Source organism: Pseudophryne corroboree, chromosome 2 (genome assembly GCF_028390025.1).
Source record: "Pseudophryne corroboree isolate aPseCor3 chromosome 2, aPseCor3.hap2, whole genome shotgun sequence".
NCBI lineage: Eukaryota > Metazoa > Chordata > Amphibia > Anura > Myobatrachidae > Pseudophryne > Pseudophryne corroboree.
Window position 1 is genome coordinate 707,547,709 of NC_086445.1, and position 72,089 is coordinate 707,619,797.

Here is a 72,089-nt window from a genome sequence, read left to right on the forward strand (position 1 = left end):
AGCCCTCTGGGGTGTCTACCATACAACAAATCAAATGGAGAAAACCCCGTAGAGGACTGAGGAACTTCTCTGATGGCCATTAACAAGTAGGGCAACAAACAATCCCAGTTTTTCCCATCTCTCTCAACAACCTTTTTTAACATACTTTTTAATGTTTTATTAAACCTTTCCACCAACCCGTCAGTTTGGGGATGGTAGATGGACGTCCTGAGGTGAGTGACCTTAAATAACTTGCACAACTCTTTCATGATCCTTGACATAAATGGAGTACCTTGGTCAGTCAAAATTTCTTTTGGTATTCCCACTCTACTAAATACCTGCACCAGCTCCCTAGCTATCGCCTTGGTTGTGATAGTGCGTAAAGGGACAGCCTCAGGATATCGAGTGGCATAGTCCATAATTACCAGGATATACTGATGGCCCCGAGCAGACTTTAACAAGGGCCCCACGAGATCCATGGCTATTCTGTCAAACGGGACCTCTATAATAGGCATGGGAACTAGTGGGCTCCTGAAATGGGGTCTAGGGGCATGATACTGGCATTCAGGACAGGAAGAACAATATTCAGACACTTCTTTATAAACCCCTGGCCAAAAGAACCTTTGTAAAACTCTTTCAGTGGTTTTTTCTGCCCCTAAATGTCCTGCGGTAACGTGACTATGAGCTAAATCTAGTACCGTTCTCCGATAAGGCTGGGGAACTACCAGCTGTTCCACCACATCCTCACCCCTTTTGACAATGTGGTACAAGAGCTCATTACAGATGGCCATGTGGGGATACGTAACCCTGTCACCTGGTACCACAGGTTCCCCATTAACAATCTTAACATTCTCTCTAGCCTTTATTAAGGTAGGATCCTTTAACTGTTCAGACGCAAACAGATCCTTCTTTACCTCCAGGTCAGGCACGCTTTCAGTTCTAACTACTATGTCTCTGTTCCCGGCAAGAGGGTCCTCACTGGACTCCCCATCTGTCACTTCCCCAGCCAAACTAGCAAAAGGCAAAGGGCCAGAAAGTTCCGAAGACCCACGTACATCCATAAAATCCCCGGTATTATCAACTGGCTTTTTACTTCTCACATCTGTTGATAACCGTGATTCCCACAGTTTCCAAAAATGAGGAAAATCCCTCCCTATTATGGCCTCATGCACCAAGGTAGGGACCAGTCCCACTTTAACCATTGCTGACCCACAACAAGTTTCTATATTCACCTCAGCAGTGGCATAATGTTGGGTATCCCCATGTATGCAAGTTACCCCAATAGGTATTTGCTGGACCTTTAAGGGGTTCACTAACCCAGCTTTCACGAGGATAACTAAACTTCCTGAATCTAGCAAGGCCTCTACCCGGTTACCCTCTAAGAACACATCACACATTTGTTTTTCCAGCTCAGGTGAAGGTACCACAGTACAGGCTAACCTAGCAAAGAAAGACATTCTGCGACATTCAAAGGCAGCATCACATTGCATGGGTTCTTGCGTGACTGGGCAATTGGCAATAACATGACCTGGCATACCACACCTAAAACATTTAACCACACGATTATCAACCCGTTTGGGCAGCATAGACCGTTCTAGCCCCATTGGCCTGTCTCCAGGGCCAGTGTTTACAGTCTCTCCAGCCTTGCGTTCTCTTAACCGCCCAGCAACGTTTTCCCACGGAACAGTCTTACCAGTCTTTACTGAAGGGCGCTGTCGAGGATCTATGGGTTGCTGGGTGGTCATCAGTAGTTCCTCTGCTGCCAAATACCTCTCTACCATGTCCACTAATTGGTCAGCAGTACCCGGGTTTCCATGGCTCACCCACTTGCGCAGGACCATGGGCAAAGATCTCAAGTAGCGGTCCATGACGACTCTTTCCACCATCTGGGGACCAGTTAATGTCTCTGGCTGTAGCCATTTTTTTGTTAGCTGAATAAGGTCGTGCATCTGGGAGCGCGGAGGCTTCTCCATGGCGTACAGCCAACGGTGCACCCGTTGTGCTCGTACTGACAGCGTGACTCCCAGGCGGGTCAGGATCTCAGTCTTTAGTTTATCATAGTCCCGAGCCTCAGCAGGGCTTAAATCAAAGTAAGCTTTTTGGGGCTCACCTGACAGGAAAGGTGCCAGCAGACTGGCCCACTGTGCTTTCGGCCAGTTCTCACGCTCGGCAGTCCTTTCAAACGTGGTCAGATAGGCCTCCACATCATCAGCCTCTGTCATTTTCTGCAGGAAGTGACTGGCCCGTATAGAACTAGAGCTGGTTGGAGCACTGACGGCCACATCTCCAACCCGAGCTGCAAGTCTCTGCACCACTTCTGCTAAGGCCTCTCTATCCTGACGCTGTTGCCTGTAAAGTTCATCAACAACTGCCTGCTGTTGTCTCTTATTTTCCTCCATTGCCACCTGCTGCTGTCTTATATTTTCCTCCATTGCCACCTGCTGCTGTCTGTTGGCCTCCTGCTGTAGTCTCCAATTTTCCTCCATTGCCACCTGCTGTTGTCTCCTATTTTCCTCCATTGCCACCAAGTTGTAACACTGTAGGGGTGCAAGGCGCCTTTTCCTGGGGAATATGGCCGCATGCAGCAGCTGAGGAACAACACAAGTCCAGTTTCTGGTACAACTGACCCCGGCCAGTTTTATTGAAACAGAAAATAAAACAAACCCCAAAATAAAAATACCTTGCCTGTCCGGCACTAACTAAACATAAGATATTCCTAACTGTCACTAAACAAAACACAGAGTTCTTCAGTACATACTGTATAGCTTACTTGCATCAGAAAGCGTGTCTCTCACACACAGATCCTGCAGCCTTCCCAGGCAGTCTGCCCATACTAATCAGGTTAGAAGCACTATAACACTCTTACACAGCTGAAACCCTGATTAGCCCTCTGTGAGGCCAAAGACCCGAACTGGGCCCAATGTCTAGAACTCGCCTTATCTCTCTCTCAGAGCCTTTACCCAGCTTTTACAGCAAACTGAAAAGGTTCAGACAAAACAAAAAGCATTTTTCCTAGAAGTTAACATTTTCTAAAACATGTAAGACAAGAACCTGGGACAAATATACCTGCCCTCAAACACTATCCCAGTGTTCTTGTCACAATACTTACCTATACAATAATATTCTTCTCTTGAACCACGGTAATACTTTGCAAGTAGAAGAGCTTACTGTATGTCACCAACTTTCTTCAGTCAATAAGTGATTCTGAGAGTGGGATATACATGTAAGTGAAGAGCCAAATGTATACCCTTGCTTGATAGTAGGAAAAGCCACGAAACCATGTAGATGGAACAATTAATCTAACTTATTAATACTGTAGCTTTTTAAAACCTATTAATTGTTTTCGTGCAGGATACAGAACATTGGCCTAGTACTTGGCACTGTATATACATACACATACTTCTGTACTTCTGTACAATGGAAAAGAGTAATATGATTGACATAGTAACACAGTAACATATTAATTAAGGTTGAAAAGAGGCAATTTGCCCATCGTGTTCAACCTGTATTAAGTTGTGATGAATCTTCATACCCGTTGAGTAATGTTTTATGACTAGTTAACTACTATAACTCATATAACCCCCGGATTAACCATTTTGATATTTTAAATATTATAACCTTGGATATCATTTTCATTCAGAAATGTATCCATTCCTTTTTTAAATCCATTTACAGAGTCCGCCATTACCACCTTCCCTGGCAGGGAATTCCATATCCTAATTGCCCTAACAGTGAAGAACCCTTTCCTCCTTCGCGTTCGGAACTGTCTCTCCTCCAGCCGCAGCGAGTGCCCACGTGTCCTAAACTGTGTTCTTTTAATAAATAATTCCTCTGATAACTCTTTGTAATGCCCCTTTACATATTTGAAGATATTAATAATATCCCCTCTTAGATGCCTCTTTTCTAGTGTATACATATGCAAACTATTAAGCCTTTCCTCATAATCCAGTCCCTCTAGACCTTTGACAAGTACTGTAATAAGTTACTCTTTATTTCTACAATTGTAAAAGTTATGTTTTGAGAAATATAACAAGCAATGCTGTCTTTAAAAATGATGATGAATGTACTACTTGATTTACAATGGCTGTCATATGATTGGATGGGGGCATACAGTAATGGCATACAGAGGTGGTAACATACAGTAATTACCTTATGTAAACATTATTTTGTCAGTATGATTCCAATACCACTGTTGTATCTACAATATTGAGGACACTATTGCAACAGTAGCAAAATGGTCTAGGAAATGTCAATATGTATTATCAAACCAAGAACGGGAAATAGTGATGTAGGACATTTTAGAACGAATACGTAGGGCCTGAGTCAGACACAGCAGCGATGTCAGATGCAGTGGCGCAATGTTTTACTTTTGCACACGTGTCAGAGATGCATTGAGCATGTGCCCCCTATTGTGTTCACACAGGGTCGCATTACAAATTTAGCCACACACTACTAGCAGTAATGTAGAGGGATTTTCTGGGCGCTGAGTAGGAGGTAACAAGGGGTAGCTAAATAGATGCATGGAGTTGCATCATAGCGGAGTGTTGCAGGCGTATCATGGACATATTGCTGAAAGTGGCTCTATTACAGAGATACTCAACTGCTCACATAGGAGGCCATACTCAGATGCACAGCCGTAACTAGACACCTGTGCCAGAGAGAGCATTGGTCTCCCCCCCCCCCCATCCCCCCCATTTTTTCCAATAGGGACATAAGGCGCATGCATGGTGGGGAAGGGGCATGACAAGATTGATCCCAGAGAAAGCCCATTTTATATACATACATATATATATATATATATATATATATATAAACATATAACACATTTATTGACCACTGCAAGAAAATGGATCTTGACACAAATCCTTTTTATACCACATTTATGCAGATAACTTGAGAGCTCCCTATTCAGTTACAATGCCCTTTATTAAATAATACATTTCAATATACTACCATACCCAGGATTAAAACCTATAACCTATTGAATTCTAATCAAACACTCTACTCATTGAGCTATTTCATCCTGCATAAAAACTATGAACACTATATGAAGCTACAGTACTGGTACTTTGTAAAAAAAATAATCAGCATTGAAATTGAGCAGATCTATGTAGTGCCACACACTACATAGATCTGCTCAGCCGCAATGCTGATAATTTTTCCACAAAGTACAAGCTAAGCCTTAAATAGTTAGAATTCTCTAGCTTAGAATTAACTACTTTTATATGCAAGGGCAGATAGCTCAATTAATAGATTGACTGCAATGCCACAGGCAATGGGTTTGAATCCCTGGTATGTCAGCATCTTGAAATGTAATAAAGGACAGTTGGACAGGTTTATTAAGCCTGGTGAAGTGATAAAGTGGAAGGTGATAAAGCACCAGCCAGTCAACTCCTAACTGTCATTTTTAAAACCCATCCTGTAACATGGAAGTTAGGAGCTGATTGGCTGCTGCGTTATCACCTCTCACTTCATCACTTCACCAGGTTTAATAAACCTGCCCCAGTGTGACTGAATAACAAAGAAATCTCAAGTTGAGTTCATGAATGTTGTATAGGTATTAGCAACAGAAGGGGTGGGGGGAGGAGACAGGGGCGGTCAGGAGATGCCGGGCTTCAAATAGTGGGAAAGCTGCAAGTGAAAGAAACTAAAACAGATGACTGACAAGTGCCTCCAAGAGCGCCCCTAACCTGCAGTGCTATGTGCGGTTCCCCCTCCACACACACCTAGTTACAGCCCTGCCCAGATGGAAAAAACAAACTACCATAGGCAGGCCCGGATTATAGGAGGGGTGGACAGTGCAGTCTCCCAGGAGCCCCCACACATTGGGAGCCCCCACACTTTGCCTCTACCAGACTCAATCTATACACCTCACTGGCCTAGTTTGCTCCCTTCTGGCAACATTGCAGACTACGAAGGGAAAGCTCTCCACTTCACTCCTCCTTAAAGTTTTTTAAGTGAACTTCTGTTAATACTTCCTGTTTACATTAGAATGATTCACTCAATGCTTTTTTCTGTTCATTTTCTACAGAAGTCATTTATATGCTTATTGAACAAATTGATCTATGAGGTTCGTTACTTAGGAAAAGATGCTTTGAAAATCATTTACTGACCACATTAATTAATATGTAGAAATGCAACACATTCAGTTCTGCACTAATGCGCCAGTTTGACTGCCTAACATGTACAGTATATAGATGTATGCTCACTGTACCTTCCACTTTTGGAAGCACCTTCCTGCAAATTTTTTGAGGGACTGTAAAACTCTGTCCTTGATGAAAATGTACATGGTGGAAAAGAAAATTAAACAATAAATGTCTACTATATCTTCGGCTAATATAAATACCTACTTTTTACATGTATTTCATAAAATACTGCTCATTTGAACATGATATATTTCATAGATTACTCATGGTAGAATGATTTCATGTGTCACATTTTTACTTTTAACTGTCTTTCTTATATTGCTAGAATACAATAAAAAATCTGGTTGGTATAAAAGGATCCCATTCAAAGCATAAGTTGCTGTCCAGTAGTCTCTTCGGATGAGTAAAGAGAAGGTTAGCAGGGGAAAATAGACCCAAAGGTCACACACTAAACTGTGGATGCCCACCAAATTATCCAGCCTCCATCCCTTTTATCAAGTTTCTCTCTGGGCCTCCCTGGGGACACAGTGATGGACAGGTGCTATACAAGATGCACTTCTAACTCTAACCCATATTCATCAAACTATGGGGTCTATTTACTAAGCCTTTGTAGGAGAGAAAGTGGATGGAGATAAAGTACCAGCCAATCAGCTCCTAACTGCCATTTTGCAAACACATGACAGTTTGGAGCTGGCTAGAGCACCATTTATCATTCGGAATGAATGTTAACATTCACATTGAGTTTTATCACTAGTTGATAAATGAATCCAACAGCCTATAACATGGCAGTTATGAGCTGGTTGTTTGGTTTGTACTTTGTGCCTAATTCAGACCTGATCAGTGCTGTGCGTTTTCGCACAGCAGCGATCAGGTCTGAACTGCGCATACGCCAATTTCGCTGGGCACCGGCGCATGCCAGACAGCCGACGGCTCTCTCAGCCCTACGATTGCCTCTGCCTGATTGACAGGCAGAGGCGGTCGATGGGAGGGGGCGGGCCAGTGGCATTGGCCGCCGTTTAGGGGACTATTGGGTGGGGCAGGCCGCGGCGGCTGCGTGACGTCACACGCAGCTACTGCGACCCGGGCAGCGATGAGTAGCTCCTGCCAGTGCACAGGAACTGCGCTGGCTGGGAGCTACTCTTCCAGTACAAAAGCATTGCCGCTGTGCTTTTGTAGTTGTGCGGCAGGGGAGGGCCAGACATGCGGGGAGGACTAGCCCTGTGCTGGGCGTCCCCCCGCATGTCAGGGAAGCTGATCGTAGGTGTAGTAAATTTAGCACATCTACGATCAGGTCTGAATTAGCCCCTATATCTCCATCAAAGGCTCAGTAAATAGATCCCTACAGTATGTTCCAAACCTCTCTGATCCTCCAATAACCAAATGGTGCTTCCCTGAGACAACTTAAGCACAAGTCCACGCACTTCCCTGCTTCCCTATATACATGTGCAAAACTTAGCAAATAGATATCAGAAAATAGATCAGTGTGTGTGTGATGTTGCATGAATGACCCCTTGGGAAAAATTTACTAAGCTGAAGTTTTGATGGAGTTTTAAAACCCCTTCACATCACTGGCAGATTGAAGTCTCAAACCACTTAATTTTCTGTTACAGTGGTTTTAATAGGTTCTTTTTAATCCAGTCTTGCTCCAGAATGTCAAACCCACATCCATGAGTTGTTAAAAGCGCTTTTTTTTCATGTAAATATATCCTCCAATTAGCAAAGTATCAATATTACACAAATGATATCCCATACATTAGGTTTACTATCCCAGTTATTGTTTTAATCTATCATTGCATTAAAAAACATACGGCTATAACTGAAGTTGAAAGGAATAAAATGGTAATTTTATGTGAGGCAGTTGACTTGCACATGAAAAATCAGGACAGATGATGTGAAGCACTGCTGGAAACTGTAAATGTAGGATATTCATTGGTAACATCTGTCCTAACAATCTCTCCAGAAATTCTACCACTCTGCATTATTGGAAGGGAACATATGCTTTATATTTTCTAAATATACCAGTCTACACCCATCTACTTCTAACAGTTCCTTTTTCAAGCTCCCCTGTCAATGCAAATTTTAAGGATAACTGTACATGGGTGCAGGTACTTAATAAGTGCCTCAGTCCTTCTGATGAAACATCTGTGATAAAGCACTAGGACTATTGATAGAATGGCTTTGGATCATTATCACCCTTATTATGCATAATGATATAGCAGTAACAACACTTCTATTAAACATATTGAACTTTGTAAACTATGCTATTCCCCCTGTGCAGCATAAGTTAAAGAACACAATTTAACATAATGGGGATCATTCAGGTGCGGTCGAAGGTGCTATCACTGCCAAGGAAGCAACAGTGATAGTGCTGTATGGTAAATTAGAGATGTGCGGCGGGCACTTTTTGTGTTTTGTGTTTTGGTTCTGGTTCTATGCTCGTGTTTTGGATCTGGATTGGTTTTGCCAAAACCACCCTTTCGTGTTTTGGTTTTGGATCTGGATGATTTTTGAAAAAAACATAAAAACAGCTAAAATCACAGAATTTGGGGGTAATTTTGGTCCTACGGTATTACAGGTTGAGTATCCCATATCCAAATATTCAGAAATACGGATTTTTTTGAGTGAGAGTGAGATAGTAAAACCTTTGTTTTCTGATGGCTCAATATACACAAACTTTGTTTAATACACAAAGTTATTTAAAATATTGTATTAAATGACCTTCAGGCTGTGTGTATTAGGTGTATATGAAACATAACTGAATTGTGTGAATGTACACACACTTTGTTTAATGCACAAAGTTATTCAAAATATTGGCTAAAATTTCCTTCAGGCTGTGTGTATAAGGTGTATATGAAACATAAATGCATTCTGTGCTTATACTTAGGTCCCATCGCCATGATATCTCATTATGGTATGCAATTATTCCAAAATACGGAAAAATCCCATATCCAAAATAATTCTGGTCCCAAGCATTTTGGATAAGGGATACTCATCCTGTATTAACGTCAATAACATTAATTTCCACTCATTTCCAGTCTATTCTGAACACCTCACACCTCACAATATTGTTTTTAGGCCAAAAGATTCCACCGAGGTGGCTGTATGACTAAGCTAAGCGACACAAGTGTGCGGTACAAACACCTGGCCTATTTAGGAGTGGCACTGCAGTGTCAGACGGGATGGCAGATTTAAAAAATAGGCCCCAAACAGCACATCAAGCAAAGAAGTAAAAGAGGTGCAATGAGGTAGCTGTATGGCTAAGCTAAGCGACACAAGTGTGTGGCACAAACACCTGGCCCATCTAGGAATGGCACTGCAGTGGCAGACAGGATGGCACTTAAAAAAATAGTCCCCAAACAGCACATAATGCAAAGAAGTAAAAGAGGTGCAATGAGGTAGCTGTATGGCTAAGCTAAGCGACACAAGTGTGTGGCACAAACACCTGGCCCATCTAGGGTTGGCACTGCAGTCCCACTGCACTAATGGTGGATACCGGACGCACGTCTAACACCAACATAGCTGTCAAGGCCTCAGTTATCTGCTTTGCAACAGGATGACTGCTGTCATATTTCATCTTCCTTGCAAAGGAATGTTGGACAGTCATATGCTTAGTTGAAGTAGTACAAGTGGTCTTTCGACTTCCCCTCTGGGATGACGATCGACTCCCAGCAGCAACAACAGCAGCGGCAGCAGCAGTAGAGGAAGTGGTTCTTGATCTTTCCCTATTTTATCCTCCAAATTCTTGTTCTCCATTATTTTTCTGGAGTTACAGTATAGAACAAAATGCAGCAAAGGAAAGCATACCTCTACACCACACAGGGGAAACCCTGTAAAAATAATTTGGATTAAATATTAAATACTGCTTTATTTGGATTAAATAATATACAACACAAGACAGCACCACTGAACTTATATGTCAGCACCACTGGACTGGACTTATACGCCAGTTCCACTGGATTTATACAGCAGTACCACTGGACATATACGGCAGTATCACTGGATTTATATGGCAGTACCACTGGATATATACGGCAGTATCACTGGACATATACGGCAGTATCACTGGACTGGATTTATAAGGCAGTACGACTGGATTTATATGGCAGTACTACAGGACATATACGGCAGTATCACTGGAATTATATGGCTGCACCACTGGACATATACGGCAGTATCACTGGATTTATACGGCAATATCACTGGACTGGATTTATACGCCAGCACTACTGGATTTATAAGGAAGTACCACTGGATATATACGGCAATATCACTGGATTTATACAGCAGTACCACAGGACATATGCGGCAGTATCACTGGACATATATGGTAGTATCACTGGACTTATATGGCAGTATCACTGGACTAAATTTATATGCCAGTACCACTGGATTTATACAGCAGTACCACTGGATATATAAGGCAGTATCAGTGGATTTATACGGCAGTACCACTGGACATATACGGCAGTATCACTGGACTTATATGGCAGTATCACTGGACTGAATTTATATGCCAGTACCACTGGATTTATACAGCAGTACCACTAGACATATAAGGCAGTATCAGTGGATTTATATGGCAGTACCACTGGACATATACGGCAGTATCACTGGACTTATACGGCAGTATCACTGGACTGGATTTATACGCCAGTACCACTGGATTTATAAGGGAGTACCACTGGACATAAACGACAGTATCACTGGACTTATACAGCAGTATCACTGGACTGGATTTATACTCCAATACAATTGGATTTATATGGCAGTATCTCTGGAATTATATGGCAGTACCACTTGACATATTCGGCAGTATCACTTGATTTATACGGCAGTACCAGTGGACATATACGGCAGTATCACTGGACTTATACGGCAGTATCACTGGACTGGATTTATACGCCAGTACCACTGGAATTATAAGGGAGTACCACTGGACATAGACGGCAGTATCACTGGACTTATACAGCAGTATCACTGGACTGGATTTAAACTCCAATACAATTGGATTTATATGGCAGTATCATTGGAATTATATGACAGTACCACTTGACATATTCGGCAGTATCACTTGATTTATATGGCATTACCAGTGGACATATACGGCAGTATCACTGGACTTATACGGCAGTATCACTGGACTGGATTTATACACCAGTACCACTGGAATTATACAGTAGTATCACTGGATTTATACGGCAGTATCACTGGACTGGATTTATATGCCAGTACCACTGGATTTATACGGCAGTACCACTGGATATATAAGGCAGTATCACTTGATTTATACGGCAGTACCACTGGACATATACGGCAGTATCACTGGACTTATAAAGCAGTATCACTGGACTAAATTTATGCGCCAGTACCACTGGATTAATACGGCAGTACCATTGGACATATATGGCAGTATCACTGGACTTATAGGGCAGTATCACTGGACTGGATTTATACCCCAGTACCACTGGATTTATACAGCAGTACCACTGGACATATATGGCAGTATCACTGGAATTATATGGCAGTACCTCTGGACATATAATGTTTGAGGAGGGAAAGAGAGACTCTGTGTTGGGGCACGCTAAAATAAAACTTAACTTTTAATTAGAATAGGATAAAAATGTAGTACCTTGACAGACACACACATATATATTAGAGATGAGCGCCTGAAATTTTTCGGGTTTTGTGTTTTGGTTTTGGGTTCGGTTCCGCGGCCGTGTTTTGGGTTCGACCGCGTTTTGGCAAAACCTCACCGAATTTTTTTTGTCGGATTCGGGTGTGTTTTGGATTCGGGTGTTTTTTTCAAAAAACCCTAAAAAACAGCTTAAATCATAGAATTTGGGGGTAATTTTGATCCCAAAGTATTATTAACCTCAAAAAACATAATTTACACTCATTTTCAGCCTATTCTGAACACATCACACCTCACAATATTATTTTTAGTCCTAAAATTTGCACCGAGGTCGCTGTGTGAGTAAGATAAGCGACCCTAGTGGCCGACACAAACACCGGGCCCATCTAGGAGTGGCACTGCAGTGTCACGCAGGATGTCCCTTCCAAAAAACCCTCCCCAAACAGCACATGACGCAAAGAAAAAAAGAGGCGCAATGAGGTAGCTGACTGTGTGAGAAAGATAAGCGACCCTAGTGGCCGACACAAACACCGGGCCCATCTAGGAGTGGCACTGCAGTGTCACGCAGGATGTCCCTTCCAAAAAACCCTCCCCAATCAGCACATGATGCAAAGAAAAAGAAAAGAAAAAAGAGGTGCAAGATGGAATTATCCTTGGGCCCTCCCACCCACCCTTATGTTGTATAAACAAAACAGGACATGCACACTTTAACCAACCCATCATTTCAGTGACAGGGTCTGCCACACGACTGTGACTGATATGACGGGTTGGTTTGGACCCCCCCCAAAAAAGAAGCAATTAATCTCTCCTTGCACAAACTGGCTCTACAGAGGCAAGATGTCCACCTCATCTTCACCCTCCGATATATCACCGTGTACATCCCCCTCCTCACAGATTATCAATTCGTCCCCACTGGAATCCACCATCTCAGCTCCCTGTGTACTTTGTGGAGGCAATTGCTGCTGGTCAATGTCTCCGCGGAGGAATTGATTATAATTCATTTTAATGAACATCATCTTCTCCACATTTTCTGGATGTAACCTCGTACGCCGATTGCTGACAAGGTGAGCGGCGGCACTAAACACTCTTTCGGAGTACACACTTGTGGGAGGGCAACTTAGGTAGAATAAAGCCAGTTTGTGCAAGGGCCTCCAAATTGCCTCTTTTTCCTGCCAGTATAAGTACGGACTGTGTGACGTGCCTACTTGGATGCGGTCACTCATATAATCCTCCACCATTCTATCAATGTTGAGAGAATCATATGCAGTGACAGTAGACGACATGTCCGTAATCGTTGTCAGGTCCTTCAGTCCGGACCAGATGTCAGCATCAGCAGTCGCTCCAGACTGCCCTGCATCACCGCCAGCGGGTGGGCTCGGAATTCTGAGCCTTTTCCTCGCACCCCCAGTTGCGGGAGAATGTGAAGGAGGAGATGTTGACAGGTCGCGTTCCGCTTGACTTGACAATTTTGTCACCAGCAGGTCTTTCAACCCCAGCAGACCTGTGTCTGCCGGAAAGAGAGATCCAAGGTAGGCTTTAAATCTAGGATCGAGCACGGTGGCCAAAATGTAGTGCTCTGATTTCAACAGATTGACCACCCGTGAATCCTTGTTAAGCGAATTAAGGGCTGCATCCACAAGTCCCACATGCCTAGCGGAATCGCTCCGTGTTAGCTCCTTCTTCAATGCCTCCAGCTTCTTCTGCAAAAGCCTGATGAGGGGAATGACCTGACTCAGGCTGGCAGTGTCTGAACTGACTTCACGTGTGGCAAGTTCAAAGGGCATCAGAACCTTGCACAACGTTGAAATCATTCTCCACTGCACTTGAGACAGGTGCATTCCATCTCCTATATCGTGCTCAATTGTATAGGCTTGAATGGCCTTTTGCTGCTCCTCCAACCTCTGAAGCATATAGAGGGTTGAATTCCACCTCGTTACCACTTCTTGCTTCAGATGATGGCAGGGCAGGTTCAGTAGTTTTTGGTGGTGCTCCAGTCTTCTGTACGTGGTGCCTGTACGCCGAAAGTGTCCCGCAATTTTTCTGGCCACCGACAGCATCTCTTGCACGCCCCTGTCGTTTTTTAAAAAATTCTGCACCACCAAATTCAAGGTATGTGCAAAACATGGGACGTGCTGGAATTTGCCCATATTTAATGCACACACAATATTGCTGGCGTTGTCCGATGCCACAAATCCACAGGAGAGTCCAATTGGGGTAAGCCATTCCGCGATGATCTTCCTCAGTTGCCGTAAGAGGTTTTCAGCTGTGTGCGTATTCTGGAAAGCGGTGATACAAAGCGTAGCCTGCCTAGGAAAGAGTTGGCGTTTGCGAGATGCTGCTACTGGTGCCGCCGCTGCTGTTCTTGCGGCGGGAGTCCATACATCTACCCAGTGGGCTGTCACAGTCATATAGTCCTGACCCTGCCCTGCTCCACTTGTCCACATGTCCGTGGTTAAGTGGACATTGGGTACAACTGCATTTTTTAGGACACTGGTGAGTCTTTTTCTGACGTCCGTGTACATTCTCGGTATCGCCTGCCTAGAGAAGTGGAACCTAGATGGTATTTGGTAACGGGGGCACACTGCCTCAATAAATTGTCTAGTTCCCTGTGAACTAACGGCGGATACCGGACGCACGTCTAACACCAACATAGTTGTCAAGGACTCAGTTATCCGCTTTGCAGTAGGATGACTGCTGTGATATTTCATCTTCCTCGCAAAGGACTGTTGAACAGTCAATTGCTTACTGGAAGTAGTACAAGTGGGCTTACGACTTCCCCTCTGGGATGACCATCGACTCCCAGCGGCAACAACAGCAGCGCCAGCAGCAGTAGGCGTTACACGCAAGGATGCATCGGAGGAATCACAGGCAGGAGAGGACTCGTCAGACTTGCCAGTGACATGGCCTGCAGGACTATTGGCATTCCTGGGGAAGGAGGAAATTGACACTGAGGGAGTTGGTGGGGTGGTTTGCGTGAGCTTGGTTACAAGAGGAAGGGATTTACTGGTCAGTGGACTGCTTCCGCTGTCACCCAAAGTTTTTGAACTTGTCACTGACTTATTATGAATGCGCTGCAGGTGACGTATAAGGGAGGATGTTCCGAGGTGGTTAACGTCCTTACCCCTACTTATTACAGCTTGACAAAGGGAACACACGGCTTGACACCTGTTGTCCGCATTTCTGGTGAAATACCTCCACACCGAAGAGCTGATTTTTTTGGTATTTTCACCTGGCATGTCAACGGCCATATTCCTCCCACGGACAACAGGTGTCTCCCCGGGTGCCTGACTTAAACAAACCACCTCACCATCAGAATCCTCCTGGTCAATTTCCTCCCCAGCGCCAGCAACACCCATATCCTCCTCATCCTGGTGTACTTCAACACTGACATCTTCAATCTGACTATCAGGAACTGGACTGCGGGTGCTCCTTCCAGCACTTGCAGGGGGCATGCAAATAGTGGAAGGCGCATGCTCTTCACGTCCAGTGTTGGGAAGGTCAGGCATCGCAAACGACACAATTGGACTCTCCTTGTGGATTTGGGATTTCAAAGAACGCACAGTTCTTTGCGGTGCTTTTGCCAGCTTGAGTCTTTTCAGTTTTCTAGCGAGAGGCTGAGTGCTTCCATCCTCATGTGAAGCTGAACCACTAGCCATGAACATAGGCCAGGGCCTCAGCCGTTCCTTGCCACTCCGTGTGGTAAATGGCATATTGGCAAGTTTACGCTTCTCCTCCGACAATTTTATTTTAGGTTTTGGAGTCCTTTTTTTTCTGATATTTGGTGTTTTGGATTTGACATGCTCTGTACTATGACATTGGGCATCGGCCTTGGCAGACGACGTTGCTGGCATTTCATCGTCTCGGCCATGACTAGTGGCAGCAGCTTCAGCACGAGGTGGAAGTGGATCTTGATCTTTCCCTAATTTTGGAACCTCAACTTTTTTGTTCTCCATATTTTATAGGCAGAACTAAAAGGCACCTCAGGTAAACAATGGAGATGGATGGATTGGATACTAGTATACAATTATGGACGGACTGCCACGGTTAGGTGGTATAAAAAAACCACGGTTAGGTGGTATATATTATAATAATAATACAATTATGGATGGACGGACTGCCTGCCGACTGCCGACACAGAGGTAGCCACAGCCGTGAACTACCGCACTGTACACTGGTTGATAAAGAGATAGTAGTATACTCGTAACAACTAGTATGACACTATGACGACGGTATAAAGAATGAAAAAAAAACCACGGTTAGGTGGTATATATTATAATAATAATACAATTATGGATGGACGGACTGCCTGCCGAGTGCCGACACAGAGGTAGCCACAGCCGTGAACTACCGCACTGTACACTGGTTGATAAAGAGATAGTAGTATACTCGTAACAACTAGTATGACACTATGACGGTATAAAGAATGAAAAAAAAACCACGGTTAGGTGGTATATATTATAATAATAATACAATTATGGATGGACGGACTGCCTGCCGACTGCCGACACAGAGGTAGCCACAGCCGTGAACTACCGCACTGTACACTGGTTGATAAAGAGATAGTAGTATACTCGTAACAACTAGTATGACACTATGACGACGGTATAAAGAAAGAGAAAAAAATACCACAGTTAGGTGGTATATATTATAATAATAATACAATTATGGATGGACGGACTGCCTGCCGACTGCCGACACAGAGGTAGCCACAGCCGTGAACTACCGCACTGTACACTGGTTGATAAAGAGATAGTAGTATACTCGTAACAACTAGTATGACACTATGACGACGGTATAAAGAATGAAAAAAAAACCACGGTTAGGTGGTATATATTATAATAATAATACAATTATGGATGGACGGACTGCCTGCCGACTGCCGACACAGAGGTAGCCACAGCCGTGAACTACCGCACTGTACACTGGTTGATAAAGAGATAGTAGTATACTCGTAACAACTAGTATGACACTATGACGACGGTATAAAGAAAGAAAAAAAAATACCACAGTTAGGTGGTATATATTATAATAATAATACAATTATGGATGGACGGACTGCCTGCCGACTGCCGACACAGAGGTAGCCACAGCCGTGAACTACCGCACTGTACACTGGTTGATAAAGAGATAGTAGTATACTCGTAACAACTAGTATGACACTATGACGACGGTATAAAGAATGAAAAAAAAACCACGGTTAGGTGGTATATATTATAATAATAATACAATTATGGATGGACGGACTGCCTGCCGACTGCCGACACAGAGGTAGCCACAGCCGTGAACTACCGCACTGTACACTGGTTGATAAAGAGATAGTAGTATACTCGTAACAACTAGTATGACACTATGACGACGGTATAAAGAATGAAAAAAAAACCACGGTTAGGTGGTATATATTATAATAATAATACAATTATGGATGGACGGACTGCCTGCCGACTGCCGACACAGAGGTAGCCACAGCCGTGAACTACCGCACTGTACACTGGTTGATAAAGAGATAGTAGTATACTCGTAACAACTAGTATGACACTATGACGGTATAAAGAATGAAAAAAAAACCACGGTTAGGTGGTATATATTATAATAATAATACAATTATGGATGGACGGACTGCCTGCCGACTGCCGACACAGAGGTAGCCACAGCCGTGAACTACCGCACTGTACACTGGTTGATAAAGAGATAGTAGTATACTCGTAACAACTAGTATGACACTATGACGACGGTATAAAGAAAGAAAAAAAAATACCACGGTTAGGTGGTATATATTGTAATACAATTATGGATGGACGGACTGCCTGCCGAGTTCCGACTGCCGACACAGAGGTAGCCACAGCCGTGAACTACCGCACTGTACTGTGTCTGCTGCTAATATAGACTGGTTGATAAAGAGATAGTATACAATACATACAACAATATACTACTATACTGGTGGTCAGGCACTGGTCACCACTAGTCACACTGGCAGTGGCACTCCTGCAGCAAAAGTGTGCACTGTTTAATTTTAAATTAATATAATATTATGTACTCCTGGGGGCTCCTGCTATAACAACCTGCAGTGCTCCCCAGTCTCCCCCACAATTATTATAAGCTTTGCCTTTTATACATTGATGTGCAGCACACTGGGCTGAGCTGAGTGCACACAGACTGAGTCACACTGTGTGACTGGCTGCTGCTGTGTATCGTTTTTTTTCAGGCAGAGAACGGATATAGCAGAGAACGGATATATTATATTAAAATAAATAAAAGTTAACTAACAACAACTGCACTGGTCACTGTGGTAAACTCTGTCTGACTCTGCACAATCTCTCTCTCTCTTCTAATCTAATTTCTAATGGAGAGGACGCCAGCCACGTCCTCTCCCTATCAATCTCAATGCACGTGTGAAAATGGCGGCGACGCGCGGCTCCTTATATAGAATCCGAGTCTCGCGAGAATCCGACAGCGTCATGATGACGTTCGGGCGCGCTCGGGTTAACCGAGCAAGGCGGGAGGATCCGAGTCTGCTCGGACCCGTAAAAAAAACATGAAGTTCGTGCGGGTTCGGTTTCAGAGAAACCGAACCCGCTCATCTCTAATATATATATATATATATATATATATATATATATAGTCCTAAAAGAGGAGGACAAAAATGAATCTGGACCTCTCTCTACTATTATCATAGGAATCTGAGAGTAGATTCTGAAAGAATTTTAATGGTTAAAGATAAAATGAGAATAATGGTTAAAGATAAAAATAAGAATAAACATTCTTAATTGATGTAATAAATGAGGTGACAGTGACACCTAAGATGAAAATATCAAAATTGGTTTCTACATCAGAAAAGAAAAAGATTTCTGATATAAGTCACAATGGCATAAGATATGACAACAATTTTTAGTAGACTTAGAAGTATAGGTCTATTGACCAATGCCAATTGTGATGAATTTATCCTGGTATCCTAGTAGGAGGTAAATTGCTAATTCTAGCTTTCTCGTAAACGATCAGCGTATCGGATAATGAATGTGAAATGTGTGCAAACCTGAAATCAGATGTACAATAGAGTCAATTATAGCTCCAACACTTCGGTTTTACATACACGGATAAGGATCTGTGGATATTCACAGGTAAGTAATATATTTAATATATTTAACAGGTCTGAGATCAGACAATTAAGAGAGGGAAAAAAAGGGTATGAAATTCAGTAAGGTCAAAGGTTGCTCCAGCACTTCTGCTTTTCACATTTGGATACAGATATCTATTACTGCACCTGAGATTCCCTAGTAGACTCCCACCTAGGTACTATTCAGGCTCCTCACTGATTAGCTTCCAAGATCAGGCGAGATTGGGCGTAACCAGAGAGATATGGCAGTAATATCACATGGATTGTGAATGAGAGAGTGTATGGTTATTGGCACATACCAAAAGAGCACTTCAGCTATCCATTGAGATGCACAGTCTATCTGTTATTGTCGTATTACCGGGAATTTATATGACTGGCATTTTGGATGAGTGAGTACTGAATAAGTGAGGTATAGGAAACAATTAAGTACAGGGCCCACCCCTTGTTGTCCGCCGCACCATACAATAATGGGCAGTGGATGAGAAAGGTGGGTTACCTGTGCTTGTGGAAAATAAGTGTGGAATTACACAGGTATCTTAAAGTTTTCTTATATAATCAAAGATCCAAGATAGGGATCACATAATCATATGTTATCCTAAGAAAGAATTGTTTCTCTTGGAGCAACTGGGGTATGGTTCAGAACATTTTTTTGAATTGACCATCCACAGATTTTGGAAATGTGAAAAGGAGGGCTGAATGTTAATGATAAAGTATATTACTTGTTTATCACAGTGGTTGACATAAAATAAAACAAAATGACAAGAAAAGAGAATTTAGCAAATTACCTGATGATAGATCAAAAATAAATAAATATCAAATATCAAAATTTAACATGGGTAATACGATACCAGGAAATATGGTGGGCTGAACCGTGCACTGTTCAGCACCACATAACACAGATGGCCGTTTCACCTGAGGTGGCTTGTTCACTGTGCTGGTCTGGTTACGCCCAATCTCGCCTGATCTTGGAAGCTAAGCAGTGAGGAGCCTGAATAGTACCTAGGTGGGAGACTACTAGGGAATCTCAGGTGCAGTAATAGATATCTGTATCCAAATGTGAAAAGCAGAAGTGCTGGAGCAACCTTTGACCTTACTGAATTTCATACCTTTTTTTCCCTCTCTTAATTGTCTGATCTCAGACCTGTTAAATATATTAAATATATTACTTACCTGTGAATATCCACAGATCCTTATCCGTGTATGTAAAACCGAAGTGTTGGAGCTATAATTGACTCTATTGTGCATCTGATTTCAGGTTTGCACACATTTCACATTCATTATCCGATACGCTGATCGCTTACGAGAAAGCTAGAATTAGCAATTTACCTCCTACTAGGATACCAGGATAAATTCATCACAATTGGCATTGGTCAATAGACCTATACTTCTAAGTCTACTAAAAATTGTTGTCATATCTTATGCCATTGTGACTTATATCAGAAATCTTTTTCTTTTCTGATGTAGAAACCAATTTTGATATTTTCATCTTAGGTGTCACTGTCACCTCATTTATTACATCAATTAAGAATGTTTATTCTTATTTTTATCTTTAACCATTATTCTCATTTTATCTTTAACCATTAAAATTCTTTCAGAATCTACTCTCAGATTCCTATGATAATAGTAGAGAGAGGTCCAGATTCTTTTTTGTCCTCCTCTTTTAGGACTATATATATATATATATATGTGTGTCTGTCAAGGTACTACATTTTTATCCTATTCTAATTAAAAGTTAAGTTTTATTTAAGCGTGCCCCAACACAGAGTCTCTCTTTCCCTCCTCAAACATTACTATGTACTATTGACTCTGGGTGCACCACCAACCACAACAAACTCCTTGAATACCGTTTACAGGCATCTCTTATGTAAATGCACTGTTGGTCACAAGGGACAAATTTCATAAAGAGCCCTTTACATAAAGATTAATTTTAGTCCTGTGCGGCACCAAATTAATCCTTTTCCTCTGGACATATATACAGCAGTATCACTGGATTTATACAGCAGCACAGGGACACCACCACTGGACTGATGCAGGACTACACATCACCACTGCAATGGACTGGACTTATACAGCAGCACTGGACATATGGCAGCAGAGGACAACACCACTGTGACTGGACTAATGAGGCACGATACACCACCACTGGACTGATACAGCACAACACAGCACCACTGGACTGGATTTATACAGCAGTACTGGACATATGGCAGCAGAGGACACCACCACTGTGACTGGACTGATGCAGCACAAGACACCACCACTGGACTGATACAGCACAACACAGCACCACTGGACTGGATTTATACAGCAGTACTGGACATATGGCAGCAGAGGACACCACCACTGTGACTGGACTGATGCAGCACAAGACACTAGAGAAGAGCGCCGGAAATTTTTCGGGTTTTGTGTTTTGGTTTTGGGTTCGGTTCCGCGGCCGTGTTTTGGGTTCGACCGCGTTTTGGCAAAACCTCACCGAATTTTTTTTGTCGGATTCGGGTGTGTTTTGGATTCGGGTGTTTTTTTCCAAAAAACCTAAAAAACAGCTTAAATCATAGAATTTGGCGGTCATTTTGATCCCAAAGTATTATTAACCTCAAAAACCATAATTTCCACTCATTTTCAGTCTATTCTGAATACCTCACACCTCACAATATTATTTTTAGTCCTAAAATTTGCACCGAGGTCGCTGTGTGAGTAAGATAAGCGACCCTAGTGGCCGACACAAACACCGGGCCCATCTAGGAGTGGCACTGCAGTGTCACGCAGGATGGCCCTTCCAAAAAACCCTCCCCAAACAGCACATGACGCAAAGAAAAAAAGAGGCGCAATGAGGTAGCTGTGTGAGTAAGATTAGCGACCCTAGTGGCCGACACAAACACCGGGCCTATCTAGGAGTGGCACTGCAGTGTCACGCAGGATGTCCCTTCCAAAAAACCCTCCCCAAACAGCACATGACGCAAAGAAAAAAAGAGGCGCAATGAGGTAGCTGTGTGAGTAAGATAAGCGACCCTAGTGGCCGACACAAACACCGGGCCCATCTAGGAGTGTCACTGCAGTGTCACGCAGGATGTCCCTTCCAAAAAACCCTCCCCAAACAGCACATGACGCAAAGAAAAAAAGAGGCGCAATGAGGTAGCTGTGTGAGTAAGATAAGCGACCCTAGTGGCCGACACAAACACCGGGCCCATCTAGGAGTGGCACTGCAGTGTCACGCAGGATGTCCCTTCCAAAAAACCCTCCCCAAACAGCACATGACGCAAAGAAAAAGAAAAGAAAAAAGAGGTGCAAGATGGAATTGTCCTTGGGCCCTCCCACCCACCCTTATGTTGTATAAACAAAACAGGACATGCACACTTTAACCAACCCATCATTTCAGTGACAGGGTCTGCCACACGACTGTGACTGATATGACGGGTTGGTTTGGACCCCCCCCCCAAAAAGAAGCAATTAATCTCTCCTTGCACAAACTGGCTCTACAGAGGCAAGATGTCCACCTCATCATCACCCTCCGATATATCACCGTGTACATCCCCCTCCTCACAGATTATCAATTCGTCCCCACTGGAATCCACCATCTCAGCTCCCTGTGTACTTTGTGGAGGCAATTGCTGCTGGTCAATGTCTCCGCGGAGGAATTGATTATAATTCATTTTAATGAACATCATCTTCTCCACATTTTCTGGATGTAACCTCGTACGCCGATTGCTGACAAGGTGAGCGGCGGCACTAAACACTCTTTCGGAGTACACACTTGTGGGAGGGCAACTTAGGTAGAATAAAGCCAGTTTGTGCAAGGGCCTCCAAATTGCCTCTTTTTCCTGCCAGTATAAGTACGGACTGTGTGACGTGCCTACTTGGATGCGGTCACTCATATAATCCTCCACCATTCTATCAATGTTGAGAGAATCATATGCAGTGACAGTAGACGACATGTCCGTAATCGTTGTCAGGTCCTTCAGTCCGGACCAGATGTCAGCATCAGCAGTCGCTCCAGACTGCCCTGCATCACCGCCAGCGGGTGGGCTCGGAATTCTGAGCCTTTTCCTCGCACCCCCAGTTGCGGGAGAATGTGAAGGAGGAGATGTTGACAGGTCGCGTTCCGCTTGACTTGACAATTTTGTCACCAGCAGGTCTTTCAACCCCAGCAGACTTGTGTCTGCTGGAAAGAGAGATCCAAGGTAGGCTTTAAATCTAGGATCGAGCACGGTGGCCAAAATGTAGTGCTCTGATTTCAACAGATTGACCACCCGTGAATCCTTGTTAAGCGAATTAAGGGCTCCATCCACAAGTCCCACATGCCTAGCGGAATCGCTCCGTGTTAGCTCCTCCTTCAATGTCTCCAGCTTCTTCTGCAAAAGCCTGATGAGGGGAATGACCTGACTCAGGCTGGCAGTGTCTGAACTGACTTCACGTGTGGCAAGTTCAAAGGGCATCAGAACCTTGCACAATGTTGAAATCATTCTCCACTGCGCTTGAGACAGGTGCATTCCACCTACTATATCGTGCTCAATTGTATAGGCTTGAATGGCCTTTTGCTGCTCCTCCAACCTCTGAAGCATATAGAGGGTTGAATTCCACCTCGTTACCACTTCTTGCTTCAGATGATGGCAGGGCAGGTTCAGTAGTTTTTGGTGGTGCTCCAGTCTTCTGTACGTGGTGCCTGTACGCCGAAAGTGTCCCGCAATTCTTCTGGCCACCGACAGCATCTCTTGCACGCCCCTGTCGTTTTTAAAAAAATTCTGCACCACCAAATTCAAGGTATGTGCAAAACATGGGACGTGCTGGAATTTGCCCATATTTAATGCACACACAATATTGCTGGCGTTGTCCGATGCCACAAATCCACAGGAGAGTCCAATTGGGGTAAGCCATTCCGCGATGATCTTCCTCAGTTGCCGTAAGAGGTTTTCAGCTGTGTGCGTATTCTGGAAAGCGGTGATACAAAGCGTAGCCTGCCTAGGAAAGAGTTGGTGTTTGCGAGATGCTGCTACTGGTGCCGCCGCTGCTGTTCTTGCGGCGGGAGTCCATACATCTACCCAGTGGGCTGTCACAGTCATATAGTCCTGACCCTGCCCTGCTCCACTTGTCCACATGTCCGTGGTTAAGTGGACATTGGGTACAACTGCATTTTTTAGGACACTGGTGAGTCTTTTTCTGACGTCCGTGTACATTCTCGGTATCGCCTGCCTAGAGAAGTGGAACCTAGATGGTATTTGGTAACGGGGGCACACTGCCTCAATAAATTGTCTAGTTCCCTGTGAACTAACGGCGGATACCGGACGCACGTCTAACACCAACATAGTTGTCAAGGCCTCAGTTATCCGCTTTGCAGCAGGATGACTGCTGTGATATTTCATCTTCCTCGCAAAGGACTGTTGAACAGTCAATTGCTTACTGGAAGTAGTACAAGTGGGCTTACGACTTCCCCTCTGGGATGACCATCGACTCCCAGCAGCAACAACAGCAGCGCCAGCAGCAGTAGGCGTTACACGCAAGGATGCATCGGAGGAATCCCAGGCAGGAGAGGACTCGTCAGAATTGCCAGTGACATTGCCTGCAGGACTATTGGCATTCCTGGGGAAGGAGGAAATTGACACTGAGGGAGTTGGTGGGGTGGTTTGCGTGAGCTTGGTTACAAGAGGAAGGGATTTACTGGTCAGTGGACTGCTTCCGCTGTCATCCAAAGTTTTTGAACTTGTCACTGACTTATTATGAATGCGCTGCAGGTGACGTATAAGGGAGGATGTTCCGAGGTGGTTAACGTCCTTACCCCTACTTATTACAGCTTGACAAATGGAACACACGGCTTGACACCTGTTGTCCGCATTTCTGTTGAAATACTTCCACACCGAAGAGCTGATTTTTTTGGTATTTTCACCAGGCATGTCAACGGCCATATTCCTCCCACGGACAACAGGTGTCTCCCCGGGTGCCTGACTTAAACAAACCACCTCACCATCAGAATCCTCCTGGTCAATTTCCTCCCCAGCGCCAGCAACACCCATATCCTCCTCATCCTGGTGTACTTCAACACTGACATCTTCAATCTGACTATCAGGAACTGGACTGCGGGTGCTCCTTCCATCACTTGCAGGGGGCGTGCAAATGGTGGAAGGCGCATGCTCTTCACGTCCAGTGTTGGGAAGGTCAGGCATCGCAACCGACACAATTGGACTCTCCTTGTGGATTTGTGATTTCGAAGAACGCACAGTTCTTTGCTGTGCTTTTGCCAGCTTTAGTCTTTTCATTTTTCTAGCGAGAGGCTGAGTGCTTCCATCCTCATGTGAAGCTGAACCACTAGCCATGAACATAGGCCAGGGCCTCAGCCGTTCCTTGCCACTCCGTGTGGTAAATGGCATATTGGCAAGTTTACGCTTCTCCTCCGACAATTTTATTTTAGGTTTTGGAGTCCTTTTTTTACTGATATTTGGTGTTTTGGATTTGACATGCTCTGTACTATGACATTGGGCATCGGCCTTGGCAGACGACGTTGCTGGCATTTCATCGTCTCGGCCATGACTAGTGGCAGCAGCTTCAGCACGAGGTGGAAGTGGATCTTGATCTTTCCCTAATTTTGGAACCTCAACATTTTTGTTCTCCATATTTTAATAGGCACAACTAAAAGGCACCTCAGGTAAACAATGGAGATGGATGGATTGGATACTAGTATACAATTATGGACGGGCTGCCGAGTGCCGACACAGAGGTAGCCACAGCCGTGAACTACCGCACTGTACTGTGTCTGCTGCTAATATATAGACTGGTTGATAAAGAGATAGTATACTCGTAACTAGTATGTATGTATAAAGAAAGAAAAAAAAACCACGGTTAGGTGGTATATACAATTATGGACGGGCTGCCGAGTGCCGACACAGAGGTAGCCACAGCCGTGAACTACCGCACTGTACTGTGTCTGCTGCTAATATAGACTGGTTGATAAAGAGATAGTATACTACTAATATTATATATACTGGTGGTCAGGTCACTGGTCACTAGTCACACTGGCAGTGGCACTCCTGCAGCAAAAGTGTGCACTGTTTAATTTTAATATAATATTATGTACTCCTGGCTCCTGCTATAACCTATAACTGGCACTGCAGTGCTCCCCAGTCTCCCCCACAATTATAAGCTGTGTGAGCTGAGCACAGTCAGATATATATATACATTGATGCAGCACACTGGGCTGAGCAGTGCACACAGATATGGTATGTGACTGAGTCACTGTGTGTATCGTTTTTTTCAGGCAGAGAACGGATATATTAAATAAAACAAACAACTGCACTGTCTGGTGGTCACTGTGGTCGTCAGTCACTAAACTCTGCACTCTCTTCTACAGTATCACAGCCTCAGGTCAATCTCTCTCTCTCTCTCTCAACCCTAATCTAAATGGAGAGGACGCCAGCCACGTCCTCTCCCTATCAATCTCAATGCACGTGTGAAAATGGCGGCGACGCGCGGCTCCTTATATAGAATCCGAGTCTCGCGAGAATCCGACAGCGTCATGATGACGTTCGGGCGCGCTCGGGTTAACCGAGCAAGGCGGGAGGATCCGAGTCTGCTCGGACCCGTGAAAAAAACATGAAGTTCGTGCATGTTCGGATTCAGAGAAACCGAACCCGCTCATCTCTACAAGACACTGCCACTATACTGATGCAGGACAGCACAGCACCACTGCACTGGACTTATACAGCAACACTAGACATATGGCAGCAGGGGACACCACCACTGTGACTGGACTGAAGCAGCATAAGACACTACACTGCACCGAGCAGCAGAAGACAGCACTGGAATCGCCACCCCACTTTCCCTCCTGCACAGACACTGAGGACGGAAACACATCCTCTCGCTACACTCTCCACTGCCGGAGTGAAAATGGCGGCGACGCGTGGCTTCTTATATGGAGTAAAAACCTGCGAGAATCTGACAGCGGGATGATGACGTTTTGCCTCGTTCTGGTTTCCAAATCAGGTGGGAAAACCCGAGCTGGGCTTGGATCCGGGCTCGGGTAGTGAAGTCCGGTAGGTTTCAGTTCTCAGGGAACCGAACCCGCTCATGTCTAATGGTAATGCAGCAGTAGGTGTCTATTACAAACAGACGTCTCCTGTTGCAGTAATGATCTGAGCTGCGTCCTAGGATGCAGCATCTTATCAAAGCACCCACCATCGGGCGGGTTGTGGCCTCTATGGTGCCACGCAAGACGCCCGTCTCAGAGGCCAATAAATCTCTGTCTTACGATGGAGATCCCTGGCATCTTTTCACTCCCAAATAGAGGCAACCCTCCTCTGTTTTTCCAACTAGAGCCCATCGCCGCTCCCTTTCTGTGCCCAAAATGGCATCATTCAATGATAGTCTGATGCCGGCCTGTGTCCTATGTTGCAGGACGTATTCATGCACATGCAGAACAGGTGTTGCGCATGTGCAAAGTACCAAAAATTGGCAACCGCACCTCAATGACCCCCAATGTTAGAAAAAAAATACACATGATTGCAAAAATAAAGAAAAAACTTGCGTAAATGAGAAACATACTGTAAATAACAATGAAGGCAAACACTTTCAGACATATATGAAGTTATGTTAATCCCTGATGTATTGGAAATGTTAGAACTTAAATAAACCCCCAAAAATACTTAACCTCCAACTATCATGCAAGTGAATGCTACAATGGTCAGATTGGAAAACATACCTCACTTAGGGCACCCCATGGCAACCAATCAGCACTGATACTATAAAATTATAAAGAGCAGCTGATTGGTTGATGGGGCAACTTATCCACTGACTCACTTCTCCGCTCTTATCACTGCTTAGTAAATGCCCCCCTTACAGCCTACTAACCTGTAGTGAGACAATGAGATTGTGACTGCTATATTGTAGCACTGCTTTGATAGGCAGGGTGTGCTGCTCTCATAAAATGCTGCAGGACCATATTGCTGTGGGGTAGTAATGTTACAATAGCAGTGCTGCACAAATTAGGGGGGGGGGGGAGTTTACACTTATGTGTTTTACCTTTACCAATGTGAACAGCACATTTGTATAATATAATACAACAGCCATCAGGATGTAGTCAGGTGACCGGCCTTCGGGATCCTGGCAGTCAGCATACCGACGCCGGGATCCCGACTGCCAGGATGCCTGCAGGGGGCTCAGGGCTATTCCCACTCATGAGTGTCCATTAAACCCATAGAGTGGGACTAGAACCCACCAGGATCTCAGCTGCCAGGATGCCATCAGGGAGGCGAGTGCGATGAAGCCCCTAGCGGGGTTCAATGCGGCATCCTGGCGGCCGGGATCCCGCCGTCAGTATGCTGACTGCTGGGATCTCGACTAAGCCCGCAAGGGGCTTCATTGCACTTGGCTTCCGGATGACATCCTGGCAGATGGGATCCTGGCGTTGGTATGCTAACCACCGGGATCCCGACCGCAGGTCATCTGACCCCAATACCAGCCATCCACATGACTGCATTTTAACTGTGAGTTTTACTAATGGCAAGACATACCTAATGTTCACTCACTAATTCAAAATTGACAAACAGATCCACTACAATTGTATAAAAGAAATTGGGAAAGCAGCAACACATAGAATTAAGGGAAAAGCTCATATAACCATCTGATTTTGGTCCATAGATGATTTTAGGATCAAGTGCTCAAATATACAGTATTAAAGTATATTAAAGTATATTGTATGAAGCCGCTCTGCTCAATGTAGCAATGGATTGTCAAAATAAAATATGTTTTATGGCAAAAGAGCTATTTATTTGTATCTTGCACTGCTGTAAAATGGTACAGTTTTATAAACGACCCCAATATCCAACATTACATGACACTTGGCATACAAGAAACATAGGCTTTCTCTCTCCATTTCATCACACACTTATTCTCAAGTGGCATTGGGTCACCATACAGTAAATCTGAGGGTTAATGGATTCAGAACCCTCAGCACAAGCCTTCTGTACATTTTTTATTTGCTTTTAATTTGTATTGATTTTCTTTCTTCCACTTCAATCTCCCAAGTGTCAGCCAGGTTAGAGAGAGTTCTGTATTTCTGCAGGAAACTGAGGAACACAATGTCCCTGTTCAGATATTATCGAGTCCTTGTCAGGTCTCAAGGCACATCCTTCAGAGCAGTTACAACTCTAGAAGAAAATTCATCACAATTCTGCAATCTCATGCAAGGTGTCTCTGTTCTATATTTTTATTTTCAGTATCTCACAGAACTATCTGTGGCTGCTAAACATCATCATCAACCTTCCTTTGCAGAAACTCTGAAACTGGATGATTCTTGCTATTGTAACATATGAGCACACAATGATTTATAACAATAAGTTATAGGGTGCCACAAATGTGATCCGGTCTGAAGATCAACAGTGTCTAGGTCGACAATGTTTAGGTCGACCACTATAGGTCGACAGTCACTAGGTCGACATGGATGGAAGGTCGACAGGGTTTCTAGGTCGACATGTGCTAGGTCAACAGGTCTAAAGGTCGACATGAGTTTTTCCAATTTTTTTTCTTTTTTTGAATTTTTTCATACTTAACGATCCATGTGGACTACGATTGGAACGGTAAAGTGTGCCGAGTGAAGCGGTAGCGCAGTGCACTAATTTGGGATCCCGGTCACTCTACGAAGAAAACGACACAAAAAAAAAAATCCTCATGTCGACCTTTAGACCTGTCGACCTAGCACATGTCAACCTAGAAACCCTGTCGACCTTCCATCCATGTCGACCTAGTGACTGTCGACCTATAGTGGTCGACCTAAACATTGTCGACCTAGACACTGTCGATTTGATGAACCACACCCGCCACAAATGTCTGCATGACATATTGAGCATTGATACCAACATTTTAAGTAAAGTAATAATAGTACAGTTACCAACATACGTATACATGGTTACAAATGTAAGCATAATTACATGCATTCACCTATCTGTTTAGTTAGGAGAGCTTTGGGGGAAGGGATGAAATAAAAAGGATGTTTGGAGACAGCCTGATAGAGCAGTGGAGAGTGTTCCATAGGCTTGGGGCACTGCAGGAGAGATTAGAAGGTGGAAGTGAGAGGTGGTTATCAGCAGGAAGGAACAATGATGGTTACTGGCTGACTGTAGAGGGGAATGATTGTGAAGAGAGATGAAACTGGAAGTGTACAGTAGGTGGGAGAAAAAGTGTAAGAGTTTGTAGGTGAGGGTTGAATTCTGTAGGCAATAGGGGGTCTTTGGAGGGAATGGCAGAAGCAGAGTGACCTAAGATAATGATTGCAAGGGAGTGATTGAAAAAGTAAGCAGCATATGAGGAGGAGACATGTAAGAAAAAGGTTGCAATAGCTGAGCCAAGTGATGACAAGGGAGTGTTTTGGAAGTGTCATGGGAGAGGGAAGTCTAATTCTGCCAATATTCTGGGGATAGAACAAGGTGAGTGAATGAAAAGGAGAAGAAAAGGGTAGTGCCTGTTCAAGAGACTTGAGGTACTGAAGTGATGGCAGTATTGATGACAGTGATGGAGAGGTGGTAAGTGATGGCAACACTAGTAGGATGAAATTTATCCAGAAGCAGATGGCTGATTGAAAGTCTGAACTATGAGTGAGGAGGCAAGGGAAGACAGGGCCAGCTCTATTCTCCATCGACACGTGCGGCCGCATCAGGCACCACCCTTAAAGGGCCCACCAATTTTTAAAGTACATTTTGCCTCCTCCCTCTGCCTGTCACCATTTAGCTTCCCGGCCTGTGACCTAACTGCTGCCACACCTGTGCCAGCAATACACCAAGGTAAGAGAGTCAGGTTTGAATAGTCTGACAGTCCGTCTCAGTGGCCGCTGGCTGGTATCCAACTGGATTGCACTGTGGGGGGTGGGTGGGGTCTGTGATTACAAAAGAGGTCCTGCGGAGGTGGCGTCTAGTGTCCGTGGCGTGCAGCATCTGATGTCACACATAAATGCCATCCCTGCCTTCGCACAGTGGGCCTAATTCAGACCTGATCATAGATGTGTGAAAAAATGCACATCTGCGATCAAAATCTTTGACATGCAGTGGGGACGCCCAGCACAGGGCAAGTCCGCCCCACATGGCGAATCCAGCACCCCTACATGCGAAAGCATCGCACAGCGGTGATGCTTTCTCACCTGCCGAGTAGCCCTCTGCCTACACAGCCTAGCTGGTGCCGCGACCCACCCCGCGGGGCAGTCGGGGGCATGTAGGCAGCATTGGGATAACGTTGTGGTGGCATTGGGGGGGCGCGGTCTGGACAATGGAGGTGTGTCCGGACCGTTCACCTCCAACGCCACCGCAATGCTGCCCAAATGCCACCGACACCCCGCCAACTGCCCTGTGATCACTTCTGCCTGTCAATCAGGCAGAGGCGATCACACAAGTGAGATGCCATCGCATCTCACTGTGTGTGCATGCGCAGTGCGGCTTCTGCGCACACTGCTCTGGCCTGCAGCCTGTGAATGCTGCTGCTGCTGCAGCATCCAGGTCTGAATTAGACACAGTGTCACTGTCAGGACACTCAGCTGGGGCTTGTAGTCGGTGGGCTGTAGCAGCAGACAGGCTGCAGTTCGGTGTGGATGCCGGGACACAGGACCTGCGGAGATTAGTGACGATGGCTTCCAATGTCAAGTCCATTTGGCTTCCCCTGTCCTCCTCGTTGCACCTGTGACAGCAGCGCCAGTTGCATGAAGAGCGGCTATCCATCAGATACTTCCAGTTCCCTCCTTCCCTTCCCCCCCCCCTCCTGGCACTATTACTATGGGAATCATGTGTGGCACTGTTACTCTTTGGCACTACTACTGTAGGCATTGTATGGCACTACTACTGTGGACATTATGTGTGACCCTACTACTGTGGGAGTAAAGTGAAGGAGGCACTTCTACTGTGGGCATTGTGTAAAAGGGGTACTACTGGGTATCATAACATGACTAAGGGGCACTACTGTGTGACATAACATGAAAAAGGTACACTACTACAATTTGTGGTGTAATATAAATCAAGGACACTACATGCGGTGTAATGTGAATAAGGTTGTGCTACTGCAAGGTGTAATTTCAATTGGTGGCATTATTGTGTGGCTACGCCTCTTCCTTGTGAGATCACACCTCTTTTATTGCAGCACGCGCTGTCCCATTTTTACTTAATGGAGGGAGGGTGCAAATTTATCATTTGCAGGGGGTCTACTTCAAGACATCACTCCCTGTCATTCGGTACAGCATTCTTTTTCAGGCCACGTCCTTGTTGCGAGGCAATGCCTACTTTTCCAGGAGGAAACGTACTGCAAGTAACACCCTCCTCTTCCCATGTCATGAGGAGGGTGTCAATTCTCGCTCAGGGTGCTAACAGGCCTGGAGTCAGCCCTGGGAAGAAGTTGGGGAGGGCAGGTGGAGCTGGGTACCAGCATGAAGTGTAGCTATGACAGAACCTTAAGGGACCCCTACAGGAAGCAAGAAAATGAAGTGAACCACATTGCTAAGACTGAAGTGACTAAAGGAATCAGCAAAGAAACATGTGGTCAAAACTTTCAAAGACTCCACAGAGAATGAGCACAGAAAAATTACCCTTGAATCTTGTTGTTATTGGTAACTAGGGTCCCCTCATTTTCTGTGTAATAAAGAGGACAAAAGTCAAATTGGAGAGGGTCAAAGTTGAGGTTAGCAGAGAGGAATGTTGAGAGATGTGTATAGCCTCTCATGAGTTTTGGAAAGATTGTATGGTAGTTTGACTGAGAGGTGGGCTCAAGAAAGAGTTTCTTGAGAATACATGGGCATGCCTTAAGGAAGAGGGGTAGATGCAGGTAAAAGAGATGGGCAAGTTATAGGAAGACATTAGGAGAGAGGGAACACTACAGGTGGAAGGGGATTGTATCAAGGGGTCAGGTCGAAACAGAAGAGCTTGGGTGTGCTCCCTGATGGTGGGAAGGAAGGAGCACAAGGAGGGGAAACTACAGTATATGCAAAGGAAGCGAGGGTAGGAGAAGATGGCTCCTGACAAAAAGAGAATTCCGTCTGATAGAGTTGACAGCAGGGAAGAGGCAGAGAAGGGAGCTGAATGTGGCAATTTGCTTAGTTGCTATTAAATTTCATATATTATAAATAGAACCCTTTATAATACAAGAGATACAGAAGTAAATTTACTAAGAATCAATGTTGCTGTCAATTTAAAGCTAATGGGCATCAATGCTTTTGTATATAAATTAACAGTGTTTAATAAACATCAGTTTTGACCTTTGACTATCATTTTAAATCCTCTGTCTATGCTCATTGGTTTTTAATCCCTATCCTGCTGCAAACCCTCAGATCCCACACTGTGACCAATCAGCAAAACTGCATTCATTCTTATATAGAGTGTCTGCCAGTGACCTCTCTGTCTCGTCAGGGCTCAGCATTTTGTTTTTGTTTTGCCAACACCGATGGATGCTACATGGACGGAAGAGAACCTGTTTCCAGGAATTTGTGAGTAATAAATTGATGAAAAAGGTACAAGCTTATTTAATACAAATAATACTATATTTGGTGTGTATGCAGAGGATTATCTAGAGAGAAGGAGAACCATGTGTAGGCTCGGTCTGGCCCCTCCTCTCTAGCCGGCAGCACTGTAGCTCTGGGCACTAAGATCCCTAGGTAACTCTAGCCAGTGTCGGACTGGGGCATGAAGGGCCCACCGGGGGAATGCAGTGATAGGGGCCCATACTTAAGGGTGTTGCCAGCCTCCACAGAGGCTTGTAATACACAATAGTCTTGTGCAGTGTAATGCAACATATCTACCATGTATAATACAAGTGCACAGTCTGGAACCTGATCCCTAGAGGAAGGAGTGGGCACTCAGGCAGTGGGGCCTACTGGTGGTTTCCCTGGTACCCCTGTGGGCCAGTCCGACCCTGACTCTAGCGCTGTTTCAGAGCCTAGAGTGCATGCGCAGATCTCCAGGAAAATGGTGTGGTGACAATTTTCCCAGTGATTTTGCTACTGTGCATGCGCAAAACACCAGGAAAATGGTGCTGTGCATTTTCCCAGTGATTTCTGCAGCGCTGCTGCTGTGCCACGGGACTCCGGAGGGTAAGTATTAAAAATAATGGGTGCAGATTGTGCATTGTAGCCCCCCTGGACCCTGAGGGCCCATGTGCACAGCACCCACTGCACCCATCAAAACTACGCCAGTGTGTGTGTATGTCCTATTTTTTATATATTTTTTAAAGGTGGACTACAGATGCCATCAGGCTATTGATTCCTGAACATGCTGGGATTTGTGGTTCTTTAAGTGTCATCATGCCCTTTCATGCCACCTGTAGAGATCAATAGGAAAAATAAGTACCTCTGTACCCACTGCACCAGGGGTACTGAGAAGAGCCCTGGGTTGGTTGTCTTTATGCAGGGCCAAAACTAGGGGGGGGCTAAGGGGTCACGCGCCCCGGGCGCCGGATTTCCGGGGGCGCAGGGACCTCTACCGGTCTGTCAGCTGCTTCACCAACTCCCGCCCGCCGCTATCATCTCCTTCAGCTGGGTGACCGACGCGGTGCCGCCGCTGCTGCATGTCTCCCTGTACAGCCAGAGACTCCCTCTGCAGCTGCTTGTCCAACACTCGGCCACCCACCGCGATCATGTCCTGCAGCTGAGTACGGAGGCGCCGCGGTCCCGACGCTGCTGCTGGTGACCTCTGTATTCCGGCCCGGCAGCGCCTTCTGCAAGCCAGCGACAAGTTCATCGAAGTCCCCACTAAGGCAAGTAGGCACTGTGTGAGGGGGGAGCCCAGGCAGGAGGAGCAGCCTGTGCAATATATGTATAGAGCATATATGCATATACTGTGTCTGCTGTGTGTGTGTCGGTATATATATATATATATATATATATATATATATATATATACTATGGGGTATATTTACTAAGCTCCCGATTTTGACCGAGATGCCGTTTTTTCATCAAAGTGTCATCTCGGTCAATCTCGGTCATTTACTAAACACTAATCACGGCAGTGATGAGGGCATTCGTAATTTTTTTCTAGTTCAGGTAAAAAATTACGAATGAATACACCATCGGTCAAATTACGCCTGTTTAAGTATGAATCTCGGTCATTTACTAAGAAGTGCAAAGCAAAAAAACCCAAAACACTGCCGTGAAAAATTACAATTCGTAAAAAAGTCCTAAAAAAAAAACAGACCTGCTTTTTTTATTCGTGATTTGAGATGCATGCAGGGATCCATGAGATCCGTGCATGTATATCAGTGGGAAGGGGTTGGAAAGTGTTTTTTTTTGCCAAAAAAAATTGCGTGGGGTCCCCCCTCCTAAGCATAACCAGCCTCGGGCTCTTTGAGCCGATCCTGGTTGCAGAAATATGGGAAAAAAAATGACAGGGGTTCCCCCATATTTAAGCAACCAGCATCGGGCTCCACTAGCTGGACAGATAATGCCACAGCCGGGGGTCACTTTTATATAGCGCCCTGCGGCCGTGGCATCAAAAATCCAACTAGTCACCCCTGGCCGGGGTACCCTGGGGGAGTGGGGACCCTTCAATCAAGGGGTCCCCCCCCCCAGCCACCCAAGGGCCAGGGGTGAAGCCCGAGGCTGTCCCCCCCCATCCAATGGGCTGCGGATGGGAGGGCTGATAGCCTTTGTTGTAAAATAAAAGATATTGTTTTTAGTAGCAGTACTACAAGTCCCAGCAAGCCTCCCCCGCATGCTTGTACTTGGAGAACCACAAGTACCAGCATGCGGCGGAAAAACGGGCCCGCTGGTACCTGTAGTACTACCACTAAAAAAATACCCAAAAAAACACAAGACGCACACACCGTGAAAGTATAATTTTATTACATACATACACACATACATACATACTTACCTTATGTTCCCACGCAGGTCGGTCCTCTTCTCCAGTAGAATCCAAGGGGTACCTGTTGAAGAAATTCTACTCACCAGATCCAGTGGTCCAGGCTCCTCGGCAAATCCAGGGATAATCCACGTACTTGAATAAAACAAAAAAACGGTTGCCCGACCACGAACTGAAAGGTGACCCATGTTTGCACATGGGTCACCTTTCCACGAATGCCAGAAACCCACTTTGCCTTCTGGCTAAGTGGGTTTCTTCAGCCAATCAGGGAGTGCCACGTTGTAGCACTCTCCTGATCAGCTGTGTGCTGCTGTCCTCACTGACAGGCAGCACGCGGCAGTGTTACAATGTAGCGCCTATGCGCTACATTGTAACCAATGATGGGAACTTTCTGCCCTGCGGTTGACCTAAAGTGACGTCACCGCTGAGCAGAAAGTTCCCATCATTGGTTACAATGTAGCGCATAGGCGCTACATTGTAACACTGCCGCGTGCTGCCTGTCAGTGAGGACAGCAGCACACAGCTGATCAGGAGAGTGCTACAACGTGGCACTCCCTGATTGGCTGAAGAAACCCACTTAGCCAGAAGGCAAAGTGGGTTTCTGGCATTCGTGGAAAGGTGACCCATGTGCAAACATGGGTCACCTTTCAGTTCGTGGTCGGGCAACCGTTTTTTTGTTTTATTCAAGTACGTGGATTATCCCTGGATTTGCCGAGGAGCCTGGACCACTGGATCTGGTGAGTAGAATTTCTTCAACAGGTACCCCTTGGATTCTACTGGAGAAGAGGACCGACCTGCGTGGGAACATAAGGTAAGTATGTATGTATGTGTGTATGTATGTAATAAAATTATACTTTCACGGTGTGTGCGTCTTGTGTTTTTTTGGGTATTTTTTTAGTGGTAGTACTACAGGTACCAGCGGGCCCGTTTTTCCGCCGCATGCTGGTACTTGTGGTTCTCCAAGTACAAGCATGCGGGGGAGGCTTGCTGGGACTTGTAGTACTGCTACTAAAAACAATATCTTTTATTTTACAACAAAGGCTATCAGCCCTCCCATCCGCAGCCCATTGAATGGGGGGGGACAGCCTCGGGCTTCACCCCTGGCCCTTGGGTGGCTGGGGGGGGGGACCCCTTGATTGAAGGGGTCCCCACTCCCCCAGGGTACCCCGGCCAGGGGTGACTAGTTGGATTTTTGATGCCACGGCCGCAGGGCGCTATATAAAAGTGACCCCCGGCTGTGGCATTATCTGTCCAGCTAGTGGAGCCCGGTGCTGGTTTTAAAAATACGGGGGACCCCTACTCTTTTTGTCCCCCGTATTTTTGGGACCAGGACCAGGCGCAGAGCCCGATGCTGGTTGCTTAAATATGGGGGAACCCCTGTCATTTTTTTTCCCATATTTCTGCAACCAGGATCGGCTCAAAGAGCCCGAGGCTGGTTATGCTTAGGAGGGGGGACCCGACGCAATTTTTTTTAGGATTTTACTTTGTTTAATTTAAAAAAAAAAAAAAATACGAACCCCAGCACGGATCACACAGATCCGGCCGAGATTGATTGTAAAAAAAAACGGCAGTGTTTTGCTAATCACTGCCGTCAAATTAGGTAAAAAAACACGAATGACATCGACATCGGAAGAAAAGAAAAATACGAATACGACAGCTTAGTAAATCCATCGTAATCAATTCAAAAAGTTGCAGTTTTACACTGTCGATGTCATTCGTGATTGAACTTTGACCTATTTTCGGAAATTACGAATGTTAGTAAATGTACCCCCATGTGTTTAAAAATAAATGAATAAATATAGCACACCAGCTATCCGCATCGCACGGCGCCGAGCCGACGCATGCGCACAACGGACACAATCCAAACCGGAAGAGGGGCGGAAGTGGGGCGGAGATGACGTTCCACCCAGCCCGGACCGGAAGTTGACGGACTTTGTTGTCCTTTATGTTACAAACGTTATTATGACTACATGCAATATCGTTTTCACAATTGAATATACTATTTGGCCCCCTTACTCCATTCACTACATGTCTAGGTGTTTATTCATGTACTTTAATACCTCCACAGCAACTCACCAATTAACAAACAGGAAGTGATGTTGCTAACACCTCCCACAGCTAGGAGGTATAAATATGCTCTGTCTCTAGCCTCTCATTACCCCTTGATGAAGTCCATGAGGGACGAAACGCGTTGGGTACCACTCTGAACATACCTCCACTATTGAAGTTAAGCTACCTCTCTTTCATTTTTACCTATTTTTTATTCCTTTTTCATGCCCATCCTGCATTTTTTGTACTTGTTTTTATACTTATTGCTCTTGTTTCTATGGACCTTTCATTGATTTTTGGTATATGTGTTACAACTTTTTAGCCTCAACTCTGCTGCTTTTATACCAGATTTTATTGATTAGGTTGCATTTTTTAAAATTGTTTACAAGTTTTAAAATAACTATATACCCTATATATAACACCCCCCCCCTTTTTTTAGTGCATTGTATTCTGAGAATAAATTTAATTTTTATTTTTTATTGAACACCTGGCTTTTACATTATTATTTCGACACCTTTGGTCGCTTGTAAGTACCTCATCCTTCCGTACCCATTTCTAACCCTCTAGGCATATGTACCAGTGCCTATATATTTTTTGAGGTCCATAAGCTGACGCCCTAATAGCCTATAGGGAGTGTCCTCCAGGTAACATATATATATATCCCTTGACAATTAACTCAGAATACTCTCCTTCCTAATACTGTTGTTTACAAACTTTGACACTACTTCTGTGGCGCTACCAGCTTCCTTTGTACACATCCTTTTCTCTTGGTATTATTGCTTCCAGCTGCCTGGAGGGAACCAGTATCGAACACAGTATGTTTGGAATTAACGAACGCACTAATAAAAGGAGTAATGTGTGCCAAAAGATTTTCAATGAGACTACCATCCCCGAGACTGAACCAACCAATACCGACTTGGATGACATGTTTTGGAATATCGAAAGACTGTTAACCAAGGAAGTAAAAGCATGGTGGGACATCAGGGGTTTAGAACATTATGTCAGTGTCAGTAGGGTCCCGAGGGGCTTAAGGATAATGAAACAGCCTACTTTTGGAAAAGAGAATCAGGAATTCATGCAAGAATGGGATAAAACCCTGCATAATTGTTCAATCAATCTCATGAAATTACTTGTCACGGAGAAAAAACGCATTATCTCAGACCTAGAAGTAGAAATAAAAGAGGCTGAGAGTAAAATGGAAGTACACAAAGATAAAGAGGATTTTAGGATAAATGAGAAGGTACTGAATAAAAAACTGGAACGTATAGAAGATGAGGTTATCAGAAACAAAGAAAGGAAATTCGCTAGAGACAGACATGACTATGAAAATAACCAGGTTAAGAATTGGAGTCGCTTCTCTGAAGGAGGACAGGCAGCTCCAAAAGTGAGGAGGGAGTATTGGAAAACTGTACCTAGCAAATTCAGAGGTCCCAGACCGACTACCAAAGAGAGCCAGGAATCACCTAACTTCAAAACAACTAATCGCTTTGCAGCACTACAGAGACTTGACTCCACTACACAGGAGTCTTTTTTATCACCAGGTACAAACCACCACCACCCCCGAGGTACAACAAAGACACCTGCAAGAATGAAAAACATCTCACCTCGCAAAAGAAGATTCGTAGACGAAGAGGATGTCGCGGGGGTAGAAGGGAGAAGACTATACAAGAGACGAAATCTCGTGTAGAACCCCCTGTACCCAAAGGTATCTTCAATCTTTCAAACCACACCTTGACGAACTATGAAACTACACTCCTTAACAAAGGTCTTTCCTTTGCACCCACAAAGGGCATGAATAAGTTCGATGTTTTCATCGACTTGAATAAATTCATAAGAAAAATCACTCTAAAACGTCACTTTATAAAGAAAGAGGATGCAGTGATACAGAATTATGAACAATCCAAATCAGGTTTGAAGCCCACATCTAAATTTTACCCTTTGGAATCAAAGGGTCATAATGTGGGCCTCTTCTATGAGCTAGTCAAGAAGGATCTACTTGATGCTGACATCTCATCTATCAAAGAAAAAAATCTCTCAAACAGAGAGACGGAAGCTATTAAACACCTACAAGAGAATAAAAATATTGTTATAAAACCGGCTGATAAAGGGGGGGGGTTAGTTATTATGGACAGAGAAGCCTATGTCGCAGAAGCTCTCAGACTGCTAGGAGATCGGACATCCTACACCCCACTGTCGAACGACCCTAAGGAACCTTTCGTGGAAGAACTGAGACTCATGCTTCTAAAGGCTTTTAGAAAGGAGATACTGATGAAAGATGAATTCCAGTATCTCCTAAACTCTAACCCCACCACCCCCATTTTTTACTTTCTCCCAAAGGTACACAAATCCCTGGACAACCCCCCTGGTAGGCCAATTGTGGCAGGCATTGATTCTCTGACTTCACATCTGTCAGAATACGTTGACATATTCCTGAGGAAATATGTGATGGAACTGCCGGCCTTCCTTAAGGATACTACATCGGTTCTGAATCTTTTGGAACCATTAAAATGGAAAGATACCTACAGGTGGGCCACAATTGATGTGCAATCTTTATATACCTGCATAGAACACGAAAAGGGCATCGAGGCATGTAACAACTTCCTAATTCTGGACCCTCAAATTACAGAAGATCATAGACTATTTTTATGCGAGCTCATGAATTTTATACTCAAACATAATTATTTTACATTTTTAGACGGATTTTATCTTCAAATTTGTGGTACAGCTATGGGCACTATCTTCGCGCCTAGCTTTGCTAATTTGTTCATGGGTAAATGGGAGAATGACTACATTTACACTAATCACCCATACCAACGGAATATCATCTTTTACAAACGCTATATAGATGATATTTTATTAATTTGGGAGGGAGACCAGTTGAGTTTTAAAGAATTTTTAACCTACATTTCGGACAATAGCATGAATCTCAAATTCACGGCCAATGAAGATACAGAACGGATCGAGTTCCTAGATCTTGTTCTAACACATTCAGGAGAGGAAATCATCACAAGCAATTTCATTAAGAAGGTGGACATGAATAGTTACGTCCACTATAGAAGCAATCACCGTCAACAATGGAAGGACAATACCCCCTTTTCCCAATTTAATAGAATAGCGAGGAATTGCAAGAAGGAAGATGACAGAGATCAACAACTTGAAGTGTACAAAGGAAGATTCAAGGAAAAAGGGTACCCGTCCCGACTCCTAGAAGAAGCCACTACCAAGACTAAAGGTTTAGAAAGAAGGGAACTTCTTAAGTATAAACCTAAGGACATCAAGGAGGACACAGTTAAGTTTATTACGACGTACAGCAGACATGAAAAACTGATTAAGAATGTCCTTAAAAAGCACTGGAACATTTTGCTTATGGACCCTGTTCTTAAAGACTACCTCACTAAAGAGCCTAAAATGGTCTTTCGAAAATCTAGGAGTTTGAAAGATCTTGTAGCCCCTAGCATGCTGAGGAACCCAGAAGTCGTAAGCAGAATGCCTAAATGTGTGGGAAGTTTTAAATGTGGTAGGTGTAACATTTGCAGATACCTCCATCCAAATAGGAAATCATTCCACAATGACAAAACTAACAAGGAATATCGGATCAAACAATTCATCAACTGTAACACCCTATCGGTGATCTACCTTCTGGAATGTTCCTGTAAATTAAAGTACATTGGGAAAACTAAGAGACCCCTTAAAATACGTATCCAGGAACATGTCAGGAATATCAAGAACAAAGTCCTCACCCATGCAGTATCCAAACATTTCAATCTTTGCCACAACTCGGATCCTGAGGCATTAACGTACAAAGGAATTGAACTGGTCGCACTGGGAGATAGAGGCGGTGACCTTTCGAACCTCCTTTCAAGAAGAGAGATGTTCTGGATATACGAACTGAACACGCTCCAGCCGGATGGCTTCAACGAAGGGTACGAAATAGCCCCGTTCCTGTGATACAAACCTTCCGCTTTCTACGCTTCCCACTCCTGTCTCCCCCTAAAGAAACCCCCTCCTTTGCGACATGTATTGCACTTGCTCACTATTTCCTGGGCTTTTTTTACAAAGCTTATTTAGCTGTACCTGGTTATCACCAGGTAGCATCGCAAGTACGATGCATTAGTGCCAATTAGCCAACTTGGCACCAATACGTTTACCCTCACTCTCTTGCACTATTAATGTATAAACTTCCTTTCCGCCCACTCTCCTTGGCAGTAGTGAGTTCATCATGGTATCCATTGCTTATATGAGACCCCGTCTCCTACTCAGCCCTATACATTACAACCATACCTCCTTGGGGACGCCCAACACCGTCCGATCTTGGAAGCTAAGCAAGGTTGGGCCCGGTCAGTACAAGGATGGGAGACCCCCTTGGGAGACCGGGTGTTGTAAATCCGGAGGCGCTGAGGTAGCTTTCGCCTTTTGGGATATCTCTTAAAATCATGGATAATGCTCTGCTCACATCACCATGGGCACTTCCTCCGTGATGTCGACCTAGTTGTTATCTACATTACTTCAGCCTCCTGCGCAATTTCTACCCGCCTTCTGCGTAATTTCTACTCGCTCCTCTATCGCTCTTATTTAAACTACATTACACATTTTATGTATCTGTATCTCTTCTAGTTAATTCATAGCCCATCTATTCTGAGTATGATCCTTCTTAAATGCCATTTTCAGCTATTCAGACGCCTTATTTATTTATTTATTTACATGCCTTTTATCATTTTCGTTTTTATGTACCCCCCGGGGAGATGCATCACCTATGCAAAACCACCTCAAAGATGTACCCACAGCCAAACATAATTGACGAACATTGACATATGCAAACTGCAGCAGATTAATATCGCTGACATCAGCTCTTCATTCCGTCCTCTGACAACCCAAAAAATGGCCGCCGCCCATCAAAGGGACAGTACACTGAAGATGGTCCCCGCAGCAGCACTACAACCAAGCTTGGATAACCAAAAAGATGGCCGCCGACTACAACCAAGCTTGGATAACCAAAAAGATGGCCGCCGTCTACAGAAGTGAAAGCACACCAGCTATCCGCATCGCACGGCGCCGAGCCGACGCATGCGCACAACGGACACAATCCAAACCGGAAGAGGGGCGGAAGTGGGGCGGAGATGACGTTCCACCCAGCCCGGACCGGAAGTTGACGGACTTTGTTGTCCTTTATGTTACAAACGTTATTATGACTACATGCAATATCGTTTTCACAATTGAATATACTATTTGGCCCCCTTACTCCATTCACTACATGTCTAGGTGTTTATTCATGTACTTTAATACCTCCACAGCAACTCACCAATTAACAAACAGGAAGTGATGTTGCTAACACCTCCCACAGCTAGGAGGTATAAATATGCTCTGTCTCTAGCCTCTCATTACCCCTTGATGAAGTCCATGAGGGACGAAACGCGTTGGGTACCACTCTGAACATACCTCCACTATTGAAGTTAAGCTACCTCTCTTTCATTTTTACCTATTTTTTATTCCTTTTTCATGCCCATCCTGCATTTTTTGTACTTGTTTTTATACTTATTGCTCTTGTTTCTATGGACCTTTCATTGATTTTTGGTATATGTGTTACAACTTTTTAGCCTCAACTCTGCTGCTTTTATACCAGATTTTATTGATTAGGTTGCATTTTTTAAAATTGTTTACAAGTTTTAAAATAACTATATACCCTATATATAACACCCCCCCCCTTTTTTTAGTGCATTGTATTCTGAGAATAAATTTAATTTTTATTTTTTATTGAACACCTGGCTTTTACATTATTATTTCGACACCTTTGGTCGCTTGTAAGTACCTCATCCTTCCGTACCCATATATATATATATATATATATATATATATATATTCCCTTGGAATTTATTTTTAGATATTGTATTTTTGCCTTATTTTTATTTTTATATTTACTTAAAAACATTATTTATATATATATATATATATATATATGTGTGTGTGTCGGTATATATATATATATATATATATTATATATATATACTGTGTGTTTAAAAATAAATGAATATATATATATATATATATACACACACACACACAGGAACAGATGGGCGGCACTCAGAGCATGTTAACAGGTTAAAGTGCAGTGACTTTATTGCCAATGAGACATCTACGTTTCGGGGACGCAACCCCGTCGTCCCTTGGAATTTATTTTTATATATTGTATTTTTGCTTTATTTTTATATTTTACTTAAAAACATTATATATCTATCTATATATATATATACATATATATATATATATCTATCAGTAGTTGATCACCTTGACAAAGGGGCGTGGTATGGCGTGATATTTAATACACGTTGCCGCTGTGATTTTCATTTCTTTATTTTATTTATATATATATATATATATATATATACTTTTGGCGGCACTCAGAGCATCAAAGAAGGAGACAAGACTGTGCCTAATAGTCAATGTTTCAATGTTACATTATAACATTTTCGTCTGGACAATACACTGTGAGCAACAACATACCTTTATACCCGCCAGACCGTCTGTGGCACCCAGCGTCCGCCGATATTAGTGTGTATTTATTCTTATATACACTTTTATTTTTTCCCTTTTTTTTTATACGGTTTGTTATCCTTGTAATAAGTTATTTGTTCTGTATCACTACCAGGTGAGATTCTCCATGACGCCACGTCCAGCGTCCCGTGATGACGTCATCTTCACTGAACGGGTGCGGCGGACACTGGGTGCCACGAATGGTCTGGCGGGTATAAAGGTATGTTTTTGCTCACATTGCATTGTCCTGACGAAAATGATATACTATAACATTGAAACGTTGACTATTAGACACAGTCTTGTCTCCTTCTTTGATGCTGTGAGTGCCGATGACAGTTTCTCATGAAAGGCACCGGCTATCATGCTGTTTTGTATATAGGAGAAGAGTGCTGCTGACTGCACTTGTGTGTATGTATGTGTATGTATATATATATATATATATATATATATAATTTATTGTGTTTTTTTAATTATTATTATTATTTTTGTATGTGTGTGTGCGGTGGTGGTTGTGGTGGGGGAAGGGGGGGGGGGGGGGGTAAATTTCTGCCTTGCCCCGGGTGCCGAAAATCCTAGTTTCGGCCCTGCTTTATGGAGGGCTGACCCACTTCCCTAGGGATCCCACTATGTTGCATGTGTCCCTGATAAATATAGTGTACCCATCCCGGAGGTCCCCATGCCATTTTCTCCCCTTATTTTTCAATATCAGCCTTTTGCTAAGATGTGTAGGACTAGTTGTCAATTTGTTGTTGGGGCAAGCATATAGATCTTTTATTTATTTTTTTTCACTTTTTTTTTTTCAATTCAAAGACTGCTCAGATCCTATTGACCTGTGCAGTGCTTGCTGCAAACTCACCTAGCAGATCTATCATTTGGGTGAGTTTGCAGTCAGTTTCCGAATGCTTAGTAAGTCTGTGGTTTCTATACTAATGTAAAAAGCATTGATGGGGATCTGATGTTCAGTTGTTTCCTAAAGTCTTTACTAACCGCTTATGGGGGCAATTCAGACCTGATCGCTCGCTAGCGTTTTTTGCAGAGCTGCGATCAGGTCAGTACTGCGCATGCGTATGCACTGCAATGCACAGGCGCATTGCATAGGTACGAGGCGGATCGCCGCTCAGCCATGGGTTTATGCGAAGAATCCATTCGCATGGGCGATTGCAAGGAGATTGACAGGAAGAAGCCGTTTGTGGGTGGCAACTGACTGTTTTCTGGGAGTGTTGGAAAAACGCAGGTGTGTCCAAGCGCTTGCAGGGAGGGTTTCTGACGTCAATTCCGGTCCCGGACAGGCTGAAGTGATCGCATCGGCTGAGTCCTGGGATACTCAGAGACTGCACAAAATCTGTTTGTACAGTTCTGCTACAAATGAGTTAGCACATTTGCAAAGCGAAAATACACTCCCCTATGTGTGGTGACTATCTGTTCGTAGCAGTGCAAAATAACCCTAGCAAGTGATCAGGTCTGAATTAGGCCCTATGGGGGTCATTCCGACCAGTTCGCACGCAGCAAACAGGTTGGAACTGCGCATGCACGGCGGGTGCATTGCGCATGTGCGCCGTTGCCTGGCGAGGATCGTCGCCAGCCAACGCCGCCGCCAGCCAACGCCGCATGAAGATGGACAGGCGGAAGGTGTTAGGGTGCGGATACTCACCGTTTCCAGCCGTTTTCGGGGAGTGGTATATATTAGAGATGAGCGGGTTCGGTTTCTCTGAATCCGAACCCGCACGAACTTCATGTTTTTTTTCACGGGTCCGAGCGACTCGGATCTTCCCGCCTTGCTCGGTTAACCCGAGCGCGCCCGAACGTCATCATGACGCTGTCGGATTCTCGCGAGACTCGGATTCTATATAAGGAGCCGCGCGTCGCCGCCATTTTCACACGTGCATTGAGATTGATAGGGAGAGGACGTGGCTGGCGTCCTCTCCATTTAGATTAGAAGAGAGAGAGAGAGAGATTGACCTGATTTACTGGAGCTTAGGAGTACTGTAGAAGTGTAGAGAGTGCAGAGTTTACTAGTGACTGACCACAGTGACCACCAGACAGTGCAGTTTTATTTAATATATCCGTTCTCTGCCTGAAAAAAACGATACACACAGTGACTCAGTCACATACCATATCTGTGTGCACTGCTCAGCCCAGTGTGCTGCATCATCTATGTATATATATCTGACTGTGCTCAGCTCACACAGCTTATAATTGTGGGGGAGACTGGGGAGCACTGCAGTGCCAGTTAATAGTTATAGGTTATAGCAGGAGCCAGGAGTACATATTATATTAAAATTAAACAGTGCACACTTTTGCTGCAGGAGTGCCACTGCCAGTGTGACTGACCAGTGACCTGACCACACTGACCACCAGTATAGTTAGTAGTATACTATATTGTGTGATTGCCTGAAAAAGTTAAACACTCGTCGTGTGACTTCACTTGTGTGGTGTTTTTTTTTTTATTCTATGAAAAACTCATTCTGCTGACAGACAGTGTCCAGCAGGTCCGTCATTATATAATATATACCTGTCCGGCTGCAGTAGTGATATATATATATTTTTTATATCATTATTTATCATCCAGTCGCAGCAGACACAGTACGGTAGTTCACGGCTGTAGCTACCTCTGTGTCGGCACTCGGCAGTCCGTCCATAATTGTATACCACCTACCCGAGGTTTTTTTTTCTTTCTTCTTTATACATACATACTACTACATCTCTTTATCAACCAGTCTATATTAGCAGCAGACACAGTACGGTAGTTCACGGCTGTAGCTACCTCTGTGTCGGCACTCGGCAGTCCGTCCATAATTGTATACCACCTACCCGTGGTTTTTTTTTCTTTCTTCTTTATACATACATACTACTACATCTCTTTATCAACCAGTCTATATTAGCAGCAGACACAGTACAGTACGGTAGTTCACGGCTGTAGCTACCTCTGTGTCGGCACTCGGCAGTCCGTCCATAATTGTATACCACCTACCCGTGGTTTTTTTTTCTTTCTTCTTTATACATACATACTACTACATCTCTTTATCAACCAGTCTATATTAGCAGCAGACACAGTACAGTACGGTAGTTCACGGCTGTAGCTACCTCTGTGTCGGCACTCGGCAGTCCGTCCATAATTGTATACCACCTACCCGAGGTTTTTTTTTCTTTCTTCTTTATACATACATACTACTACATCTCTTTATCAACCAGTCTATATTAGCAGCAGACACAGTACAGTACGGTAGTTCACGGCTGTAGCTACCTCTGTGTCGGCACTCGGCAGTCCGTCCATAATTGTATACCACCTACCCGTGGTTTTTTTTTCTTTCTTCTTTATAAATACATACTACTACATCTCTTTATCAACCAGTCTATATTAGCAGCAGACACAGTACAGTACGGTAGTTCACGGCTGTAGCTACCTCTGTGTCGGCACTCGGCAGTCCGTCCATAATTGTATACTAGTATCCATCCATCTCCATTGTTTACCTGAGGTGCCTTTTAGTTGTGCCTATTAAAATATGGAGAACAAAAATGTTGAGGTTCCAAAATTAGGGAAAGATCAAGATCCACTTCCACCTCGTGCTGAAGCTGCTGCCACTAGTCATGGCCGAGACGATGAAATGCCAGCAACGTCGTCTGCCAAGGCCGATGCCCAATGTCATAGTACAGAGCATGTCAAATCCAAAACACCAAATATCAGTAAAAAAAGGACTCCAAAACCTAAAATAAAATTGTCGGAGGAGAAGCGTAAACTTGCCAATATGCCATTTACCACACGGAGTGGCAAAGAACGGCTGAGACCCTGGCCTATGTTCATGGCTAGTGGTTCAGCTTCACATGAGGATGGAGGCACTCAGCCTCTCGCTAGAAAAATGAAAAGACTCAAGCTGGCAAAAGCAGTAGCACCGCAAAGAACTGTGCGTTCTTCGAAATCCCAAATCCACAAGGAGAGTCCAATTGTGTCGGTTGCGATGCCTGACCTTCCCAACACTGGACGTGAAGAGCATGCGCCTTCCACCATTTGCACGCCCCCTGCAAGTGCTGGAAGGAGCACCCGCAGTCCAGTTCCTGATAGTCAGATTGAAGATGTCAGTGTTGAAGTACACCAGGATGAGGAGGATATGGGTGTTGCTGGCGCTGGGGAGGAAATTGACCAGGAGGATTCTGATGGTGAGGTGGTTTGTTTAAGTCAGGCACCCGGGGAGACACCTGTTGTCCGTGGGAGGAATATGGCCGTTGACATGCCTGGTGAAAATACCAAAAAAATCAGCTCTTCGGTGTGGAGGTATTTCAACAGAAATGCGGACAACAGGGGTCAAGCCGTGTGTTCCCTTTGTCAAGCTGTAATAAGTAGGGGTAAGGACGTTAACCACCTCGGAACATCCTCCCTTATACGTCACCTGCAGCGCATTCATAATAAGTCAGTGACAAGTTCAAAAACTTTGGGTGACAGCGGAAGCAGTCCACTGACCAGTAAATCCCTTCCTCTTGTAACCAAGCTCACGCAAACCACCCCACCAACTCCCTCAGTGTCAATTTCCTCCTTCCCCAGGAATGCCAATAGTCCTGCAGGCCATGTCACTGGCAATTCTGACGATTCCTCTCCTGCCTGGGATTCCTCCGATGCATCCTTGCGTGTAACGCCTACTGCTGCTGGCGCTGCTGTTGTTGCTGCTGGGAGTCGATGGTCATCCCAGAGGGGAAGTCGTAAGACCACTTTTACTACTTCCACCAAGCAATTGACTGTCCAACAGTCCTTTGCGAGGAAGATGAAATATCACAGCAGTCATCCTACTGCAAAGCGGATAACTGAGGCCTTGGCATCCTGGGTGGTGAGAACCGTGGTTCCGGTATCCATCATTACTGCAGAGCCAACTAGAGACTTGTTGGAGGTACTGTGTCCCCGGTACCAAATACCATCTAGGTTCCATTTCTCTAGGCAGGCGATACCGAAAATTTACACAGACCTCAGAAAAAGAGTCACCAGTGTCCTAAAAAATGCAGCTGTACCCAATGTCCACTTAACCACGGACATGTGGACAAGTGGAGCAGGGCAGGGTCAGGACTATATGACTGTGACAGCCCACTGGGTAGATGTATGGACTCCCGCCGCAAGAACAGCAGCGGCGGCACCAGTAGCAGCATCTCGCAAACGCCAACTCTTTCCTAGGCAGGCTACGCTTTGTATCACCGGTTTCCAGAATACGCACACAGCTGAAAACCTCTTACGGCAACTGAGGAAGATTATCGCGGAATGGCTTACCCCAATTGGACTCTCCTGTGGATTTGTGGCATCGGACAACGCCAGCAATATTGTGTGTGCATTAAATATGGGCAAATTCCAAAACGTCCCATGTTTTGCACATACCTTGAATTTGGTGGTGCAGAATTATTTAAAAAACGACAGGGGCGTGCAAGAGATGCTGTCGGTGGCCAGAAGAATTGCGGGACACTTTCGGCGTACAGGCACCACGTACAGAAGACTGGAGCACCACCAAAAACTACTGAACCTGCCCTGCCATCATCTGAAGCAAGAAGTGGTAACGAGGTGGAATTCAACCCTCTATATGCTTCAGAGGTTGGAGGAGCAGCAAAAGGCCATTCAAGCCTATACAATTGAGCACGATATAGGAGGTGGAATGCACCTGTCTCAAGCGCAGTGGAGAATGATTTCAACGTTGTGCAAGGTTCTGCTGCCCTTTGAACTTGCCACACGTGAAGTCAGTTCAGACACTGCCAGCCTGAGTCAGGTCATTCCCCTCATCAGGCTTTTGCAGAAGAAGCTGGAGACATTGAAGGAGGAGCTAACACGGAGCGATTCCGCTAGGCATGTGGGACTTGTGGATGGAGCCCTTAATTCGCTTAACAAGGATTCACGGGTGGTCAATCTGTTGAAATCAGAGCACTACATTTTGGCCACCGTGCTCGATCCTAGATTTAAAGCCTACCTTGGATCTCTCTTTCCGGCAGACACAAGTCTGCTGGGGTTGAAAGACCTGCTGGTGAGAAAATTGTCAAGTCAAGCGGAACGCGACCTGTCAACATCTCCTCCTTCACATTCTCCCGCAACTGGGGGTGCGAGGAAAAGGCTCAGAATTCCGAGCCCACCCGCTGGCGGTGATGCAGGGCAGTCTGGAGCGACTGCTGATGCTGACATCTGTTCCCGACTGAAGGACCTGACAACGATTACGGACATGTCGTCTACTGTCACTGCATATGATTCTCTCACCATTGAAAGAATGGTGGAGGATTATATGAGTGACCGCATCCAAGTAGGCACGTCACACAGTCCATACTTATACTGGCAGGAAAAAGAGGCAATTTGGAGGCCATTGCACAAACTGGCTTTATTCTACCTAAGTTGCCCTCCCACAAGTGTGTACTCCGAAAGAGTGTTTAGTGCCGCCGCTCACCTTGTCAGCAATCGGCGTACGAGGTTACATCCAGAAAATGTGGAGAAGATAATGTTCATTAAAATGAATTATAATCAATTCCTCCGCGGAGACATTGACCAGCAGCAATTGCCTCCACAAAGTACACAGGGAGCTGAGATGGTGGATTCCAGTGGGGACGAATTGATAATCTGTGAGGAGGGGGATGTACACGGTGATATATCGGAGGATGATGATGAGGTGGACATCTTGCCTCTGTAGAGCCAGTTTGTGCAAGGAGAGATTAATTGCTTCATTTTTGGGGGGGGTCCAAACCAACCCGTCATATCAGTCACAGTCGTGTGGCAGACCCTGTCACTGAAATGATGGGTTGGTTTAAGTGTGCATGTCCTGTTTTGTTTATACAACATAAGGGTGGGTGGGAGGGCCCAAGGACAATTCCATCTTGCACCTCTTTTTTCTTTTATTTTTCTTTGCGTCATGTGCTGTTTGGGGAGGGTTTTTTGGAAGGGACATCCTGCGTGACACTGCAGTGCCACTCCTAAATGGGCCCGGTGTTTGTGTCGGCCACTAGGGTCGCTTATCTTACTCACACAGTCAGCTACCTCATTGCGCCTCTTTTTTTCTTTGCGTCATGTGCTGTTTGGGGAGTGTTTTTTGGAAGGGCCATCCTGCGTGACACTGCAGTGCCACTCCTAGATGGGCCCGGTGTTTGTGTCGGCCACTAGGGTCGCTAATCTTACTCACACAGCTACCTCATTGCGCCTCTTTTTTTCTTTGCGTCATGTGCTGTTTGGGGAGTGTTTTTTGGAAGGGCCATCCTGCGTGACACTGCAGTGCCACTCCTAGATGGGCCCGGTGTTTGTGTCGGCCACTAGGGTCGCTAATCTTACTCACACAGCTACCTCATTGCGCCTCTTTTTTTCTTTGCGTCATGTGCTGTTTGGGGAGTGTTTTTTGGAAGGGCCATCCTGCGTGACACTGCAGTGCCACTCCTAGATGGGCCCGGTGTTTGTGTTGGCCACTAGGGTCGCTAATCTTACTCACACAGCTACCTCATTGCGCCTCTTTTTTTCTTTGCGTCATGTGCAGTTTGGGGAGGGTTTTTTGGAAGGGACATCCTGCGTGACACTGCAGTGACACTCCTAAATGGGCCCGGTGTTTGTGTCGGCCACTAGGGTCGCTAATCTTACTCACACAGCTACCTCATTGCGCCTCTTATTTTCTTTGCGTCATGTGCTGTTTGGGGAGGGTTTTTTGGAATGGACATCCTGCGTGACACTGCAGTGACACTCCTAAATGGGCCCGGTGTTTGTGTCGGCCACTAGGGTCGCTAATCTTACTCACACAGCTACCTCATTGCGCCTCTTTTTTTCTTTGCGTCATGTGCTGTTTGGGGAGGGTTTTTTGGAAGGGACATCCTGCGTGACACTGCAGTGACACTCCTAAATGGGCCCGGTGTTTGTGTCGGCCACTAGGGTCGCTTATCTTACTCACACAGTCAGCTACCTCATTGCGCCTCTTTTTTTCTTTGCGTCATGTGCTGTTTGGGGAGGGTTTTTTGGAAGGGCCATCCTGCGTGACACTGCAGTGCCACTCCTAGATGGGCCCGGTGTTTGTGTCGGCCACTAGGGTCGCTTATCTTACTCACACAGTCAGCTACCTCATTGCGCCTCTTTTTTTCTTTGCGTCATGTGCTGTTTGGGGAGGGTTTTTTGGAAGGGACATCCTGCGTGACACTGCAGTGCCACTCCTAGATGGGCCAGGTGTTTGTGTCGGCCACTAGGGTCGCTTAGCTTAGTCATCCAGCGACCTCGGTGCAAATTTTAGGACTAAAAATAATATTGTGAGGTGTGAGGTATTCAGAATAGACTGAAAATGAGTGGAAATTATGGTTTTTGAAGTTAATAATAATATGGGATCAAAATGACCCCCAAATTCTATGATTTAAGCTGTTTTTTAGGGTTTTTTGAAAAAAACACCCGAATCCAAAACACACCCGAATCCGACAAAAAAAATTCGGTGAGGTTTTGCCAAAACGCGGTCGAACCCAAAACACGGCCGCGGAACCGAACCCAAAACCAAAACACAAAACCCGAAAAATTTCAGGCGCTCATCTCTAGTATATATATATATATATATATATATACGTTCAGCTTCAGAGGTGAATCTGCAATTAGCAAATAAGAAGAGACTAATTAGGGTAGGGTTGGCGACCAACATCATCATCCTCACTGTATATGTGTGCAAGCTCTCAGGCACCCGCAAGTAGTAATCTAGTTATTGACAGAACTATCTGCTTGACTGTGCAGGTCTGCTACAGTTTGCAATTCACTGAATACACCTTTACCATTCTTAGGGTATTATTCAGGTTCAGTTGCAAAATTGCAAATCGTCCAGTTATAGGGTGAATGCGCATGCGATGCGTCTGCATTGTGCGTCCGCCTAAACCGCAATGCGATTGCATTGCAATCGCTGCCCAAGCAAAGGGCGTTTGCATAGCAATTGCCAGGAAGTGACTGCTAGTGAGAGGTAACATGACGTTTCTTGGGAGTGGTTGGAAAAACGCGGAAGAGTCATTGCCATTTACGGGGGGTGCATCTGATGCAGTGGCGCACGCAGCTGGGTTTTCGAGTACCTGGAAAATCCCCTGATGACTGGAGTTTAATGTTTTAGAGACGGAGACAGCTCTGTCTCCATCTCAGCAAAAGCCGCGACCGCAATCGCTATCGTGGGGCAGCAACATCAGAGAGCTACATAGCTCTCTACAAACAGATTGTCCGGAGGGAGCTGCTGGCTGCGCATGCTCAACCACAGCAGCTCCCTACTTCTTCTTAGTGGCGCATGTCTCCTGCAAGCCCCTGGGCTGGTATGTACAGTATAAATGTAGTACTGTACCTTATGTAAGTGTGTGTATGTAATATGTACTGTGTGTGTGTGTGTGTGTGTGTGTGTGTGTGTGTGTGTGTGTGTGTGTGTGTGCTTGCTTATTTATTTATGTATGTGTGTATGATTGTCTATGTATTTGTGAACTGTATGTATGTACAAATGTGTGTGTGCTATATATATATATATATATGTATATATATATATATATATATATACTGCTCAAAAAAATAAAGGGAACACCTAAACAACACAATGTAACTCCAAGTCAGTCACACTTCTGTGAAATCAAGCTGTCCACTTAGGAAGCAACACTGATTTACAATCAATTTCACATGCTGTTGTGCAAATGGAATAGACAACTGGTGGGAATTATAGGCAATTAGCAAGACACCCCCAATAAAGGAGTTATTCTGCAGGTGGTGACCACAGACCACTTCTCAGCTCCTATGCTTTCTGGTTGATGTTTTTGTCACTTTTGAAAGCTGGTGGTGCTTTCACTTTAGTGGTAGCATGAGACGGAGTCTACAACCCACACAAGTGGCTCAGGTAGTGCAGCTCATCCAGGATGGCACATCAATGCGAGCTGTGGCAAGAAGGTTTGCTGTGTCTGTCAGCGTAATGTCCAGAGCATGGAGGTGCTACCAGCAGACAGGCCAGTACATCAGCAGACGTGGAGGAGGCCGTAGGAGGGCAACAACCCAGCAGCAGGACCGCTACCTCCGCCTTTGTGCAAGGAGGAACAGGAGGAGCACTGCCAGAGCCCTGCAAAATGACCTCCAGCAAGCCGCAAATGTGCCTGTGTCTACTCAAATGATCAGAAACAGACTCCATGAGGGTGGTATGAGGGCCCGACGTCCACAAGTGGGGGTTGTGCTTACAGCCCAACACCGTTCAGGACGTTTGGCATTTGCCAGAGAACACCAAGATTTGCAAATTCGCCACTGGCGCCCTGTGCTCTTCACAGATTAAAGCAGGTTCTCACTGAGCACATGTGACAGACGTGACAGAGTCTGGAGACGTCAAGGAGAACGTTCTGCTGCCTGCAACATCCTCCAGCATGACCGGTTTGGCAGTGGGTCAGTAATGGTGTGGGTTGGCATTTCTTTGGGGGGCCGCACAGCCCTCCATGTGCTCGCCAGAGGTAGCCTGACTGCCATTAGGTACCGAGATGAGATCCTCAGACCCCTTGTGAGACCATATGCTGGTGCGGTTGGCCCTGGGTTCCTCCTAATGCAAGACAATGCTAGTCCTCATGTGGCTGTAGTGTGTCAGCAGTTCCTGCAAGACGAAGGCATTGATACTATGGACTGGCCCGCCCGTTCCCCAGACCTGAATCCAATTGAGCACATCTGGGACATCATGTCTCGCTCCATCCACCAACGCCACGTTGCACCACAGACTGTCCAGGAGTTGGCGGATGCTTTAGTCCAGGGGGACCTGTACCTACCTCTCTCTAAGATAAGGATCTTTTATACTCTTTTATTTGGTGCTTTTAGTTCAGTTGTGTTTTAAATTGTCCCATTTTTTATGTATGTCTTTTATGTTTAAGTTTTTATGTGAATAAATAGCTTTTAACTTTTTAAACTTACTGCTAGTTATTACCTTACTGACACCAAGGTCGCTACAAACCCTCATCCCCTCCTATTCCTACATTGCCTTTAGGGGTTTACCACCCCTATAAATTGAGGGTAATAGCAGACGCCCATCCAATAGCATAGGGGAGTGTCATAGCAACTAGCTCTCCAAACAACATATCTGTGTATCATACATGTGGCGCAATTCTAATCTTTATGTTTATATATATGAACAACCTGTGGCCAGGCATTATGCGGAATGTGGACATTCTCTGAGCGAATTGAACTTTCAAATTATCGATCACATCCCGAAGAACATCCGAGGGGGCGATAGAGCTGGTTCTCTACTGAAATTAGAAGCGCGATGGCAATTTAAACTTAACACCACCAGACCGACGGGCCTTAATGACAGGATCCAATGGAGTGTTTTTTGAGTAACCCTCCACCTATAAACACTATGCCTGCTTCTGTAATGGGCACAGAACAGTCGGGCCTTGACGTATATAGCAGATATGTATGATGGACGACAGTATAAGTATACCTTCCAGAGACTTGAATATAAAATTAGGATGTGGTTTATGACATGTTAATTAGTAACTACATATACCCGGCGGATGCAGATCCACTTATTAGGGACACACACACTTAAATACTACAACCACATTTTTCTACTTTTTTCTTCCTCTCCTTAATTCTTTCCTTTCGATTCAGTAGCCAGCATTAGTCCAAACAGTAGCATTTTCTCTGAGCGCATACATTTGTGTAATGTATATATAATCCACACATCAATTGTTTTTCAGCACTGTTCAGTAGATTTTCACACACATAATTCATTTGGTTCCATATTTAATTAATTACTTTTCACAGCTCTAATCAGTGATCCTTGCTCAGGATGCGAGCACACGGAGCTTCCTGGTTGCCATGACCACGACGAGAACGCCTTGCCATTTCCGTTTACTGGAGGCTACCATGACAACGCCTGAGAGCCGCACCGAGCGATGCGATCACCTGATCACAACTTCCTGCACACACGTCACACTAGCTAGACGGAAGTCACTCACCTTCACTGCACGCAGCTGTTCTTCCCGCCGACGGGTCCTCCTCACACATAAAGGTATGTTGTTTTATTTCACATTCACTTTTGTTTGCTCACCTTGACAAAGGGGTGGTTTGCGCCCCGAAACGTTGGATTGCAAATTGTAACTATGATCCAGTAAAAGCACCTTTTGCAACTTTACTAAGTCTCCGAGTGCCGCTGTATGTAGCAGAGTTGTTGGTATATATATATATATATATATATATATATATATAGTGTTACATTTGTAATCCCCCCAAAGTAAATCCTGCGTTTGCCCCTGTGATGTCAGCTGCGATTGCTGTGACTTAAAGCATGGCGTCCTGTGCAACTGCATTCTCATTATTCTGAATGGCCCTGGGTCATCCGCAACTGTCGATGGTGCTTGATTTCTGTGTATGCATCACACTTATGTGACTGCATAGTACACGATTTGCCATTTGCATCGGTGGGCATCTTTCACCTTTCTGGGAGGCTCTTCACATGCATTTTTTAGCAGAAGCAGGATTGAGAAAATCGCAGTTTCTGTCTCAATAGTGATACAACCTGAATAACGATTTAGCAAATGTACAAATTAACCTGAATAAGGACCTTAGGGGGTCTATTTACTAAGCCTTGGGTGGAAATAAAGTCGCTGAAGATAAAGTACCAGCCAATCGGCTCCTAACTGCCATGTCACAGGCTGTGTTTGAAAAATGACAGTTAGGAGCTGATTGGCTGGTACTTTATCTACAGCGACTTCATCTCCATCCAAGGCTTAGTAAATAGACCCCTTTGTCTGCATTGACAACTCCTTTACATCCCCATTTCTGTCTCTGAATATGAAGAGTACCAATTCTGCATATGGTTTTAGTACAAATTTGTGTATCATATATTAAGCAAATGGGCTTATGCCCAACATAATTTCAGCCCTTTTTTTTGCACTTTAGATATGTGGGGGTCTCTACTAAGCCTTGGATGGAAATAAAGTGGACGGAGATAAAGTAGCAGCCAACCAGCTTCTAACTGCCATGTCACAAACTGTGTTTGAAAAATGACAGGTGCTAATTGGCTGGTAATTTATATCCGACCTCTTTATTTCCATCTAAGGCTTAATACATAGGGGGTCATTCCGAGTTGTTCGCTCGTTGCCGATTTTCGCTATGCTGCGTTTTGCTGCTAAATGCGCATGTGCATGGTACGCAGCGCGCATGCGCTAAGTTATTTAACTAAAAACTTAGCAGTTTTGCTGGTGTTCGTACGACGCTTTTCAGTCGCACTGCAGATCGGTGAGTGATTGACAGGAAAGGGGCGTTTCTGGGTGGTAACTGAGCGTTTTCCGGGAGTATGCTAAAAAAACACAGGCGTGTCAGGGAAAAACACGGGAGTGTCTGGAGAAACGGGGAAGTGGCTGGCCGAACACAGGGCGTGTTTGTGATGTCAACCCAGGAACTAAACGGACTGAGCTGATCGCAATCTGTGAGTAGGTCTGGAGTTACTCAGAAACTGCAAAGAATTATTTAGTAGCAGTTCTGCTAATCTTTTGTTCGTTATTCTGCTAAACTAAGATACACTCCCAGAGGGCGGCGGCCTAGCGTTTGCAATGCTGCTAAAAGCACCTAGCGAGCGAACAACTCGGAATGAAGGCCATAGTCCCAATGATTTTTTTTTTTTAATATAATGACACAGCACATTTGACACCACTAACATCCCATCTCAGTTTGACAATGCTTTGCTTCACTGTTCTGTGTTGGTTGAGTTTATTTTGCTATAAAATCTGCCTTGTAACAATGGTGCAAGCGGGGTTCTTTTGAGTACCATTTACCCCCTTATACTTGTTGCAGCGAGGGGACAAGGCCTAATGATGTGAGGCGCTCACCCTTATCAGCTGCTGCATCAAAGATGTAAGGTAAGTATGTATGTATGTACAGTATATTTGTAATGTATATTATTTTATTGTGTGTGTGTGTGTGTGTGTGTGTGTGTGTGTGTGTGTGTATGTATGTGCTAGTGTGCACAGTATATATTTCTATGTATGTGCTATTCTGTCTCCCCAGCTTCACAGTGTATCTCTTAGAGATGAGCGGGTTCGGTTTCTTTGAATCCGAACCCGCACGAACTTCACTTTTTTTTTCACGGGTCCGAGCGACTCGGATCTTCCCGCCTTGCTCGGTTAACCCGAGCGCGCCCGAACGTCATCATGACGCTGTCGGATTCTCGCGAGACTCGGATTCTATATAAGGAGCCGCGCGTCGCCGCCATTTTCACACGTGCATTGAGATTGATAGGGAGAGGACGTGGCTGGCGTCCTCTCCATTTAGATTAGATTTAGAAGAGAGAGAGAGAGATTGCTGTGATACTGTAGATTAGAAGAGAGTGCAGACAGAGTTTAGTGACTGACGACCACAGTGACCAGTGACCACCAGAGACAGTGCAGTTGTTTGTTTTATTTAATATATCCGTTCTCTGCCTGAAAAAAACGATACACAGTCACACAGTGACTCAGTCTGTGTGCACTGCTCAGCCCAGTGTGCTGCACATCAATGTATTGTATATAAAGCTTATAATTGTGGGGGAGACTGGGGAGCACTGCAGGTTGTTATAGCAGGAGCCAGGAGTACATGATAAATAATATTATATTAAAATTAAACAGTGCACACTTTTGCTGCAGGAGTGCCACTGCCAGTGTGACTAGTGGTGACCAGTGCCTGACCACCAGTATATTAGTAGTATTGTATACTATCTCTTTATCAACCAGTCTATATTAGCAGCAGACACAGTACAGTGCGGTAGTTCACGGCTGTGGCTACCTCTGTGTCGGCACTCGGCAGGCAGTCCGTCCATCCATAATTGTATTATAATATATACCACCTAACCGTGGTTTTTTTTTCATTCTTTATACCGTCGTCATACTAGTTGTTACGAGTATACTACTATCTCTTTATCAACCAGTGTACAGTGCGGTAGTTCACGGCTGTGGCTACCTCTGTGTCGGCACTCGGCAGGCAGTCCGTCCAACCATAATTGTATTATATACCACCTAACCGTGGTTTTTTTTTCATTCTTTATACCGTCGTCATACTAGTTGTTACGAGTATACTACTATCTCTTTATCAACCAGTGTACAGTGCGGTAGTTCACGGCTGTGGCTACCTCTGTGTCGGCACTCGGCAGGCAGTCCGTCCATCCATAATTGTATTATAATATATACCACCTAACCGTGGTTTTTTTTTCATTCTTTATACCGTCGTCATACTAGTTGTTACGAGTATACTACTATCTCTTTATCAACCAGTGTACAGTGCGGTAGTTCACGGCTGTGGCTACCTCTGTGTCGGCACTCGGCAGGCAGTCCGTCCAACCATAATTGTATTATAATATATACCACCTAACCGTGGTTTTTTTTTCATTCTTTATACCGTCGTCATACTAGTTGTTACGAGTATACTACTATCTCTTTATCAACCAGTGTACAGTGCGGTAGTTCACGGCTGTGGCTACCTCTGTGTCGGCACTCGGCAGGCAGTCCGTCCAACCATAATTGTATTATATACCACCTAACCGTGGTTTTTTTTTCATTCTTTATACCGTCGTCATACTAGTTGTTACGAGTATACTACTATCTCTTTATCAACCAGTGTACAGTGCGGTAGTTCACGGCTGTGGCTACCTCTGTGTCGGCACTCGGCAGGCAGTCCGTCCAACCATAATTGTATTATATACCACCTAACCGTGTTTTTTTTTTTCATTCTTTATACCGTCGTCATACTAGTTGTTACGAGTATACTACTATCTCTTTATCAACCAGTGTACAGTGCGGTAGTTCACGGCTGTGGCTACCTCTGTGTCGGCACTCGGCAGGCAGTCCGTCCAACCATAATTGTATTATAATATATACCACCTAACCGTGGTTTTTTTTTCATTCTTTATACCGTCGTCATACTAGTTGTTACGAGTATACTACTATCTCTTTATCAACCAGTGTACAGTGCGGTAGTTCACGGCTGTGGCTACCTCTGTGTCGGCACTCGGCAGGCAGTCCGTCCATCCATAATTGTATTATAATATATACCACCTAACCGTGGTTTTTTTTTCATTCTTTATACCGTCGTCATACTAGTTGTTACGAGTATACTACTATCTCTTTATCAACCAGTGTACAGTGCGGTAGTTCACGGCTGTGGCTACCTCTGTGTCGGCACTCAGCAGGCAGTCCGTCCAACCATAATTGTATTATAATATATACCACCTAACCGTGGTTTTTTTTTCATTCTTTATACCGTCGTCATACTAGTTGTTACGAGTATACTACTATCTCTTTATCAACCAGTGTACAGTGCGGTAGTTCACGGCTGTGGCTACCTCTGTGTCGGCACTCGGCAGGCAGTCCGTCCAACCATAATTGTATTATAATATATACCACCTAACCGTGGTTTTTTTTTCATTCTTTATACCGTCGTCATACTAGTTGTTACGAGTATACTACTATCTCTTTATCAACCAGTGTACAGTGCGGTAGTTCACGGCTGTGGCTACCTCTGTGTCGGCACTCGGCAGGCAGTCCGTCCATCCATAATTGTATTATATACCACCTAACCGTGGGTTTTTTATACCACCTAACCGTGGCAGTCCGTCCATAATTGTATACTAGTATCCAATCCATCCATCTCCATTGTTTACCTGAGGTGCCTTTTAGTTCTGCCTATAAAATATGGAGAACAAAAAAGTTGAGGTTCCAAAATTAGGGAAAGATCAAGATCCACTTCCACCTCGTGCTGAAGCTGCTGCCACTAGTCATGGCCGAGACGATGAAATGCCAGCAACGTCGTCTGCCAAGGCCGATGCCCAATGTCATAGTACAGAGCATGTCAAATCCAAAACACCAAATATCAGAAAAAAAAGGACTCCAGAACCTAAAATAAAATTGTCGGAGGAGAAGCGTAAACTTGCCAATATGCCATTTACCACACGGAGTGGCAAGGAACGGCTGAGGCCCTGGCCTATGTTCATGGCTAGTGGTTCAGCTTCACATGAGGATGGAAGCACTCAGCCTCTCGCTAGAAAACTGAAAAGACTCAAGCTGGCAAAAGCACCGCAAAGAACTGTGCGTTCTTTGAAATCCCAAATCCACAAGGAGAGTCCAATTGTGTCGTTTGCGATGCCTGACCTTCCCAACACTGGACGTGAAGAGCATGCGCCTTCCACTATTTGCATGCCCCCTGCAAGTGCTGGAAGGAGCACCCGCAGTCCAGTTCCTGATAGTCAGATTGAAGATGTCAGTGTTGAAGTACACCAGGATGAGGAGGATATGGGTGTTGCTGGGGAGGAAATTGACCAGGAGGATTCTGATGGTGAGGTGGTTTGTTTAAGTCAGGCACCCGGGGAGACACCTGTTGTCCGTGGGAGGAATATGGCCGTTGACATGCCAGGTGAAAATACCAAAAAAATCAGCTCTTCGGTGTGGAGGTATTTCACCAGAAATGCGGACAACAGGTGTCAAGCCGTGTGTTCCCTTTGTCAAGCTGTAATAAGTAGGGGTAAGGACGTTAACCACCTCGGAACATCCTCCCTTATACGTCACCTGCAGCGCATTCATAATAAGTCAGTGACAAGTTCAAAAACTTTGAGTGACAGCGGAAGCAGTCCACTGACCAGTAAATCCCTTCCTCTTGTAACCAAGCTCACGCAAACCACCCCACCAACTCCCTCAGTGTCAATTTCCTCCTTCCCCAGGAATGCCAATAGTCCTGCAGGCCATGTCACTGGCAAGTCTGACGAGTCCTCTCCTGCCTGGGATTCCTCCGATGCATCCTTGCGTGTAACGCCTACTGCTGCTGGCGCTGCTGTTGTTGCCGCTGGGAGTCGATGGTCATCCCAGAGGGGAAGTCGTAAGCCCACTTGTACTACTTCCAGTAAGCAATTGACTGTTCAACAGTCCTTTGCGAGGAAGATGAAATATCACAGCAGTCATCCTACTGCAAAGCGGATAACTGAGTCCTTGACAACTATGTTGGTGTTAGACGTGCGTCCGGTATCCGCCGTTAGTTCACAGGGAACTAGACAATTTATTGAGGCAGTGTGCCCCCGTTACCAAATACCATCTAGGTTCCACTTCTCTAGGCAGGCGATACCGAGAATGTACACGGACGTCAGAAAAAGACTCACCAGTGTCCTAAAAAATGCAGTTGTACCCAATGTCCACTTAACCACGGACATGTGGACAAGTGGAGCAGGGCAGGGTCAGGACTATATGACTGTGACAGCCCACTGGGTAGATGTATGGACTCCCGCCGCAAGAACAGCAGCGGCGGCACCAGTAGCAGCATCTCGCAAACGCCAACTCTTTCCTAGGCAGGCTACGCTTTGTATCACCGCTTTCCAGAATACGCACACAGCTGAAAACCTCTTACGGCAACTGAGGAAGATCATCGCGGAATGGCTTACCCCAATTGGACTCTCCTGTGGATTTGTGGCATCGGACAACGCCAGCAATATTGTGTGTGCATTAATTATGGGCAAATTCCAGCACGTCCCATGTTTTGCACATACCTTGAATTTGGTGGTGCAGAATTTTTTAAAAAACGACAGGGGCGTGCAAGAGATGCTGTCGGTGGCCAGAAAAATTGCGGGACACTTTCGGCGTACAGGCACCACGTACAGAAGACTGGAGCACCACCAAAAACTACTGAACCTGCCCTGCCATCATCTGAAGCAAGAAGTGGTAACGAGGTGGAATTCAACCCTCTATATGCTTCAGAGGTTGGAGGAGCAGCAAAAGGCCATTCAAGCCTATACAATTGAGCACGATATAGGAGATGGAATGCACCTGTCTCAAGTGCAGTGGAGAATGATTTCAACGTTGTGCAAGGTTCTGATGCCCTTTGAACTTGCCACACGTGAAGTCAGTTCAGACACTGCCAGCCTGAGTCAGGTCATTCCCCTCATCAGGCTTTTGCAGAAGAAGCTGGAGGCATTGAAGAAGGAGCTAACACGGAGCGATTCCGCTAGGCATGTGGGACTTGTGGATGCAGCCCTTAATTCGCTTAACAAGGATTCACGGGTGGTCAATCTGTTGAAATCAGAGCACTACATTTTGGCCACCGTGCTCGATCCTAGATTTAAAGCCTACCTTGGATCTCTCTTTCCGGCAGACACAGGTCTGCTGGGGTTGAAAGACCTGCTGGTGACAAAATTGTCAAGTCAAGCGGAACGCGACCTGTCAACATCTCCTCCTTCACATTCTCCCGCAACTGGGGGTGCGAGGAAAAGGCTCAGAATTCCGAGCCCACCCGCTGGCGGTGATGCAGGGCAGTCTGGAGCGACTGCTGATGCTGACATCTGGTCCGGACTGAAGGACCTGACAACGATTACGGACATGTCGTCTACTGTCACTGCATATGATTCTCTCAACATTGATAGAATGGTGGAGGATTATATGAGTGACCGCATCCAAGTAGGCACGTCACACAGTCCGTACTTATACTGGCAGGAAAAAGAGGCAATTTGGAGGCCCTTGCACAAACTGGCTTTATTCTACCTAAGTTGCCCTCCCACAAGTGTGTACTCCGAAAGAGTGTTTAGTGCCGCCGCTCACCTTGTCAGCAATCGGCGTACGAGGTTACATCCAGAAAATGTGGAGAAGATGATGTTCATTAAAATGAATTATAATCAATTCCTCCGCGGAGACATTGACCAGCAGCAATTGCCTCCACAAAGTACACAGGGAGCTGAGATGGTGGATTCCAGTGGGGACGAATTGATAATCTGTGAGGAGGGGGATGTACACGGTGATATATCGGAGGGTGAAGATGAGGTGGACATCTTGCCTCTGTAGAGCCAGTTTGTGCAAGGAGAGATTAATTGCTTCTTTTTTGGGGGGGGTCCAAACCAACCCGTCATATCAGTCACAGTCGTGTGGCAGACCCTGTCACTGAAATGATGGGTTGGTTAAAGTGTGCATGTCCTGTTTTGTTTATACAACATAAGGTTGGGTGGGAGGGCCCAAGGATAATTCCATCTTGCACCTCTTTTTTCTTTTCTTTTTCTTTGCATCATGTGCTGATTGGGGAGGGTTTTTTGGAAGGGACATCCTGCGTGACACTGCAGTGCCACTCCTAGATGGGCCCGGTGTTTGTGTCGGCCACTAGGGTCGCTAATCTTACTCACACAGCTACCTCATTGCGCCTCTTTTTTTCTTTGCGTCATGTGCTGTTTGGGGAGGGTTTTTTGGAAGGGACATCCTGCGTGACACTGCAGTGCCACTCCTAGATGTGCCCGGTGTTTGTGTCGGCCACTAGGGTCGCTAATCTTACTCACACAGCTACCTCATTGCGCCTCTTTTTTTCTTTGCGTCATGTGCTGTTTGGGGAGGGTTTTTTGGAAGGGACATCCTGCGTGACACTGCAGTGCCACTCCTAGATGTGCCCGGTGTTTGTGTCGGCCACTAGGGTCGCTAATCTTACTCACACAGTCAGCTACCTCATTGCGCCTCTTTTTTTCTTTGCGTCATGTGCTGTTTGGGGAGGGTTTTTTGGAAGGGCCATCCTGCGTGACACTGCAGTGCCACTCCTAGATGGGCCCGGTGTTTGTGTCGGCCACTAGGGTCGCTAATCTTACTCACACAGCTACCTCATTGCGCCTCTTTTTTTCTTTGCGTCATGTGCTGTTTGGGGAGGGTTTTTTGGAAGGGACATCCTGCGTGACACTGCAGTGCCACTCCTAGATGGGCCCGGTGTTTGTGTCGGCCACTAGGGTCGCTTATCTTACTCACACAGCGACCTCGGTGCAAATTTTAGGACTAAAAATAATATTGTGAGGTGTGAGGTATTCAGAATAGACTGAAAATGAGTGTAAATTATGGTTTTTGAGGTTAATAATACTTTGGGATCAAAATGACCCCCAAATTCTATGATTTAAGCTGTTTTTTAGTGTTTTTGGAAAAAAACACCCGAATCCAAAACACACCCGAATCCGACAAAAATAATTCGGTGAGGTTTTGCCAAAACGCGTTCGAACCCAAAACACGGCCGCGGAACCGAACCCAAAACCAAAACACAAAACCCGAAAAATTTCAGGCGCTCATCTCTAGTCTCTAGCTCCAGCCCTTTTCTGTCTCTTCAGCCCTCCAGTGTATCTCCAGTTCCTACTCCCTAACATCCTTCGGCTTAAGCCCACACGCCACATACTGTTATGATAGCTGTAGTTCTTCTTGGTACTGGCTCATGTACGTCAAAAGATAAGACCTGTAGAACTGACTAGCAGGTTTTCTTGCCTTATGACAGCCGCCTTTCCATGAAAGCTAGTCACGGTTACCAGTATTCGGATGCTCTCAGAACTTACGCTACCAACAATAGTACAGGCTTAACCTCTAACAACCAGGACGAATTACAGATGGAAGGATCTCAGGAGAGCAAGAAATACAGGATAGCTGGCCAGGTTTGCAGGAATCCTGCGGACGATACTCTTGTCGTGCAGACTGCTGATCTCCAATATTTGGCCTGGTTCACAGACTGATAGTGATTTGCAGATAAACAGAGATGTGCGGCTGGCACTTTTCGGGTTTTGTGTTTTGGTTTTGGTTCTAATTCCACTTTCGTGTTTTGGTTTTGGCTTGGTTTTGCAAAACCACCCTTTCGGGTTTTGGTTTTGGTTTTGGATCTGGATGATTTTTGAAAAAAACATAAAAACAGCTAAAATCACAGAAATTGGGGGTAATTTTGCTCCTACGGTATTATTAACCTCAATATCATTCATTTCCACTCATTTCCAGTCTATTATGAACACCTCACACCTCACAATATTGTTTTTAGGCCTAAAAGTTGCACCAAAGTGGCTGTATGACCAAGCTAAGCGACACAAGTGTGCGGCACAAACACCTGGCCCATCTAGGAGTTGAACTGCAGTTGCAGACAAGATGGCACTATTCAAAAACTAGTCCCCAAACAGCACATAATGCAAAGAAGAAAAAAAGGTGCACTGAGGTTGCTGTATGACTAAGCTAAGCAACACAACCACCTGGCTCATCTAGTAGTGTCACGCAATGGATGAATGTCGAGAGTGGGCCACAATTGTTCGGGCCACTGACAGCATCTCCAGCATTCCCCTGTCATTTTTTAAAAATTCTGCAATTGGTGGTCTTATACGGCAGTACCCCAGGACTAATACATTAGTACCCCTGGACTCATACGGCAGTGTCAGACAGGATGGCACTTTTCAAAAACTAGGCCCCAAACAGCATCTCATGCAAAGATGTTGAAGAGGTGCAATGAGGTAGCTGTATGAATAAACCAAGTGAAACAAATAATTCCCACTGGAATTATACGTACAAATCACTGGAATTATACATCCAAATCACTGGAATTAAATGGCAAAATCACTGGAATTATACGTCCAAATCACTGGAATTATACGTCCAAATCACTGGAATTAAATGGCAAAATCACTGGAATTATACGTCCAAATCACTGGAATTAAATGGCAGTACCACTGGACATATACGGAAGTGTCAGACAGGATGGCACTTTAAAAAAGTAGTCCCCTAACACCACATGATGATAAGAAGAAAAAGAGGTACACAATGGAATTGTCCTTGGGCCCTCCCACCCACCCTTATGTTGTATAAACAGGACATGCACACTTTAACAAACCAATCATTTCAGTGACAGGGTCTGCCACACAACTGTGGCTGAAATGATTGGTTTGTTTGGGCCCCCACAAAAAAAGAAGCAATTAATCCCCCAACCAAAAAAGAAGCAATCAATCTCTCCTTGCACAAACTGGCTCTACAGAGGCAAGATGTCGACCTCATCCTTATCCTCCGATTCCTCACCCCTTTCACTGTGTACATCCTCCTCCTCCTCACAGATTATTAATTCGTCCCCACTGGAATCCACCATCACAGGTCACTCTGTACTGTTTGGAGGCAATTGCTGGTAAAGGTCTTCCTGGAGGAATTTATAATTCATTTTGATGAACATCATCTTCTCCACATTTTGTGGAAGTAACCTCCTGCGCCGATAGCTGACAAGGTTACCGGCTGCACTAAACACTCTTTCGGAGTACACACTGGAGGGGGGCAACTTAGGTAAAATAAAGCCAGTTTGTGCAAGGGCATCAAAATTGCCTCTTTTTCCTGCCAGTATACATACGGACTGTCTGACATGCGTTCTTGGATGCTGTAACTCATATAATCCTCCACCATTATTTCAATGGTGACAGAATCATATTTAGTGACAGTAGACATGTCAGTAATCGTTAGCAGGTCCTTCAGTCCGGACCAGATGTAAGCTTTCACTCCTGACTGCCCTGCATCACCGCCAGTGGGTGGACTAGGAAATCTTATCCTTTTCCTCGCAGCCCCAGTGGCGGGAGTAATTGAAGGAGGAGCTTTTAACGGGGTCACATTCCGCTTGAGTTGACAATTTACTCACCAACAGGTCTTTGCACCTCTGCAGACTTGTGTCTGCCAGAAAGAGAGCTAAAACGTAGGCTTTAAATCTAGGATCGAGCACGGTGGCCAAAATGTAGTGCTCTGATTTCAACAGATTGACCACCCTTGAATCCTGGCAAAGCAAATGAAGGGCTCCATCCACAAGTCCCACATACTTAGCGTAATCGCTCCATCTTAGCTTCTCCTTCAATTTATCCAGCTGCTTCTACAAAAGCCTAATGAGGGGAATGACCTGACTGAAGCTGGCAGTGTCTGTACTGATTTCACGTGTGGCAAATTTGAATGGTTGGAGAACCTTGCACAAGACAGAAATCATTCTCCACTGCGCTTGAGTCAGGTGCATTCCCCCTCCTTTGCCTATATCGTAGGTGGATGTATAGGCTTTAATGGCCTTTTGCTGCTCCTCCATCCTCTGATGCATATAGAGTGTTGAATTCCACCTCATTACCACCTCTTGCTTCAGTTGATGGCAGGGCAGGTTCAGCAGTGTTTGCTGGCGCTCCAGGCTTTGGCACGTGGTGGCAGAATGTCGAAAGTGGCCCGCAATTTTTCGGGCCACCGACAGCATCTCCTGTATGCCCCTGTCATTTTTAAAAAAAATCTGCACCACCAAATTAATTTTATGTGCAAAACATGGGACGTGCTTGAATTTGCCCAGATGTAATGCTTGCACAATATTGGTGGCGTTGTCCGATATCACAAATCTCCAGGAGAGTCCAATTGGGGTAAACCATTCTGCAATGATGTCCCTCAGTTTCCGTAAGAGTTTGTCAGCTGTGTGCCTCTTACGGAAAGCTGTGATACATGGCGTAGCCTGCCTAGGAACGCGTTGGCGTTTGTGAGATGCTGAAACTGTTGCCGCTGCTGTTCTTGCTGCGAGAGGCCATACAACTACCCAGTGAACTGTTACAGTCATATAGTCCTTAGTCTGCCCTGTTCCACTTGTCCACATGTCCGTGGTTAAGTGGACACTGGATACAGACGCATTTTGTAGGACACTGGTGACTCTTTTTCTGAAGTCTTTGTACATTCTCGGTATCGCCTGCCTAGAGAAGTGGAACCTAGATGGGATTTGATACCGGGGACACACTAACTCCATCAATTCTTTAATTCCCACAAAACTAATGGCAGATACCGGACGCACGTCTAACACCAACATAAGTGTCAAGGCCTCAGTTATCTGCTTTGCAACAGGATGACTGCTGTCATATTTCATCTTCCTCACAAAGGACTGTTGGACAGTCAATTGCTTACTGGAAGTAGCACAAGTGGTCTTCCGACTTCCCCTCTGGGATGACGATTGACTCCCAGCAGCAACAGCAGCAGCAGCAGTAGGCGTACCACTCAAGGATCCTCCGGAGGAATCCCAGTTAGGAGAGGACTCCTCAGTCTTGACAGTGACATGGCCTGCAGTACTACTGACGTTCCTGACTGAGGAGGACGTTGACGTTGAGGGAGTTGGTGGTGTGGCTTGCAGGAGCTTGGGTACAAGAGGAAGAAGGCATTCAGGTGTCAGTGTACTGCTTACGCTCTTACCCAAAGTTTCACAACTTGACACTGACTTATGATGAATGTGCTGCAGGTGACGTATAAGGGAGGATGTTCCTAGGTGGATAACATCCTTATCCCTACTTTTTACAGATTGACAGAGGCAACACATGGCTTGACACCTGTTGTCCGGATTTGTGGAGAAATAATTCCACACCGAAGAGGTGGCTTTTTTGGTAGTTTGCCCAGGCATCAAAATGGGCTTCTTCAACCCACGGACAACAGGTGTCTCCCCTGGTGCCTGACTTAAACAAACCACATCACCATCAGATTCCTCATCGTCAACTTCCTCCTCATCGCCAGCCACACCCATATCCTCATCCTAGTGTACTTCAACAGTGACATCTTCAATTTCAATATCAGGAACTGGACTGTGGGTGCTCCAGCACTTGCAGGGTGCGTGCAAATGGTGGAAGGAGCCACCTCTTCTTGTCCAGTGTTGGGAAGGTAATGCATCACAACCGCCGACACACTTGGACTCTCCTTGAGGATTTGTGATACCATCTAGGAACGCACAGTTCTTTTCTGTGCTTTTTACAGCTTAACTCTTTTAATTTTTCTAGCGGGAGGATGAGGGCTTCCATCGTCATGTGAAGCTAAACCACTAGTCATGAACATAGGCCAGGGCCTCAGCCGTTCCTTACCTCTCCGTGTCATAAATGGCATATTGGCAAGTTTACGTTTCTCGTCAGACCATTTAAATTTCTTTTTTTGGGTCTTTTTACTGAACTTTGGCTTTTTGGATTTTACATGCCCTCTACTATCACATTGGGCATCGGCCTTCGCAGACGACATTGATGGCATTTCATCGTCTATGTCATGGCTAGTGGCATCAGCTTCAGCACTAGGAGGAAGTGGTTCTTGATCTTTCCCTATTTTATCCTCCAAATTTTTGTTCTCCATTATGTTTCTGGAGTTTTATAACACAATGGGGGTCATTCTGAGTTGTTCGCTCGCAAGCTGCTTTTAGCAGCTTTGCACACGCTAAGCCGCCGCCTACTGGGAGTGAATATTAGCTTATCAAAATTGTGAACGAAAGATTAGCAGAATTGCAAATAGACACTTCTTAGCAGTTTCTGAGTAGCTCCAGACTTACTCGGCATCTGCGATCAGTTCAGTGCTTGTCGTTCCTGGTTTGACGTCATAAACACACCCAGCGTTCGCCCAGACACTCCTCCACTTCTCCAGCCACTCCCGCGTTTTTCCCAGAAACGGTAGTGTTTTTTCACACACACCCATAAAACGGCCAGTTTCCGCCCAGAAACACCCACTTCCTGTCAATCACACTACGATCACCAGAACGAAGAAAAAACCTCGTAATGCCGTGAGTAAAATACCTAACTGCATAGCAAATTTACTTGGCGCAGTCGCACTGCGGACATTGCGCATGCGCATTAGCGACTAATCGCTCCGTTGCGAGAAAATAATAATGAGCGAACAACTCGGAATGACCCCCAATATGCGGCACAGGAATGACTGATGGCTGATGGCCAGGACTCTACCACTGGTCTGATGCAGCACAACACAGCAACAATGTGAGGAACTTGTTGTTGTTGTTGTTGTTATTATTATTATAATACGGCAGCAGTGGACATATAGCAGCAGCGTATACTACTGTGACTGCCTGATCATTGGAATGACTGATGGCCAGGACACTACCACTGGTCTGATGCAGCACAATACAACAACACTGTAAGGGACTTGTTGTTGTTATTATTATTATTATTAATATACGGCAGCGGTAGACATATAGCAGCAGCGTGCACCACTGTGACTGCCTGGTCACTGGAATGACTGATGGCCAGGACACTACTACTGGTTTGATGCAGCACAACACAGCAACACTGTGAGGGACTTGTGGTTTTTATTATTATTACTAGGTGCTTCATCGCGCCCTACGGGCGCTCTGCACACCGTCGCAAGGGGCTACGCCCCCTTAACCCTTGCATGCCTTTCTGGGGTTTAATATTTGTATTATATGGAGTATTACCTGCATTCCTTTGTTAGTGGTTAAATATTGCACAATGAAAGGGCGTGCGATGGTGAAGGAGGCGCAGCCCCTTGCGACGGCGTGAACAGCACCTGCAGGGCACGATGTACAGAATGTAGCGGGTGCGAGGGGGACTGCGGATGGTGTCTGTAGATGCTGCGGGTGGAGGGGAGGCAGAAGTGGGGGTGGGGCCCGGATGGGGAAGGTTCAGGAGGTGCTGCGCGTGGGGGAGGGGCAGAGGAGTGGGGGATGCAGATGGGGGAGGGGTCCGGAGGCACTGCAGGTGGGGGAGGGGCAGGGGTGCCACGGGTGGGAGAGGGGCAGGTGTGGGGATGTTGTGGATGGGTGAAGGGTTCCGGAGGTGCTGTGGGATGGGTGTGCCGGGGGTTGGGTAGGGGACCGCAGGCACCATGGGTAGGGTAGGGGCAGGTACGGGTGTTGCGGCGGATGGGAAAGGAGGTCCGGAGGTGCTGCAGGTGGTGGAGGGGCAGGTGCGGGGGTGCCATTGGTGGGGGAGGGGTGGGTGAGGGGGGGGACCGCTGATGGAGGAGGGTGTCTGCAGATGCTGCGGGTGGAGGGGGGCAGGTGTGGGGGGAGACGTATAAGGGGGGTGAATGGTGGAAGGGGCCTGGAGGTGCTGTGGGTGGTGAAGGGGTGGGAGCCACGGGTGGTGTAGGGGGTCTGGAGGCACAGCATGTGGGGGAGGGGTGGAGTGCCGCATGTGGTGGAGGGGAAGGTGCGGAGGTGTAGTGCATTGGGGAGAGGTCTGGAGGCGCTGCGGGTACTGTACATGCCATAAAAGGTAGTTGGAGGGTATGCAGTAACAGGGCCAGGACAGGGGTGACAGGGTCAGTACAGGGTTGACGGGGCCAGGACAGGGGTGACGGTGCCAGGACAGGGGTGACGGGGCCAGGACAGGGGTGACGGGGCCAGGACAGGGGTGACAGGGCCAGGACAGAAA

General features: G+C 45.3%; 2 pseudogenes; one reads left to right on the plus strand and one right to left on the minus strand.

Moving 5' to 3' along the window:
* Positions 1–19,003: 19,003 nt before the first annotated feature.
* LOC135051620 (5S ribosomal RNA) lies at positions 19,004–19,122 on the minus strand (annotated as a pseudogene).
* Positions 19,123–41,986: 22,864 nt separating this feature from the next.
* On the plus strand, positions 41,987–42,105 carry LOC135051662 (5S ribosomal RNA; annotated as a pseudogene).
* Positions 42,106–72,089: the final 29,984 nt, after the last annotated feature.